At 43.6% G+C, this 72089-nt stretch overlaps 1 protein-coding gene across 1 annotated transcript; it reads left to right on the forward strand.

Annotated features, from left to right (window-relative positions):
* The first annotated feature begins 19888 nt into the window (after positions 1-19888).
* Positions 19889-32847, forward strand: LOC115143703 (fidgetin-like protein 2). The gene is made up of 3 exons (XM_029684174.2): positions 19889-20010; positions 21116-21330; positions 31445-32847. Exons 2-3 carry the CDS (start codon positions 21306-21308, stop codon positions 32605-32607), a joined length of 1188 nt encoding a protein of 395 aa, XP_029540034.2. The 5' UTR covers positions 19889-20010; positions 21116-21305; the 3' UTR covers positions 32608-32847.
* The last annotated feature ends 39242 nt before the right edge of the window (positions 32848-72089 follow it).

Below are 72089 nucleotides of genomic sequence, written 5' to 3' on the forward strand. Positions count from 1 at the left end.
CTGGTGAACTACAAACACACTGAGACAGGAACAATCACCCACGAAACACTCACAGAATATGGCTGCCTAAATATGGTTCCCAATCAGAGACAACGATAATCACCTGACTCTGATTGAGAACCGCCTCAGGCAGCCATAGACTACGTAGACACCCCACAAAACCCCTAAGACAAAAACACACCACAATAACCCATGTCACACCCTGGCCTGACCAAATAAATAAAGAAAACACAAAATACTAAGACCAAGGCGTGACATAGCCAAATAAACTTAAACTCAGTTTTTCACAATTCCTGACATTTAATCCAAGTAAACATTCCCTGTTTTAGGTCCGTTAGGATCACCACTTTATTTTAAGAATGTGAAATGTCAGAATAATAGTAGAGAGAATTATTTATTTCAGCTTTTATTTCATTCATCACATTCCCAGTGGGTCAGAAGTTTACATACACTCAATTAGTATTTGGTAGCATTGCCTTTAAATTGTTAAACATGGGTCAAATGATTTGGGTAGCCTTCCACAAGCTTCCCACAATAATTTTGGCCCATTCCTCCTGACAGAGCTGGTGTAACTGAGTCAGGTTGTTAGGCCTCCTTGCTCGCACATGTTTTTTCAGTTTTGCCCAAATAAATTCTATAGGATTGAGGTCAAGGCTTTGTGATGGCCACTCCAATACCTTGTCTTTGTTGTCCTTAAGCTATTTTGACACAACTTTGGAAATATGCTTGGGGTCATCGCCCATTTGGAAGACTCATTTTTGACCAAGCATTAACTTCCTGACTGATGTCTTGAGATGTTGCTTCTATATATCCACATAATTTTCCTGCCTCATGAAGCCATCTATTTTGTGAGGTGCACGAGTCCCTCCTGCAGAAAAGCACTCCCACAATATGATGCTGTCACCCCCGTGCTTCATGGTTGGAATGGTGTTCTTTGGCTTGGAAGCCTCCCCCTTTCTCCTCCAAACATAACGATGGTCATCAGACCAGAGGACATTTCTCCAAAAAGTATGATCATTGTCCCCATGTGCAGTTGCAAACTGTAGTCTGGCTTTTTTATGGCGGTTTTGGAGCAGTGGCTTCTTCATTGCTGAGCTGCCTTTCAGGTTATGTCGATATATACGACTCGTTTTACTGTGGATATAGATACTTTTATACCTGTTTCCTTCAGCATCTTCACAAGGTCCTTTGCTGTTGTTCTGTGATTGATTTGCACTTTTCGCACCAAAGTACGTTCATCTCTAGGAGTCAGAACACATCTCCTTCCTGAGCGGTATGACGGCTGTGTGGTCCCATGGTGTTTATACTTGCATACTATTGTTTGTACAGATGAACGTGGTACCTTCAGCCGTTTGGAATGAACCAGACTTGTGGAGGCCTCCAATTTGTTTTATGAGTTCTTGGCTGATTCTTTTTAATTTCCCCATGATTTCAAGCAAAGGCGCTGAGTTTGAAAGTAGTCCTTGAAATACATCCACAGGTACACCTCCAATTGAATCAAATGATGTGAATTATCCTATTAGAAGCTTCTAAAGTCATGACATAATTTTCTGGAATTTTCCAAGTTGTTTAAAGGCACAGTCGATGTAGTGTTTGGTAACTTCTGACCCACCTGAATTATGATACAGTGAATTATAAGTGAAATAATCTCTCTGTAAACAATTGTTGGAAAAATGACTTGTGTCATGCACAAAGTCTTAACCAACTTCCCAAAACTACAGTTTGTTAACAAGACATTTTTGGAGTGGTTGAAAAACAAGTTTTTATGACTCCAACCTAAGTTTATGTAAACTTCTAACTTCAACTGTATATTAATAATACAAATTGGCTGAAAGGAACTGGCATAAATAGAAAAACATACCAGTTTCATTTGAGGACAAAAATACAGTTTGCACCATACAGTTTGCAAAATAAATGGGAGGAGATTTTCGATGTACCAATTCCATGGCACATGGTTAATGAACTGGTACAGAAAAGTACACTTGACTCAACACTGAGTTTTTCAATTTAAATTATGTAAAATTCTTGGCACCAACAGAATGCTATATGTATGGGTTATACAATGATCTCAGCTCTGTAGATTTTGTTGTGAGGAGACAGAATCAATAGATCACTTATTTTGGTGTTGCCCCTATGTAGCTTGTTTCTGGTCACAGGTTCAGGAATGGTTAAAAAACCACAACATGCACTTAAAATTAACCTTACAAATAGCAGGGTTGGGTGATCTGGAAAGCCTTAGCCAGTCAATAATATATTAATACTTGTAGGAAATGTTTTCATCTTTAGCTCACAATCTGTGGATAATATACGATTAGAAAGATTCAAACATTTTGTAAAACATCACAATTGAAATATATGGCACATGGAAACCAAACAAGGGCCGTCTATGGTGATAGGTGGGATGGGCTGAGAGTGGCTGAGGGTTGAGATTAAAGAGGTTGTTTGGTAATGTATTGTTATATATAATAGTACCATGTATATAAAATGTATATGTACAATGTATTTATATGTAGCAAAAAAAGCTGTAAAAAATATATATATATGCCACTGACTGGGAAAATTGTCATTGATTTTGGGCAGAATTAAGTGAGGTTTTATGTGTTGTTGATGGAGGTGCATCGTCGCCAGTTTAATGCCGCCCTGGTTAACCTGCCGCCATAGGCGGCTACCTAATCCTTCCTAATGAGCTGGCCGGCCGTGTGTATTACCATCTTCTTGGGTACCGGAAATCACAAGCTTACCTACCGGCGTAACAGGCCATCAAATCTCCATCCTACCCCCTTTGTCCTTGTGCTGTGCCTTTTAGTTAATACCCTGAGCTGGAAACCTTGTCACAAACCATCATTCCTACAGATGCACCATAGTGGCAATATTACTTCTCAACCTAGCCGAAGATAAATAAAATAACTAGGGTGGACTAAGGATGGTAAAACATGGACAATTGTCCCTCGTGGAGACATTTCCCAGCTCCCCACGAGGACCAAGGCTATTTTAGGGTAAGGGGTTAGGGTTTGTAAAAATAGGATTTTGAATAGAAATACATTTTAGGTCACCACAAAGATCGTAACATATGCTGTGTGTGGACTGTGGATAGGGGTGGGTGTGTGTCTCTGCCTGCATGTGAAGAGGCAGAGATGGATGTGTGTGCAGAGGGTAGTGTAAGCAGCAGGATTGTGTATGGTCTACAGTGGACTGGAGTGTTTACGAGCCGAGTAACATGAGCAGTGCATGAGTTTGTCCCACCTACGCCATAACTCTAAATACAGACCTACAGTGGTGTCTGTGTTTGTCATTGCATGCCTGCGCATGTCAAAAACTGAAATTATTTCAAATACAATACAGACACAGGAAGGAGGCAGACATTCAGTATTTAAAGTTCTTTAATATCTTAATTTTAGCTTAGTATTATAAGGGATAAAAGCAACACAGAATGCAAAGCAAGGACAGGCCTGGGCACACTCCCACCACATACACGCTAGAGTCCATAGCTGTTTGGCATGGAGCATTCCGTCACCTTGGTGTTGGCATCATAGGGTTCCAATGTGGGAGTCTTGGCCTCTGCAGTTCTGTCGTAGCAGGCCATGTCTGGAGAAAGCTTCATCCGTAACATTCTCATATTGAAAACCTTTGGTACGCACTCACATGTCATTTGACTCTTCATCCCGAGCAGGGTCGTTCCGATCGGCTCCTCCCAACCAGGGTCACACTCATCCAGTCCCGTCACCACAGACGCGGCGGTAGTGGTGTGGCTGAGCACAGTTTACAGCACCTGTCCTCTCCAGTTGCTTGCTTGAATCTCATGAATGTTGTCTGAGAGCTGCCTTTGTGCAGGGGAAGCACATTAAATCCGATACTCCTCAGGTATGGGGGCGTGGCTCAGGTTCTTAATTAACACTCATTCACACAATGAGACGAGAGCTCGAAAGGGGTTAACTTCTTATGGACCCCTTTGCGCGCCAATTTGACAACATCCAGGGAAATTGCAGAGCGCCAAATTCAAAAACAGAAATACTCATAATAAGAATTCATAAAACATACAAGTGTCATACATTGGTTTAAAGAGTAACTTCTTGTTAATCCAGACGCAGTGTCAATTTCAAAAATGCTTTATGTCGAAAGCAGACCATGCGATTATCTGAGGACAGCGCCCAGCATACAAACACATTAAAATCAGATTTCAACCAGGCAGGTGCTACACAAAAATCAGAAATAACGATATAATTCATGCCTTACCTTTGAATATCTTCTTCTGTTGGCACTCAAACATCACAAAGGGTCCTTTTGTTCGATAAATTCCTTCATTATATCCCCAAAATGTCAATTTATTTGGCGCGTTTGATTCAGAAATACACCGGTTCCAACTCACCCAACATGCCTACAAAGTGTCTAATAAGTTACCTGTAAACCTGGTCCAAACAACGTTCCTAATCCAAATTTATGTATCCTAAAACGTAAATAATCGATAAATATTTAAGACGGGAAATGCTGTGCTCAATACCGGACGAAAACAAAGTGAAGCACGTTCCAGGTCGCGCGCACCAAAACAGAGTGACACATGGAAATAACAGGGCTACTTTCTTAATTTCTCAAAGGAAAAACATCAACCAATTTCTAAAGACTTGACATCTAGTGGAAGCCATAGGAACTGCAAGCATATCTGTTAAAAAGGGATTGCCATCGAAAACTAATGGAAAACAGATTGAGATAAAAATACAAAAAAAATCCCTGGATGTATTGTGCTGGGGGTTTCGCCTGCCAAATCAGTTCTGTTATACACAGATAATCAAACAGTTTAGAAACTTCAGAGTGTTTTCTACCCAAATCTACTAATAATATGCGTATCCTAGCTTCTGGGCCTGAGTAGCAGGCAGTTTACTTTGGGCACACTTTTCATCTGGACGTGAAAATACTGCACCCTAGCTCAAAGAGGTTTTAACCAATTCAATGGAAAGTCACTCAAGTAAGTAAACCAAAACACAGAACACTCTAGGAATGAATCATTATTAAAGCATGTTTAAGTAACTCAATTCAAAATGAAGCACACGAGGGAAAGGGAATAAGGACTAAATGGAACCATAGGCACATGTGACACACACTAGTGTACAAAACATTAAGAACTGCTCTTTCCATGACATAGACTGACCAGGTGAATCCAGGTGACAGCTATCATCCCTTATTGATGTCACTTGTTAAATCCACTTCAATCAGTGTAAATGAAGGGGAGGAGACAGGTTCAAGGAGGATTTTTTACAACTGAGACATGGATTGTGTATTTTTTCTGCCAAGGCAGTTTTACAATTTTAAAGCATTACAATACATTCCTTACAGAATTCACAACACACTCTGTGCCCCCAGGCCCATATTCCACTACCACATATCTACAACACAAAATCCATGTGTACGTGTGTGTTTTCTATTTTACTTTACCTTTATTTAACCAGGTAGGCCAGTTGAGAACAAGTTCTCATTTACAACTGACCTGGCCAAGATAAAACAAAGCAGTGTGACAAAAACAGAGTTAAACAACAATACAGTCAATAACACAATAGAAAAAGCTATGTACAGTGTGTGCATATGTAGAAGAGTAGGGATGTAGGCAATAAATAGGCCATAGAGGCAAAATAATTACAATTTAGCATTAATACTGGAGTGATAGATGTGCAGATGATGATGTGCATGTAGAGATACCGGGTTGCAAAAGAGCAAGAGGATAAGTAATAATATGTGGATGAGGTAGTTGGGTATGCCATTTACAGATCGGCTGTGTACAGGTACAGTGATCGGTAAGCTGCTCTGACAGCTGATGCTTAAAGTTAGAGAGGGAGATATGTCTCCAGCTTCAGATATTTTTGCTATCCGTTCCAGTCACTGGCAGCAGAGAACTGGAAGGAAAGGCGGCTGTTACACATGCCTCTTGGAGGGTGGAAAGCAAACCCCTGCTACACTCAACTCCCCGTGGAGTGAAAGAGGTATGTGATTGTAGGTGCGGGTAAGTATGACAGAGGCAGAGAATATTACCGTTTACTGGGAATTTATTTCCTTGACATGGTAATGTGCTAAAAGGGGCTCGATGGAGCCAAAGCATGGAAAGTAAGAGTTAGAGTCCTCTCTCCTACCTAGCTACTACTTACCTAACCTTAACGCCAGGTGCTAACCAAAATACAGGGGGTGGTCCGCCCAGGTCTTACCTAGTGTGCATGGACAGAGTACAAACGACGGGTATATGTACGCCCGCAGGCCTCTTGCCTAAGTACTCCCAAGGTGCCTTCCCCTTCCCCCCTGGGAACAAATGAAAAAGAATAATTCAAACTTAAAGTGAACAATTTCAATCGTCAAAAACACAGTCCTGTTGACATAAACATACCTCTGCAGAACCGGCTACAAAATACTTTACAACAAATTCTACAGACCAACAACGAAACACAGGTCATACAAATAAACTCTCTCCTAACAAAGGAACACTGGCTTTTCAAGCTGCAGAAGGAGTCGGTAATTGCAGACAGCTGTATCTCCTGACAAGGGGAGAGGGTCAGAGCTCTAATCTTCAACGGGGCCGACCAATCAGCTGCTTGGAATCTAGGAAGTGATTCTGAAACATATACACATACAAACCCAAAACACAGAACCTGGGGAACGTACCAGCGGCCAAAGGAAGTGTTGGCTTTGGGGATGACCAGTGCAATATACCTGCTAGAGTGTGTGCTATGGGTGGGTGCTGCTATGGTGACCAGTGAGCTGAGATAAGGCAGGGCTTTACCTAGCAAAGACTTACAGATTACCTGGAGCCAGTGGTTTTGGCGACGGATATGTAGTGAGGGCCAGCCAACGAGAGCATACAGGTCGCAGTGGTGGGTAGTATATGGGGCTTTGGTGACAAAACACATGGCACTGTGACAGACCACATCCAGTTTGCTGAGTAGAGTGTTGGGGGCTGTTTTGTAAATTACATCTCCAATGTAAAATCAAATCCAAGTTTATTTGTCACGTGCGCCGAATACAACAGGTGTAGTAGACCTTACAGTGAAATGCTTACTTACAGGCTTTAACCAATAGTGCAAAAAAGGTATTAGGTGAACAATGTGTAAGTAAAGAAATAAAAATAACAGTAAAAACAGAAGTGAGGCTATATACAGTGGCAAGGCTATAAAGGTAGCGAGGCTACATACATTCAACAGTTAGTCAGGCTGATTGAGGTAGTATGTACATATGTGTAACGGCTTTCTTCTGTGGACGAAGGAGAGGACCAAAGCGCAGCATGTTTATTGTTCATCATGTTTAATATAGACGATAAACACTACAAAATAACAAATGTGGAACAACCTAAACAGTTCTTTCTGGTGTAGACACACGACAACCACCCACAAAAACCCAACACAAAACAGGCTACCTAAATATGGTTCCCAATCAGAGACAATGACTAACACCTGCCTCTGATTGAGAACCATATCAGGCCAAACATAGAAATGGGAAAACTAGACACACAACATAGAATGCCCACTCAGCTCACGTCCTGACCAACACTAAAACAAAGAAAACACAAAAGAACTATGGTCAGAACGTAACAATATGGTTAAAGTGACTATGCATATATGATGAACAGAGAGTAGCAGTAGCTGTAGTAGAGAGAACAGCCTATGACTGGGGTGGCTGGGGTCTTTGACAATTTTTAGGGTCTTCCTCTGACACCGCCTGGTGTAGAGGTCCTGGATGGGAGCCAGCTTAGCCCCAGTGACGTACTGGGACGTACGCACTACCCTCTGTAGTGCCTTGCTGTCGGAGGCCTAGCAATTGCCGTACCAGGCAGTGATGCAACCAATCAGGATGCAGCTGTAGAACCTTTTGAGGATCTCAGGACCCATGCCAAATCTTTTTAGTTTCTTGAGGGGGAATAGGCTTTGTAGTGTCCTCTTCACGACTGTCTGGTGTGTTTGGACCATTCTAGTTTGTTGGTGATGTGGACACCAATGAACTTGAAGCTCTCAACCTGCTCCACTACAGCCCCATCGATGAGAATGGGGGCATGCTCGGTCCTCCTATTCCTGTCGTCCACAATCATCTCCTTAAATCTTGGTTATGTTGAGGGATAGGTTGTTATTCTGGTACCACCCAGCCAGGTCTCTGACCTCCTCCCTATAGGCTGTCTCGTCGTTGTTGGTGATCAGACCGCTGCTGTGTCATCTGCAAACTTAATGATGGTGGATTCGTGCCTGGTCGGGCAAACATGGGTGAACAGGGAGAACAGGAGGGGACTGAGCACGAACCCCTGGGGGGCTCCAGTGTTGAGGATCAGCGTGGCAGATGTGTTGCTACCTACCCTCACCACCTGGGGGCGGCCTGTCAGGAAGTCAAGAATCTAGTTGCAGAGGGAGGTGTTTAGTCCCAGGATCCTTAGCTTGGTGATGAGCTTTGAGGGCACTCTGGTGTTGAACACTGAGCTGTAGTTAATGAATAGCATTCTCTTACAGATGTTTTCCTTTTGTCCGGGTGGGAAAGGGCAGTGTGGGGTGCAATAGAGATTGCATCATATGTGGATCTGTTTGGGCGGTACGCAAATTGGAGTGGGTCTAGGGTTTCTGGGATAATGGTGTTGAGTGAGCCATTACCAGCCTTTCAAAGCACTTCTTGGCTACGGACATGAGTGCTACGGTTCTGCCAGGAGCACACATCCTTGTAATCTGTGTAATCCGTCTGGCCCCGCAGCCTAGTGTATAAAGGTCTTTCCCTGTTTAAAGGTCTTTCTCACATCGGCTATGGAGAGCGTGATCACACAGCCGTCCGGAACAGCTGATGCTCTCATGCATGCCTCAGTGTTGCTTGCCTCGAAGAGAGCATAGAAGTGATTTAGCTCGTCTAGTAGGCTCGTGTCACTGGGCAGCTCGCGGCTGTGCTTCCCTTTGTAGTCTGTCATGGTTTGCAAGCCCTGCCACATAAGACGAGCGTCGGAGCCGGTGTAGTATGATTCAATCTTAGCCCTGTATTGACGCTTTGCCTGTTTGATGGTTCGTCACAGGGCATAGCAGGATTTCTTGTAAGCTTCTGGGTTAGTAGAGTCCCACACCTTGAAAGAGGCAGCTCCAACCTTTAGTCAAGGATTGGTAGGATAGTCAGTTTTACGAGGGTATGTTTGGCGGCATGAGTGAAGGAGGCTTTGTTGCGAAATATGAAGCCGATTCTAGATTTAATTTCGGATTGGAGTTGCTTAATGTGAGTCTGGAAGGAGAGTTTGCAGTCTAACCAGACACCTACAGTTGAAGTCGGAAGTTTTTCACAATTCCTGACATTTAATCCCATTAACAATTCCCTGTTTTAGGTCAGTTAGGATCACCACTTTATTTTAAGAATGTGAAATGTCAGAATAATAGTAGAGAGAATGATTTGTTTCAGCTTTTATTTCTTTCATCACATTCCCAGTGGGTCAGAAGTTTACATTCACTCAATTAGTATTTGGTAGCATTGCCTTTAAATGGTTTAACTTGGGTCAAACGTTTTGGGTAGCCTTCCACAAGCTTCCCTCAATAAGTTGGGTGAATTTTGGCCCATTCATCATGAGCTGGTGTAACTTAGTCAGGTTTTAAGGCCTCCTTGCTCGCACACACTTTTTCTTTCAGCCCACAAATGTTCTATAGGATTGAGGTCAGGGCTTTGTGATGGCCACTCCAATACCTTGACTTTGTTGTCCTTAAGCCATTTTGCCACAACTTTGGAAGTATGCTTGGGGTCATTATCCATTTGGAAGACCCATTTGCGACCAAGCTCTAACTTCCTGACTGATGTCTTGAGATATTGCTTCAATTTATCCACGTAATTTTACTCCCTCATGATGCCATCTATTTTGTGAAGTGCACCAGTCCCTCCTGCAGCAAAGCACCCCCACAACATGATGCTGCCACCCCCGTGCTTCACGGTTGGGATGGTGTTCTTTGACTTGGAAGCCTCCCCCTTTTTCCTCCAAACATAACGATGGTCATTATGGCCAAACAGTTTTATTTTTGTTTCATTGGACCTAAGGATATTTCTTCAAAAAGTATGATCATTGTCCCCATGTGCAGTTGCAAACTGTAGTCTGGCTTTTTTATGGTGGTTTTGGAGCAGTGGCTTCTTCATTGCTGAGCGGCCTTTCAGGTTATGTCGATATATAGGACCCGTTTTACAGTGGATATAGATACTTTTATATCTGTTTCCTCTAGCATCTTCACAGGGTCCTTTGCTGTTGTTCTGGGATTGATTTGCACTTTTCGCACCAAAGTACGTTCATCTCTAGGAGACAGAACGCATATCCTTCCTGAGCGGTATGACGGGTGCGTGGTCCCATGTTGTTAATACTTGCACACTATTGTTTGTACAAGTGAATGTGGTACCTTCAGGCATTTGGAATGAACCAGACATGTGGAGGTCTTGGCTGATTCTTTTTCATTTTCCCATGATGTCAAACAAAGGCGCTGAGTTTGAAGGTAGGCCTTGAAATACATCCACAGGTACATCGCCAATTGACTCAAATTATGTGAATTAGCCTTTTAGAAGCTTCTAAAGCCATGACATCCATTTTCTGGAATTTTCCAAGCTGTTTAGAGGCACAGTCAACTTAGTGTATCGAAAGCTTCAATAAGCACTTCTCAACGGCTGGCCATGCCTTCCGCCTGGCTACTCCAACCTCGGCCAACAGCTCCGCCCCCCGCAGCTCCTCGCCCAAGCCTCTCCAGGTTCTCCTTTACCCAAATCCAGATAGCAGATGTTCTGAAAGAGCTGCAAAACCTAGACCCGTACAAATCAGCTGGGCTTGACAATCTGGACCCTCTATTTCTGAAACTATCTGCCGCCATTGTCGCAACCCCTATTACCAGCCTGTTCAACCTCTCTTTCATATCGTCTGAGATCCCCAAGGATTGAAAGCTGCCGCAGTCATCCCCTCTTCAAAGGGGGAGACACCCTGGACCCAAACTGCTATAGACCTATATCCATCCTGCCCTGCCTATCTAAGGTCTTGAAAGCCAAGTCAACAAACAGGTCACTGACCATCTCGAATCCCACCGTACCTTCTCCGCTGTGCAATCTGGTTTCGAGCCGGTCACGGGTGCACCTCAGCCACGCTCAAGGTACTAAACGATATCATAACCGCCATCGATAAAAGACAGTACTGTGCAGCCGTCTTCATCGACCTCGCCAAGGCTTTCGACTCTGTCAATCACCATATTCTTATCGGCAGACTCAATAGCCTCGGTTTCTCGGATGACTGCCTTGCCTGGTTCACCAATTACTTTGCAGACAGAGTTCAGTGTGTCAAATCGGAGGGCATGCTGTCCGGTCCTCTGGCAGTCTCTATGGGGGTGCCACAGGGTTCAATTCTCGGGCCGACTCTTTTCTCTGTATATATCAATGATGTTGCTCTTGCTGCGGGCGATTCCCTGATCCACCTCTACGCAGACGACACCATTCTATACTTTCGGCCCGTCATTGGACACTGTGCTATCTAACCTCCAAACGAGCTTCAATGCCATACAGCACTCCTTCCGTGGCCTCCAACTGCTCTTAAACGCGAGTAAAACCAAATGCATGCTTTTCAACCGATCGCTGCCTGCACCCGCATGCCCGACTAGCATCACCACCCTGGATGGTTCCGACCTTGAATATGTGGACATCTATAAGTACCTAGGTGTCTGGCTAGACTGCAAACTCTCCTTCCAGACTCACATCAAACATCTCCAATCGAAAATCAAATCAAGAGTCGGCTTTCTATTCCGCAACAAAGCCTCCTTCACTCACGCCGCCAAGCTTACCCTAGTAAAACTGACTATCCTACCGATCCTCGATTTCGGCGATGTCATCTACAAAATGGCTTCCAACACTCTACTCAGCAAACTGGATGCAGTCTATCATAGTGCCATCCGTTTTGTCACCAAAGCACCTTATACCACCCACCACTGCGACTTGTATGCTCTAGTCGGCTGGCCCTCGCTACATATTCGTCGCCAGACCCACTGGCTCCAGGTCATCTACAAGTCCATGCTAGGTAAAGCTCCGCCTTATCTCAGTTCACTGGTCACGATGGCAACACCCATCCGTAGCACACGCTCCAGCAGGTGTATCTCACTGATCATCCCTAAAGCCAACACCTCATTTGGCCGCCTTTCGTTCCAGTACTCTGCTGCCTGTGACTGGAACGAACTGCAAAAATCGCTGAAGTTGGAGACTTTTATCTCCCTCACCAACTTCAAACATCAGCTATCCGAGCATCTAACCGATCGCTGCAGCTGTACATAGTCTATTGGTAAATAGCCCACCCATTTTCACCTACCTCATCCCCATACTGTTTTTATACTGTTTTTTTTATTTATTAATTTACTTTTCTGCTCTTTTGCACACCAATATCTCTACCTGTACATGACCATCTGATCATTTATCACCCCAGTGTTAATCTGCAAAATTGTATTATTCGCCTACCTCCTCATGCCTTTTGCACACATTGTATATAGACTGCCCATTTTTTTTTCTACTGTGTTATTGACTTGTTAATTGCTTACTCCATGTGTAACTCTGTGTTGTCTGTTCACACTGCTATGCTTTATCTTGGCCAGGTCGCAGTTGCAAATGAGAACTTGTTCTCAACTAGCCTACCTGGTTAAATAAAGGTGAAATAAATAAAATAAAATAAAAGTGTATGTAAACTTCTGACCCACTGGAATTGTGATGAAGTGAATTATAAGTGAAATATTCTGTCTGTAAACAATTGTGGGAGAATTTACTTGTGGCATGCCCAAAGTAGATGTCCTAACAGACTTGGCAAAACTATAGTTTGTTAATAACAAGAAATTTGTGGAGTGGTTGAAAAACTAGTTTTAATGTCTCCAACCTAAGTGTATGTCAACTTCCGACTTCAACTGTAGGTATTTATAGTTGTCCACATATTCTAGGTCAGAACTGTCCAGAGTAGTGATTCTAGTCGGGCAGGAGGGTGCGGGCAGTCATCCATTGAAGAGCATGCACTTAGTTTTACTTGCTTTTAAAAGCAGTTGGAGGCCACGGAAAGGGTGTTGTATGGCATTGAAGCTCGTTTGGAGGTTTGTTAGCAAAGAAGGGCCAGATGTATACAGAATGATGTCGTCTGTATAGAGGTGGATCAGAGTATCACCAGCAGAAAGAGCGACATCATTGATATATACAGAGAAATGAGTCGGCCTGAGAAGTGAACCCTGTGGCACCCCCATTTAGACCACCAGAGTTCTGGACAATAGGCCCTCCGATTTGACACATTGAACTCTATCTGAGAAGTAGTTGGTGAACCAGGCGAGGCAGTCATTTGAGAAGCCAAGGCTGTTGAGTCTGCCGATAAGAATGTGGTGATTGACAGAGTCGAAAGCTTTGGCCAGGTCGATGAAGACGGCTGCACAGTACTGTCTTTTACCAATGGTGGTTATGGTATCATTTAGGACCTTGAGCATGGCTGAAGGGCACCCATGAGGAGCTCGGAAACCAGATTGCATAGCGGAGAAGGTATGGTGGGATTCGAAATGGTCGGTGATCTGTTTATTAACATAGCTTTCGAAGACTTTAGAATGGCAGGGCAGGATGGATATAGGTCTATAACAGTTTGGGTCTAGAGTGTCTACCCCTTTGAAGAGGGGCATGACAGCGGTAGCTTTCAATCTTTGGGGATCTCAGACGATACGAAAGAGAGGTTGAATAGGCTAGTAGTAGGGGTTGCAACAATTTCTGATAATAATTTTAGAAAGAGAGGGTCCAGATTGTTTAGCCCAGCTGATTTGGAGAGATCCAGATTTTGTAGTTCTTTCAGAACATCTGCTGTCTGAATTTGGGTGAAGGAGAAGCGGGGGGGGGTGGCAAGTTGCTGCAGGGGGTGCTGAGATGTTGGCCGGGTTAGGGGTAGCCAGTTGGAGAGTATGGCAAACCGTGGAAAAAATCGTATTGAAATAATCGCTTATCGAAGATTTATCAGTGGCGACAGTGTACTACCGTCAGTGCAGTGGGCAGCTGGGAGGAGGTGCTCTTATTCTCCATGGACTTAACAGTGTCCCAAAACTGTTTGGAATTAGTGCTACAGGAAGCTAATTTCTGTTTGTAACTGACTGAGTATATTGGTTCCTGACTTCCCTGAAAAGTTGCATATCGCGGCGGATATTCGATGCTAATGCAGAATGCCACAGGATGTTTTTGTGCTGGTCAAGGGCAGTCAAGTCTGTGGTGGTCAAGGGCTATATCTGTTCATAGTTCAATTTTTTTTTAATGGGGCATTCTTATTTAAGATGGAGAGGAATGTATTTTTGAAGCTCGCATTGTTTGGGCACAGACCTGGATATTATGACAGAACTCTGCAGGCTATCTCTGCGGTAGATTGCAACTCCACCACCTTTGGCAGTTCTATCTTGTCGGAAAATGTTATAGTTAGTGATGGAACTTTCAGGATTTTTGGTGGCCTTCCTAAGTCAGGATTTAGACACGGCTTGGACATCCAGGTTGGCAGAATGTGCTAAAGCTGTGAATAAAACAAACTTAGGGAGGAGGCTTCTAATGTTAACATACATGAAATCAATGCTTTTACGGTTACAGAAGTCAACAAATGAGAGCGCCTGGGGAATGGGAGTGCTGCTGGGGGCTGCAGGGCCTGTGTTAACCTCTACATCACCAGAGGAACAGAGGAGGAGTAGGATAAGAGTACAGCTAAAGGCTAAAAGAACACCCTCTGTGTTCTGTTAGACAGATAACTCTTTATCTACAATATAACAGGGGGTTAAAGCCATAACACATATGTTTTTTCAGCAGCAGACTATGATCGATAATGTCAAAAGCCACACTGAATTCTAACAAAACAGCCCCCACAATCTTTTTATCATCACTTTCTATCGGGCAATCAACAAGTCATTTGTGTAAGTGCTGTGCTTGTTGAATGTCCTTCCCTATAAGCATGCTGAAAGTCTGTTGTCAATTTGTTTACTGTAAAATAGCATTGTATCTGGTCAAACCCCATTTTTTCCAAAACTTTACTCAGGGTTGGTATCAGGCTGATTGGTCGACTATTTGAGCCTGTTAAGGGGGATTTACTATTCTTAGGTAGTGGAATTACTTCTGCTTCCCTCCAGGCCTGAGGGCACATACTTACTAGTAGGCTTAAATTGAAGATATTGCAAATGGGAGTGGCAATATTTTCCACTATTATCCACAGTAATTTTCCACCCAAGTTGTCAGACCCCAGTGGCTTGTCATTATTGATAAATTATTGTTTTCTATCACCTCTTCCACACTTACTTTACGGAATTGAAAATGACAATTCTTTTCTTTCATAATTTGGTCAGATATACTTGGATGTGTCGTGTCAGCGATTGTTGCTGGCATGTCATACCTAAATTTGGCAATCCTGCCAATGAAAAAATAATAGTAGTGTGCAATGTCAGTAGGTTTTGTAATGAATGAGCCAAATGATTTAGTGAATGAGTTTGCATTTTTTCCCATTATATAAATGAAGGTGTTCCAAAGCTTTTTACTATAATTTTTTTATGACATTTAACTTTGTTTCATAGTATAGTTTCTTCTTCTTTTTATTCCATTTAATCACATGATTTCACAATTTGCAGTATGTTTGCCAAATCGGTTGGGAAGCCAGACTTATTTGCCATTCCTTTTGTCTCATTCCTCTCAACCATACAATTGTTACAATTCCTCATCAATCCACAGGTATTTAACAGTTTTTAGAGTCATTTTCTTAATTAATGGGTGCATATTTATTAGTAACTGGGATAAGTAATTTCATACATGTGTGAAGTGCAACGTTTGCTTGTGCCTCCACTACACACCAAGGACTGTCGTCACTTTACCTTCATTAATCTGATTACTGTAATTTATTTAATCAACCAACTATGTTTAATATTCCTGATTAAATTAATCATGTAACAATGAACTCATTAGGATTTGGGGCACCACGGAAGAGGGTTGAAGAGTTACCAACTCCCATATTAATCATCATTAATCATATTTATTAATCATTACCTCTTATCATATCAACATCCTGACCAGTCGTAACTTTCTTGCATCTGCAAAAAACCCAGCCTTGCTCATTATTCAGTACTACACAAATTGGTTACATTTTTTATTTACTAGCTAACTAAATAATAATACAGAATACACACACACACACACATACACTTACTACATGAGACAAAGGTCCATAGCAGACTTACACAATATGGCAATTTACCCATCAACATAGAGAGAGAAAGGGACACTTATCGTGGACACATTCTATAACTATTCTCACAATCATATAGTTTGCACATGAACTGCCGCCCGTTTGGAATAAGAAATCATGAACATATTTATGTGGGGGTGCCCTTGTCCATCGTGTAGTCCTGAACAGAACTACAGAGTTCACCCTTCCATTCGCTCCTGAAGCTGCTTATTTGAAGATAAGTCAGCCGTGTCGATGGTTCCAGTGGGGTGATGAGAGTAGCCTACTACGGTGATTTGAGACTCTTAGTAGGATGGGATGGTTTGAAGAGTTTGAAATATTGGACTCAGGACAGCTAATCAGCTGTACCAGGGACTGAGAGGGGAGTTTGTTGCCTCTTCCTACTTGTGTTGATTATTCAGGGTTCAGGATTCAGACCACTATGGACTTGAGCTGCAGCTCTTCGTCTCTCTGGTCTTAAAGGAAGGTGAGTTTATTTCTTCACCTCGTGTTGAGGTTCAAAGTTTCAACCATTACAACATGTAGCTCTGCTTCATGTTTCCTGGTCTGATATATTCATTCTTAGCCAGTGCTTTTAAACACTCTGGTTGAAAAGGACGGTTACATTACACTGACACACTCTTCTGACCTCACTCGGGGCGTGGCTACTTAATGTGCAAAGGATATGATTAGAAGTTCTCTTATGCCTCCTAAAATCACATTCATATCGTAACAGAAATACTTTAATCATACTATATGCAAAATGTATTGGATGGAAACTTGACAGATAAAGGGGGTATCCTTTCCAAGTTACAGTATTTCATCCATTTAGTTTTTAATGACATCACAAAATGAAAAGCAATATTATATTTGTTTTCTATAACTCCCCACTGACCATTCCCCACATTGTTAGAAATATTGTTCCATTATCCAAGTTTGACCGTGTTAGAGTTTTCAGCAGAAACAGTCTGTGAAACAAATACATTCCTTTGGTTGATACTAAAGGGAAAAGAGAGCTTAATTTATGTGTCAAAACCACCGCACCCCTCTGTGGGTGGGAGAAGGTCTGGTTATTGTCAGCCATTGCCAAGCTGATCTGACCCATTGTGATCCTCACAGTACAGTCATGACAGGAAAAAACAAATATTCTTTACATGAACAACATAGGAATCACTACAAAACATATTTTATGACCTCTTATACACTATATTAGGCCCAGCCTTTGAAACTTTGGTTTTCCTTGATATGCCTACTACAGTATATTGTGATCACCTGTACCAGGTTGCGGACACTGGTGACACTCATTTTCTTGAGTGGGCAGCATCCAGAAAATATACCTCTCTGTTTATATGGGGTGGCAGGCAGCCTAATGGTTAGAGCGTTGGACTAGTAACCGAAATGTTGAAAGATCGAATCCCCGAGCTGACAAGGTAAAAAAAATATATATGTTGTTCTACCCCTGAACAATTGAGTTATCACACTGTTCCTAGGCCATCATTGGAAAAAAAATGGTTCTAGTAAAATAAATATCACAATATCACATAAATGATCAATCATTTCACACGTTATCCAGATACTGACTGTTAGCACTTGGTGGTCTATAGCAGCTTCCCACAAGAATGATGAAGGCAGATGAACCTGTAGCTACCCATGTTACTTCATCAGAATTTAACATGAGCATCTTTAACATGAACATTTAAGCTTTATAGGAATGTGGTTTACTGGGAAGCTTAGCAGAAGTAGATATTCTCATGTTATTTATGTTAGTGCAGGGTGAGCTGCACACAGTGGACTTCCTACTAGGGCACACCGCCTCAGTGCTAACAGCATAAATCTGGTTCATAGACACATGATTGCTGCATACAATAGCTGTAGGATCAACAGAGGCAGTTAAGAGGGACATAAATTAGGTTACTTACATTGTGTCTACCAATGCCCCTGGTATAATGTACATTTGCATTATGATGACTCAGAGACACAACGGTAAGGAGTAAGTGAGCTGGGCTTGGGTCATTGATAAGTCATTGTCTTACATGGCTGTGAAAGGATCCAGGAACCCAAATGATTTGGGTGGATCCCATCCTCCTTATGAAACGTGTTTTGTTACACCCATTGAGCTGCAATAATGACGTAGCCAGTTGTGAAGAGAAAGAATCCTGCTAAAGCATTCAATGTCACTATTCAGAGAGGGCACCAGGGCCTGATATGATGGGTCTTTTATTAGTGTTTAACAGAGAGTCAGTCAGCTCTTTGAAATCCAGTTTTGACTGTTTAGAGCTGTCATTCATTATGTCATTAAAACCCACATGGACTACAGTAGAATTAACGTCCATGTCCTGGTGTAGTACATTCGGGAGCAGCTTAGTAATGTCATTTACTCGAGCCCCGAGATGGGACGTTGTTTTTGCACCAGGAACAGTCACATTTCTTACCATGGAGCTGCCCAAAATCACGGCTTGCGAGAAGGACGAGGAAATCTGCCCACTCCCACACTTCACAGGATGGTGTAGGCCTCTGACAGATGGTAGGCACAGCGGCCGCAGACACAGGTATCCTCGGCAACGAAGGTGCAGGAAGATCACCGGATGTGCTACCTGTCCCAGACCTATTATTTGACCATGCTGGTCATTTATCAACATTTGAACATCTTGACCATGTTCTGTTATCTCCAACCGGCACAGCCAGAAGAGGACTGGCCACCCCTCATAGCCTGGTTCCTCTCTAGGTTACTTCCTAGGTTTTGGCCTTTCTAGGGAGTTTTTCCTAGCCACCGTGCTTCTACACCTGCATGGCTTGCTGTTTGGGGTTTTAGGCTGGGTTTCTGTACATCACTTTGAGATATCAGCTGATGTACGAAGGGCTATATAAATACATTTGATTTGATCTGATCAGGCTCCAGGGTGGAGAAACTATTTGTTGTTTGTATCCGCTCCAGGCCTCTCGTTGGGAATGTAGACTGTTTTACCGGAAGCCACTGTCTTCGGCTTCCACGGCTCATGACATGCGACCATTGTTGATTGCCATGCTTCTCTTGCTGTGCTCCTTCGACTTCGCTATCAGATGGGGGAGGAGAGACAGGCGATTTCTTCTATGCCCGACAAATTGAGGGTGTTCTGAGGGCAAAAGGGGTGGGAGGTACAACTCAATATTAGGAAGGTGTTCCTAATGTGTTGTACACTTACTGTATGTGCAGGGGGAGTGTTAGGTATTAGTCATTGACATGGTGAGTTGTTTCACCCCCACCATTCCATCAATGCTTAGATCAATGTTATAATCAATAAAAGTCATATTCTCAACTTCCTATGTGAGCGTTGAAGGCGAAAATTCAGTATCTTTCAGCCGCCTGTATGCATGTGCCTGTGTGCGTGCATGCATCTACAGTATGTATAATGAATGTGTGTTCAACAGTGCACCAGTCACAATCAGAAAAACACCAATCCTCTCTTTTTTACACACACGCACACACGCACGCACGCACGCACGCACGCACACACACACACACACACACACACACACACACACACACACACACACACACCTCTCTGACATGGCATGATTGGTCACTTTTTCCCCTCTCCCTTCCTGCTTAAATAGTTTTAACAAAAGAGAGGGAGGGAGAGGGGGAGGGAAGGAGTGGATGGGGGAGGGGATGCATGTGCTGCTCTGTTGTCACTAAGGGAGTGAGAGAGGGGAGAGCAGAGAGAGAATGGTAGGGTCCCAGAAGTGAAAACGAGGGATGGCCATACACACCACTGCTCTACACTGCCTTACCGTGTGGGTTATTCTATTGGCTTCCACATAGGACGCATCATATCAAGGAAATAAAGCATGAGCAGGTAGGACTGGATTTTGTTTTAGAGTTTTATCTTCCTCTCTGTTCATTTTACTGCTTTTTTCTATCTTTCTTCTGTATTTCTTCTCTCACTCTGCTCCCCACATTCCTATTCTTTTCTGCTTTTCTCTTCTCTTTTTCTCCCATATCTGGTTTTGTGATATCCCTTTATTTATTTCTCTCTAAACCTGCTGTTGAATTTAGATATTTTTGTCCTCTGTTAGAAATATATAAAAAATATTCCTCCATTCCACACTCTCAATCCTTATTTACGTTTTTTCTTCTCTACCACGTGTCTACTATTTAAATGTTGATCCTCTCTGATACTCAAATTCCTCAGTTATCTTCATATTTTCATCCTGTTTCCTGCATTTTTGCTTTAGATGGTAATAACACACCTGCATTCTTCAACACTTGACAAAGTGCAAAGATCTGATGGTTCTTTTTGGTGTATAACTGTGTGAGTGTGTGGACCAGTGGATGGGTCCAGAGGATTGGATACTCTTTAGTCATTTTTCTTCTGATGGTGATATTGTGGTTTTATGGTCAGAGGGCAGAAGCTGTTCCCTTTCTGTCAGAGCGATTAGCACCACTGTTACACGAACACTCAGACTGTGAGCAACACTATATATTGTTTGGTTTTGATTGTGCACATGCCTTTCCTGAAGAGTTCTCCCATTCCCGTTAGCTTATCAAAAACAAATATTTTTCCAATAACAGACCTAATGTGTACGGAAATATTAAGGTTTTACACGTTTTAGATGATCTTACTCTCAATTACATTCTTCCTTTCAGTCATGGTAATTATGTATTAGCATTAGTAATAAGTGCTTCTGACAATAGTTTTTCTGGTCTGTAAATACTTTTGCATGTGAGTGAACAAGTGGCTAACCAAGTGAGCTAGTGACCTAGGGGGCTAGAGTGAGCAAGTGCTAGCGAGTGAGCATGAACGTGCTTGAGGAGGAAAATAAGTCTTTGCATTTGGGTCACTTCAATGGGAACATACAACCAGAGAGTGAATACAGCTTTTTGATGTTCGAGTTTTAATGTGATTATGTACATATATTTTTTCCAGCGCTGTCTAACTCACTGCTCTCTCTCCATTCCAGTCGTTAGTGTGTAGTGGAGGGTACTGAGGCTAGCAATGGAGTGGTGTATGACAACAAACACTAACAGACCCACTCAGATGGCCAGCAGCGTGGGACCAGCCAGCAGCAGAAAGTGTAACGTGTGTCCCCGCTTCCACCAACGCTGAGTGGACTCAGTCCTCTCCTCTTTACCAGGGAGCAGGGCGGCAGAATGCTCAGTCCTGTCACCCTCCACAGTAAGTGTGTGTATGGAGCGGATGGGGGTTACACTGTGTGTGCACGCGCTAATTTGGTTGTCTTTCTCAGTCTTGACACTCAGTCTTGGACATTTCTCCTGTGGCCAGTGGAAAAGGGGGAGGTGAGGGCGTGAGGGAGAGAACTGGGAAACGAGATATTGGAGAGGGGATAATAACTTTAACAGCTGAGTCTCTCTTCTCTGTGCTTCACATTGAGGAATTTTAAAGAAAGAGCTGAGTTGCTGTCTCTTTCTCTCTGGCTCTCTTGCTCTTTCTCTTTCTCTCTCTATTTCTGAATGGCGACCACCAGCGTGTTTAAGGCTAGTTTTAAACAAATCCAATAAATTAGTATTTTTCACATGCTTTGTAAACAACAGGTGTAGATTTACAGTGAAAGTCCCTTTCCAACAATGCACAGTAAAAAAGAAGAATGGGAATAGTGGCATGAGGCATAAATACAGTGAATAACGAATAACAATAATGAGTCAAATTCACTTGGCTATGTACAAGGAGTACCAGTATAGAGTCAATGGGCAGGGGTACGAGGTAATTGAGGTAGCTATGTACATATACAGTGCCTTTGGAAAGTATTCAGACCCATGACTTTTTACACATTTTGTTACTTTACAACCTTATTCTAAAATGGATTTCAAGTGTTTCCCCCACATCAATCTACACACAATACTCCATAATGACAAAGCAAAAACACGTTTTTAGAAATGTTTGCTAATGTATAAAAATAAAAATAATATATATATATATATATATATATATATATATATATATATTACATTTACATAAGAATTCAGACTCAGTACTTTGTTGAAGCACCTTTGGCAGGGATTACAGCCTCAAGTATTTTTGGGTATGACGCTACAAGCTTGGCACAACTGTATTTGGGCAGTTTCTCCCAATATTCTCTGCAGATCCTCTCACGCTCTGTCAGGTTGGATGGGGAGCGTTGCTACACAACTATTTTCAGGTCTCTACAGAGATGTTCGATTGGGTTCAAGTCCAGGCTCTGGCTGGGCAACTCAAGGACATTCAGAGACTTGTCCCGAAGCCACTCCTGTGCTGTGTGTTTAGTGCTGTGCTGTGTGTTTAGTGTCATTGTCCTGTTGGAAGGTGAATCTTCACCCCAGTCTGGGAGTTCCATCTTGGGTTGATCAGACTAGAGAATCTTGTTTCTCATGGTCTGAGAGACTTTAGGTGCCTTTTGGTAAACTCAAAGTGGACTGCCATGTGCCTTTTACTGAGGAGTGGCTTCCTTCTGGCCACTCTAGTACAACGGAATGACTGGTGGAGTGCTGCAAAGATGGTTGTCCTTCTGGAAGGTTCTCCTATCTCCACAGAGGAACTCTAGAGCTCTGTCAGAGTAACCATCGGGTTCTTGGTCACCTCCCTGACCAAGGCCCTTCACCCCCGATTTCTCAATTTGGCAAGGTGGCCAGCTCTAGGAAGAGTCTTGGTGGTTCTTCTTACATTTAAGAATGATGGAAGCCACTGTGCTCTTGGGGACCTTCAATTCTGCAGAAATGTACCTCTAGCTCTGTGCCTCGACACAATCCTGTCTCCGAGCTCTACAGAAAATTCCTTCGACCTCATGGCTTGATTTTTGCTCTGACATGCACTGTCAACTGTGGGATCTTATATAGACAGGTGTGTGTCTTTACAAATCATGTTCAATCAATTGTGTTTACCACAGGTGGACTCCAATAAAGTTGTAGAAACATCTGAAGGATGATCAATGGAAACAGGATGCACCTGATCTCAATTTCGAGTCTCATATCAAAGGGTCTGAATACTTATGTAAATAAGGTGTCTGTTTTTTGCAAACATTTCTAAAACCCTGTTTTCACTTTTTCATTAGGGGGTATTGTGTGTAGATTTCTGAATCCATTTCAGAATAAGGCTGTAACATAACAAAATGTGGAAAAAGTCAAGGGGTCTGAACACTTTCCCAAATGCTCTGTATGTAGTGTGTGTGTTAGGATGTGTCAATGTAAGTTTGTGGGAGTATGTGGGTCCAGTGTGTGTGCGTATAGTCAGTGCAACAATGATCTTGCTGTCCAATCTATTGGGGGTAGAGAATATTCTATCTATCCTCTATCCTCCATGTAATTGAAATGTGCTGGTACAGTGGGGGACTGATTATGTCACAGTGAGCAGTCCCTCCTCGTTATGTAATGTAGCGCTTTATCCACACGGAGAGAGTCAAATTAGCAGCCTTGGACTCTGCCATCATATCCTTTCCTATTTCTTGGTGTTAAACTAAACCCAAGAATCAATTGGCTCTGCGTACATTATTATGTTCTGTGTTTTGGATGTTCATTATTTTCTTGGGACACATTTCTAGCTTGTTATTGTTTTTAGTAATGCATTCCCATAAATAAGTGTGTATTTGTGGTGATAGCTGGGTAGATAGATTGTTATGCTTCCACATGCATGTGTGCTTTGCATGAGGGGTCTCTAAGACAAGCTAATGAATATGCTTATATTGACTGATGTTATTGATTAGGAGAAGGTTTAACAGGATTACCACACTAACATGATTTGAATAATACATTAGGGACACACCTTACCTACCTCTGTGTGCTAGCAGGACCGCTACTACAGGCAGAGATATTGGAGCCTACAATTTTGTTTTGGGGGGTTTTGAAAAGAAGAAGTGAATTGTGGGTACACACATGCTTTGTGTCTTGACTGCGATAAGATTGTTTAGCGTACGTCTGTAACATACCTGCTTTTGGAAAGACTCACACTTCTGTGTTAGATTTCTCCCCATAGAGAAACTTCTCTCTCTCACACACACACACACACACACACACACACACACACACACACACACACACACACACACACACACACACACACACACACACACACACACACACACACACACACACACACACACACACACGTCATAATTAGGAGTGTGTGATAAAAACGTGGTAGTGAATACATTTTGTGGATCGTAGCTAAACAGTTGCTCAGGGTGAAGTAGTTCTGTGAGGGAGAGTCAGGTCGTTAGTGACGGGGTGTAAATGAGCTCTAATTAGAGTGGTGTGGAGTGATTCACATGCACACACAGACACTCTTTCTCTCTCTCTGTATCTCTCTCTCGGTCACACACACACACACACACACAAACGTGTGCATCAGGCCACCATAGTGTTCATGACAGCTCATTAAGCAAATTTTGAGTCCAGTTGATTTAAGGTCCTCATTAGGTGGTAAAGAGCCCTGGCCTGCAATGATGTAGAGTTTGTTCAGTCTGTAGCCAACAGCAAGATCAGAGTGACCATTTAGCCATTCCACACAGAGGAATGCATGGAGAAACAGCCGAGGGCAGGCAGAGAGTAACCCAAAGAAAGGAGGAAGGGAAAAAGAGAACTATGTTTATGGAGAAATAGTATGAGGATGGGGATTTAGAGACAGAGGTGGGAGAGAGAGAAGGGCAGATGGACTGGTCAGCTGCAGAGTGATATATGTGTGGACACAATGAGCAAAGAGGCAAGGCAGCTCCGGCCACATGAGTGTGTGAGCTGAAAGAGACAGAGTGTGGGGGAGGGGTGTCCTAAACCACGCGAGCATGGACACATGTTAGTACAGGTCTGAGGGAGGGAAAGAGAGAGGGGGAACAGGAGGGGAGGAGAGGGGGAACAGGAGGGGAGGAGAGGGAAGGGAGAGAATGGAATGGAATGGAATGGAAGAGTTTAATGTCCCATTGGTTATCTGACGCGTGCCGTACTGATCCAGATATGGCTTCAATTAATACTTACGAATACTGTGTGAGCAGCTGATAGAGAGCTCTCTCTCTCTCTCTCTGAATTCCATACATTCCAATAGCCTAAGTCATCTGCAGGATTCTCTCTCTTGCCACTTGGCAGGTCTGCACAGCATGCTCAAACATCCTGGTCTTCGCACAGACCTATCTGTGTATCTCAATCAAACACAACACATAAACACCATTAAACTTTCTCAGCAACATTATGTGTGTGCATTGAAGTCTTTGTGTATTGTTACTGAGTAATAGTGATTATTCTGGAGTGGTCAGGCTACCTACCCTTAGGGGAAATGATCCAGTCCAATCTATCACACTGCCTCTGATTCCTTGCAAACACTCCTAATCCCATGCCCATGTCCCTCCCCGCCTCCCTGCCTGCCTCTCTCCGTTATTCATCTAATTAACCCTTAACTGCTCACACTGACCGTGCAGTGGACCGCTACCAAGAAGGAGATTTAATTCACACCAGCAGCTCTTCTGGTCACACAGATCAAATACATGCACAAACTCTGGCCCATATGTTGACTGATCACACGATTCATTGTTGAACAGAACTAAATAAGAGTGTGTATATAAGAAATAAGAAAATTAGTAAGATCAGACATGCCAGTGGGTTTGGTCTCTCCAGTGTTAATGGTACTACTGATTTGCGTTATTGTGAGATCTAGGGAACACAACACTTGAACAACATATATGGTCTATGCTGGCTGTGGAATGGTAATTTGGACACTGGCCCTTGTTGGTGATTGACGGTAGGTAAAGAGAGAGAGAGAGAGATCAGCGCAGAAGCTAAATCGTCTCTCCACCTGGCTATGTAATTAGGACCAGTCCAGCTAGACAAAGCTGCTTTCTCTCACAGAACTGGACAGAGTGGATGGTGTTGAAGGAGGAGGTGGGGGGGGTCCACATACTGGCCATCCTCTGACTGGATTGATCAAGCTCTTGTTTACAAGCCCCCTTTTCCCTATTCGATGTGCAGGCACACACACGAATGCAGGCGCACACACACATAGGCACACAATCATTCTGGTTTACTGGCTTCCTGGTCCTATGAGGCATGTTGGATCCATGTGAGGGCCTTCATCCTGAAGACAGGAAAACAAAAGCTGGGGTGTAGAGTTAGGGTAGCACTTGACCCCTGGAGAGAAGAAGGAGGAGCGTGGTGCATGTGTGTGTGTGCGCATATATGTGTGTGGCATTTGTGTGGTGGATGGATAGGGGTGGTTACAACTCTAGCTCACTTCTTCCAGGTCTCAGATTTCAGGAGCCACTATCCTGTTGGGAATACCCATTACACATGTGCAGTCATGCACCACACACACACACACACACACACACACACACACACACACACACACACACACACACACACACACACACACACACACACACACACACACACACACACACACACACACACACACACACACACACCTTGTAAGCTGTCAGTACTGCTGGTGGATATATGGAGCTGGTGGTCTGAGTTAGTGAGATGTTTGGACTCTTATAGGATCTGCTGTCAGACAATGGGGTCCCGTGGCTTTGTTAGGGGACGTGGGGGGACAATAGGAGCTGAGGGACAGGCTGGACACAGCGAAAGAAGGCCCCTCTGCTCAAAACAGCTGTCTCTTTTTGGGACCCACACGACAGTGTTGACACGTAATGCCACACGCATACATATTCACAAACATGCTCCCTCCAATCTCAGTCGCCCAACATGTTAGACTCATCCGCACAGTCAAAGCCTCTAGTTAGAGTTAGGTCCAAAGTCGGAACTCTTAGTACAGAACAAGGAGGTGATTATAGAACCAGAGTTTAGTAAACTGTTAGATGCATGCGATGCACGCGGGTAGCAGTATTTGGAACCAGTGGCTTGAAACAATTTTGAGCTATAAACAATTGCAAACAATTGAGTTATGCATCATGTATCTACCATGTTTTGGTTTTCTATTATTACCCATAGTGAAGTTTTCAACTCCCCTCACAATCATTTTGAGGACTTACAACATCACAAACAGGAATATACCTCCAACAAGAGGACAACAACAGAGATGACAATACACAAAAACACACATACATGATAATTAAAAAGCCATTATAAGATGCATGGATGTAAGGCCGTCTTATACCTCATCATCCTCATCATCTCAGTCTCCTGGTAAGCTTGCAGATATGATTTAGCCATGAGAGGTGCCCCTCTAAGCCCTGAGGAAGGGGGACCAGATTAGGGTTAGGGGACTGAACACACCCCTCTTCTCCATGCCCTACTCCCCATACATCATCTGATACAGATGGCTGTGTTATATACTCTGTGTTATGTTTTTCCCTAGTCTTGCCTGAAATCTCCTCACCCTCCTTTATGAATCAATACTACTGTAAACATAGAGATGCACGTGCACACACATATAAATTCAACCAATTGTAACATTCTGTCATGAACACATATTTAACTTAGTAAAAAACACATTTTCTAATTGTAAGAGGTACATTTTTTTTTAAACGACGATAGTAAGTGCCTATTAAGTTCCAACTAAAGGGACAGGGTTGACCGTAACCCACAGTTGGCTGCAACAGGGTTGACCGTACCCCACAGTTGGCTGCAACAGGGTTGACCGTAACCCACAGTTGGCTGCAACAGGGTTGACCGTACCCCACAGTTGGCTGCAACAGGGTTGACCGTACCCCACAGTTGGCTGCAACAGGGTTGACCGTACCCCACAGTTGGCTGCAACAGGGTTGACCGTACCCCACAGTTGGCTGCAACAGGGTTGACCGTAACCCACAGTTGGCTGCAACAGGGTTGACCGTACCCTACAGTTGGCTGCAACAGGGTTGACCGTGCCCACAGTTGGCTGCAACAGGGTTGACCGTACCCCACAGTTGGCTGCAACAGGGTTGACCGTACCCACAGTTGGCTGCAACAGGGTTGACCGTACCCCACAGTTGGCTGCAACAGGGTTGACCGTAACCCACAGTTGGCTGCAACAGGGTGGACCGTACCCCACAGTTGGCTGCAACAGGGTTGACCGTAACCCACAGTTGGCTGCAACAGGGTTGACCGTACCCCACAGTTGGCTGCAACAGGGTTGACCGTACCCCACAGTTGGCTGCAACAGGGTTGACCGTAACCCACAGTTGGCTGCAACAGGGTTGACCGTAACCCACAGTTGGCTGCAACAGGGTTGACCGTAACCCACAGTTGGCTGCAACAGGGTTGACCGTAACCCACAGTTGGCTGCAACAGGGTTGACCGTACCCCACAGTTGGCTGCAACAGGGTTGGCGATTCAATCTTAAATCAGCAATACATCCCCTTGTTAGAGTGGGAATGGAAGCTTGTATACAACAGGGAGGGTCAATTGAATTCAAGTTTCACAAAAAAATTGAAATTGTTAAAACATTTCTAGATTGTCTATCTATTGGTAACAGTGTTGGCGCGTTGTGCTCGGCCAGCTCAGATTTTCAACACAAAAGACCAGAAAAATTGCCAAAAAGTGTAGAAACAGCTCACATTCTTTGACACTATGATATGACTATTAGATATTCACTGTTTCTTTTGAAAATATTATTTAAAAGGAATAGTTTCCCCACATTAAAATGAGAGTTCAGTTCACCACCAGGGTTGGTGAGGGACATGCATTGCATCACTTATCACATCAAATAAATAATCTTACGAAATGACTTCGTCAAAGCAACAAAATATTTACAAATGATGGTGAAAAGTTGGAGAAATGTTGGGGTGAAGTTGGTTCAAATCTTAAATTCACAGAGGGACATGTCAAAGTACGGAATTGTGGCACATTAGAAAGTCTTTATTCATAGAGAAAAATCTAATGAACAACATTTTGGGGGGATTCTATATCAAAGAGCACTTCATTCAGTGGGGGGAAAATAACCTAATTGTCGAACTAGAGTATAGTATAGATACCTAGAGTAAGTATAGATACCTAGAGTATAGTATAGATACCTAGAGTAAGTATAGATACCTAGAGTAAGTATAGATACCTAGAGTATAGTATAGATACCTAGAGTAAGTATAGATTCCTAGAGTAAGTATAGATACCTAGAGTAAGTATAGATACCTAGAGTAAGTATAGATACCTAGAGTATAGTATAGATACCTAGAGTAAGTATAGATACCTAGAGTAAGTATAGATACCCCCCCCCCCATTTTTTAAATAATTTTTGCCGATACCTAAAGGAGTCCTAAAATTCTAAATCAAATAGCTAAATGATACATAGTGTGACCATCTTAAAACAATTCCATATGTCAGCCTCCCCAACATCTTAGACTCTAAATAATTGTTATAGAAAATTACTAATGTAAAAGTGAAAGTCACCCAGCAAAATAATACTTGAGTAAAAGTCTAAAAGTATTTTATGTTACTTAAAAGTATCAAAAGTAAATGTAATTTGTCAAATATACTTAAAAAGTAAAATAATAAATAATTTCAGAATTCCTTTAAGTAAGCGTTTCCCATACACTGTCCTCAGGACCCCAAGGGCTACATGTTTTACTTTTTGCCCTAGCACTACACAGCTGATTCAAATTATCAAAGCTTGATGATTAGTTGTTTATTTGAATCAGCTGTGTAGTGCTAGGGCAAAAATCTCAACATGCACACCTTTGGGTCCCAAGGACTGAATTTGGGAAACCCTGCTTTACGAAAACCAGACTGCACAATTTTCTTGTTTTGTAAATTTACGGATAGCCAGGGGCACAATCCAACACTTGAGCATCTTTACAAATGTTTTGTGAGTCCGCCAGATCAGAGGCAGTAGGGAGGACCCTAAAATGTATGGAGTAAAACGTATATTATTGTCTTTAGGAATCGAGTGGAGTTAAAAAGTTGTCAAAATATAAATAAAGTACATATACCCCCCAAAACTACTTAAGTAAAGGTACTTTAAAGTACTATTTAAGTACTTTTTATAAAATGCAATATTGGTACACAATATCTCCTTAAAATATCAAAGGGATGCAAAAGGAGCTCTTTTCATGGAACGACCCCTTCATGTGTGGGGCAGTGTGTGTCTCAGACTGTTTCTGCTAATGTTTATGTGTTTCTCTTATGTTTATGTGTTTCTCTTGAAGTCCCTTTTTGTAAGCTTTTGTATGTACACTAGTATAGATGTGTCTGTGTAGATTGTGTTTATTATTTCCCTTTTTACCAAGGGTTTATCGACTCTGTGCCAGAAGTGGTGTGTTTTTTTTGAGCTGGGGACAGGGACAGTCCCATGACTGGCTGGAATTCCCTGGAGCATCAGGGGGATTTCACAGAGACATTTCCAGGGGGGATTGGGACTTGGCTGGGGAGGGGCTGGGAGACTCAGCCAGGGCGACCTTGGATCTCTGGATTGGATGAGTGAGATTATGGGACTGAGTGATCATTTCATTTAGGGATCAACATGTGGATCGTTTAGCGGCCCATCTGGTGGTCCTGGTCAATGTGTGACTAAACCACACACACACACACACACAGAGGGAGTGTGTTAGTGTGTGTGTGCGTATGCGCGTGTGTGCGTGTGTGTATGGAGAAATCAGACAGTCTGATGTAGGCACCAGGCACTCTAGAGTTGTATTGTAAACAAACGCAACACTGAGACAACGAACCCACACCACCATGCTACTGACTAGGATTGGGGAAAGCATGTGAACAACCCCAGGTTTCTCTTTGCTTTCGCTCTCTCCCCCTCACTCTGTCTCCACCTTTCTCTCCCTCTCTCTCTCAGTTCTGTCGTAGCCTCTCAGTTCTAGGCTCAAAGGGTCGGGACAGTTTAATAATACTCTACAATGCCTGGAATGTCAGCCTAATGCCTGCTCAAAGACAGAGCCTGTAAAGTCAATCAAAAAGAATGGTGGACCACTACCCCAGTGAAACACACTGCACCAGTGTGTGTGTGTGTGTGTGTGTGTGTGTGTGTGTGTGTGTGTGTGTGTGTGTGTGTGTGTGTGTGTGTGTGTGTGTGTGTGTGTGTGTGTGTAGTTAGAGTGAGTGGAGTGGGGGTCTCACACACACAGAGCCCCGTACAGGGGGACAACAATGGTCCCAGTGAGAGCGAGGCAGAAGGGAGCGGGCGGCTTATCGCTGTGGGGACAAGGCCAGGGGCTGTGTTGTTCGTAACAACACGGCATGGAGGAGCTCAGAGCACTATGTTGTATTTTATCAACTAAATCTATTTGAATGTAGTTAGTGTATTACCAATGTGGTATGGTTCTTTGAACAACCTGAAAATCTGCAGTTATGTCTGCTCTGGACTGAAAGGTTAAACAGTAATACGTGGTGAATAACCATGCTCTCTCTCGGTCCTCTCTCTGTGTCTGTAGGTCTGTTGAAAATGCATTGGTCTCCAGAGCACGTGGCCCCCCTGTCCCAGTGGCCTGAGCAGCACCTAGATGTGTCCTCCTCCACCTCCCCTTCCTCCGTCCACAAACACGATCCCTACGCCACCGCAGGTCGCTGCGGTTACACCCCTGCAGCCGGCTACCCCTGGGCCAGTGACGACATCTCGGCCCTCACTGCCTCCTCCTTGTTAAAACACTATGCCGAGAAGTACTCAGGTCTGGAGTTGCCCTATGAGAGACCTGCCCCAGGGGCATATTCAGAGCCTGGGTCTTTCCTGAAGAGTGAGGCTGAGCCCTGGTCCCTGGGGCAGGGAATGGAGTGTTACTCTGGGCTGGAGGCCCTGGCTGCAGGGGCCAAAGTGGGCTCAGTGTCAGTGGGCCTCACTGGCACGGGCAGTGTGACGGTAGTGAGCAGTAACTTGACCTCTGATCCCGGATATAGCAGCAGTGGCTCCTGTAATGGGCCGCCCTCTCAGGACTACCCACCCTCCTACAACAGCAGCTACCTCTCCTCTGGATACTACCCCCAGACTGGCTCAGCACTTCCCCCAGCCTCTCTACACTCTCTGCATACCACCCCCACCTTGGTGCCCAGCTACAACCTTAACAATCCAGTCTACAACTACCTGCCAGGCTGCTACCCCCACCCCCAGACCAGCCTGGCATCTGGCTACAGCCACCCCAGTGCCTCCTACCTCCCCTCAGGGCTGAGCACCTCTGCCTCCCTGACCCCCCGGCCCACCGTGGTGGGGAGCAGCTATGGATACCCCAGCCACAGCCTAGGGGCCAGCTCTGAAACAGGAGGGCCACTGAAACGCAAGGCCATTGAGATGGTGGAAGAGGGGGAGGAGGGAGGAGGAGAGGGGGAGGGCTCCCAGTACAGGAAGTACGGCAATGTCCATGGAAATGGCCACAGCAAGAGCCCCTTCAACGGCTACGCCATGGCGGGCTCAGAAGGCCAGGCCTACAAGCCTGGCAAGCCATTGGTGTTGCCTCCTTATGGTGGGCAGAGGGAGTACAGCCCCTCCTCAGGCCTAGGTGGGGAGAGCAGGGGAGGAGGGGAACACGGCTTCCCCCATCAGAGGCTGGCCATGAAGATGCCTGCGTCACGTGCGCGATCTGATGACCCCACTGGAGGACGCTAGGTCAGGCACTTGAGAAGACAGCTTTCTGGGGGTCCCTCCTTTATATTGGCATTTGAAAACCAAGTAGAGTACTTACTCAGCCAATAACTGGGGGAAAACAATCGTTGGATTTTGCAAAGAAAAGTCATGTGATCTAACCAGTCAGGAGAGAACATGGCAAATGCCTTGTATCCTCCTCTTATATCTTTATAATTTTAATTATTAGATTTTCTCCAAAGAGTCAATGGGCACTTTGTCCTGTAGGGGTGTGAGTGGGGGTGGGGTGGTATGGGGAGGGGAGGGGAGGGGAGGGAGGGTTCTAGATTGCCTGATTTAGCACTGTCAGTCTGAATGGATTACCTACTGCTTCTCTCAGGATCCTATTTATTTTTCAATCTGCTACTATGGCAGAAAGTGTCGTTTTGATGAGTTGCTCTCTTAATTAGAGTGGCCGCTTGATATGAAAAGGGCCTTTGACTGCAATACCTCCTTAAGCAATATAAGAATCATATCCTCTCAAACCAAAACGTAGAGAAGAACATCCTTGTGGTGTATTTTAATAACTTGACAACTCCAGCACAATCACGTCTCTTCTGAGGCTTGTTGCCTCCGTATACCTTGTTTGGAAACAAATGTCCCCCCTCTCACCCATTCCCTTTTCCCGGTTTTTCAGTTCTCTCTCTTCTTTCTTTTCTACCCATCCTCTACCTTTCATCACTACCTTAGCTCACTCGTTTTCCCTCCCATGCTTTTTTTGTTTTGTTTCAGTCACTCTTTCTCTTTTTGTTAATTTCACATACAATCGCTCTCATATATCTAATTTCATTATGGAGTGCCACATGCAGTTCTATCAATACATTCAGATACGTAAACCTGCTGAAAGAGAGAACTGGTTAAGTAGAAACATACTTGAGAGAGTGAGCTGGAGAGTGAATGCACATTTTAACACAGCATCTTATAAACAGTGCACTATCAAACTAATGCATTTCCCAAATGTGCCATTTTCATACAGATGCTGTACTACTCTTATAATCCTAAATCTGACAGTATTCCTTTTTTATGTAAGCATTTTTTTTCTTCACCTTTTTAAAAGAAATATATGTAGTCTTGTTATTGAATACTCAGGAATGTTGCCTCAGAATTAAAACATAAGAATGTATGTATTATTACCTTAAGGTGTTTGTAGGGGGCTTTATGGACGCTATAATGGAGTCATGGCTTTGTAGTAATACACATATACTGTAAACTTCAGCGGACTCAGAGCTTTTAGGGTCACCAATGTTAACATTTGTGTGCCCACACTCACATCCGTGCACACAAACATCTGCACACACACACACACACACACACACACACGCACGCACGCACGCACACACACACACACACACACACACACACACACACACACACACACACACACACACACACACACACACACACACACACACACACACACACACACACACAGCTGTGTACATTCAAAAGTTAACACCCAAAGTACACTGCCACAGTCTTTGAACTTGGTGAAACTTGAGGTTGCTATCAAGGCCTGAAATGTTGAATGTAATTCAGATATTTTTTTCTAAGGACAATAGATACCATAACGTACATCAATAATGTTTTTAGATATATAAAACATTTTCTTCGTGTTTAGATTTATTTCCCATGTAGATTTTGGTGGAGTGATTATCTTCATGAAGTAGTATGTATTTAGCAAAGCAGGAAAAACACTTTTGGTGGACAAACTTTGACAACCTATGACAAAATGGAAATGACAACTTTTAGCCGGTAGTGCTCAAACCAAAAATAGTTTTAGAGATATAGGAAGTGAATGTCTACATCCATCAAACACCTTTCTATCAATGTAATCTATAACTTACATTATGTATGTTTTTGAAATGTCTTAAATTCTGCGTGACCTTCTTTACTTTGTGTTTTCTATAGTAGACATCTTATCAATGTCCAGTAACCCTCACATTGAGTATTATACAGACCATCATATAGTATACAGCTGCTGGCCCTCCATAGACACAAAGAATCCATCCTTGTTACCTTTGACCTCACTGTGCCTATTTTTTTATATATATTTGTCACTTTTATTTAACCAGGTAGGCTAGTTGAGTTCTCATTTACAACTGCGACTTGGCCAAGCTAAAGCAAAGCAGTGCGTCACAAACAACAACACAGAGTTGCACATGGAATTAACAAACATACAGTCAATAATACAATAGAAAAGTCTATAAACAGTATTTGCAAATTATTAACTTCATCTTAAAGTTAGTGAGGGAGATATGAATCTCCAGCTTCAGTGATTTTTGCAGTTCGTTCCAGTCATTGGCAGCAAAGAACTGTAAGGAAAGCGTGCTACGGGTGGGTGCTGCTATGGTGACCAGTGAGCTGAGCTGAGATAAGACGGGGCTTTACCTAGCAAAGACTTATAGATGACCTGTAGCCAGTGGGTATTGATCTATTTTCTCAGAACAGAATGGTGAACACATCAGAGCCTCAAGAACCACCAAAAATAGCACAACTGTAGAAATAATCAATGCTTCCTCAACCCCCTCTATTCCAAATATGCAATTTTCATTATAGAAAACAAAACAAAAATGGTCATATCTTTGCTTTGATACCTCTCTTTCAAATTATTTATGTTGTAGCTATAGGATAACTATGGCGTTGGATAATGAAACATAAATACTGAATATATTAGCAAAATATGTTTATTTAGTAGCTAACGACCATTACTGTACCTGCTTTGTTCCAACCAGACAGATATACTGTACTTGTCCAAGGCCACCATATCATCCTAAGTGTGCCATATATAATATTCCTCCTTAAACATTTGCAAGCTGTTGGGGCTCAGGAATCTCTCTAACCTGCCTTCAATATTAATTGGGCTGAGATCCCGCTAACGGGATCGATATGACAACAGCCAGTGAAAGTGCAGGGAGCCAAGTTCAAAACAACCGAAATCCCATAATTAAAATTCCTCAAACATAGAAGTATTATATAGTAGTATTATATAGATAAAATGAATCACTAACCTAACCATCAGATGACACTCATAGGACTTCATGTTACACAATACATGTATGTTTTGTTCAATAAAGTTCATATTTATATTTAAAAACTCTGTTTACATTGACGCGTTACATTCAGTAGTTCCAAAGCATCCAGTGATTTTGCAGAGAGCCACATCAAATCAATTTACATAAATACTCATAATAAACATTGATAAAAGATACAACTATCATGCACAGAATTATAGATACACTTCTCCTTAATGCAACCGCTGTGTCAAATTTCAAAAACACTTTACGGAATAAGCACACCATGCAATAATCTGAGTACGGCGCTCAGAGACCAAAACAACCCAAACAGATATCCGCCATGTTGGAGTCAACAGAAGTCAGAAATAGCATTATAAATTTTCACTTACATTTGATGATCTTCATCAGAATGCACTCCCAGGAATCCCAGTTCCACAATAAATGTTTGTTTAGTTCGATAATTTATGTCCAAATACCTCCTTTTGTTAGCGCGTTCAGTTCACAAATTCAAATTCATGACGCGCGTTCATTAGGAGCAGACGAAAAGTCTAAAAGATCCGTTACAGTCCGTAGAAACATGTCAAACGATGTATAGAATCAATCTTTAGGATGTTTTTAACATAAATCTTCAATAATGTTCCAACCGGAGAATTCATTTGTCTGTAGAAATGCAATGGAACAGAGCTCGCTCTCACGTGAACGAGCGTGGTCAGCTCATGGCACTCTGCCAGAGCCCTGACTCATTCCCCTCTCATTCGCCCCCACTTCACAGTAGAAGCATCAAACAAGGTTCTAAAGACTGTTGACATCTAGTGGAAGCCTTAGAAAGTGCAATATGACCAATATCCCACTGTGTATTTGATAGGCCAAGAGTGTTGAAAACCTACAAACCTCAGATTTCCCACTTCCTGGTTGGATTTTTTCTCAGATTCTTGCCAGCCATATGAGTTCTGTTGTACTCACAGACATCATTCAAACAGTTTTAGAAATTTCAGAGTGTTTTCATCCAAATATACTGATGATGTGCATATCTTAGCTTCTGGGACTGAGTAGCAGGTGGTTTACTCTGGGCACCTCTGGGCCCTTTATTAATCCAAACTACTCAATACTGCCCCCAGCCATAAGAAGTTAACCTGTTGCCTCTACTTGGGACGCTTGCGTCCCAACTAGAGCTCTGGAAATGCAAATGCGCTACGCTAAATGCTAATAGTATTAGTTAAAACTCAAAAGTTCATTAAAATACACATGCAGGGTATCAAATTAAAGCTACACTCGTTGTGAATCCAGGCAACAAGTCCGATTTTTAAAATGCTTTTCGGCGACAGCATGAGAAGCTATTATCTGATAGCATGCACCAATACACTACAACAGAAAAGCACAGCAGGGGACGTAAACAAAATAATTAGCATTTCGGCGTTACACAAACCGCACAATAAAATAGAAAACAGTCATTACCTTTCACCATCTTCTTTGTTGGCACTCCTAGATGTCCCATAAACACTATTGGGTCTTTATTTCGATTAAATCGGGCCATATAAAGCCAAGATATCGTTATATGTAGACTGTGTGATAAACGAAAAAAAACAGCGATTTCACAACGTAACGTCATTTTTTAAAATTCAAAAAGTAGACGATAAACTTTCACAAAACACGTTTGTAATGCTACTTTAGGTATTAGTAAACGTTAATAAGCGATAAAAATCATCCGTAGGCGATGTAAATATCATTAGCTGTCGTCTTGGAAAAAATTTCAGGAGAGAGCTCTTCCGGAATGATCTGGGCGGAGACCGGAGGTAAGCGGTGCCCCTCTTTCGGTTCAACCAAGAATCAAAGATGATTAAATTCACAAGACTCTCGACAACATGGGGATGCTGTGGGAGTTGAATGCTCGGTCTTATCTAATTCGGCTCACTGTTAACAATTGCTGGAAGTGGCGCAAGGATATTTATTTCCATTTTCTGTGATCAGGTTTTCCTGCGCTTTCCGATGTAACGCACGTTATGTAATAGCCACAGTCGTGATTTAACCAGTTTTAAAAACGTCCGAGGGTTTCCTATCCACACATTCTAACCATATGAACGTACTATATTCCTGGCATGAGTAGCAGGGCGCTGAAATGTTGCGCGATTTTTAACAAAATGTTCAAAAAAGTAGAGGGTCGACTGAAGAGGTTAAGTTAAAATTTAATACAAAAATCCAACAAATCAAATCTTTTTCGTTACATGCTTCATAAACAACAGATGTGGACTAACAGTGAAACGCTTACTTACGGGCCCTTCCCAACAATGAAGAGAGAAAGAAAATATAGAAACAATAGAAAAGTAAAACAGGTAATTAAAGTTTTTTTTAAAGATACACAATGAGTAACGATAACCTGGTTATATACAAGGGGTGTCAATACCGAATTGATGTGTAGGGGTACGAGGTCATTGAGGTAGATATGTACATAACTAGGAATATAGTGTCAGATAGTAAACAGTAGCAGCAGCGTATGTGAAAAGTCACATATATTTTTTAAAAAGGTTGAATGTAAATAACTAAATAATTAACCAAATAGCTACTCGGACTAATTATTTAGCAGTCTTATGGCTTGGGGGTAGAAGCTGTTCATGGTCCTGTTGGTTCCATGGTTCCAGTACAACGGTAGCGCTTGCCGTGCGGTAGCAGAGAAAACAGTTTATGACTTTAGGGCTGTCCTCTGACACCGCCTGGTATAGAGGTCCGGGATGACAGAGAGGCCGACCCCAGTGATGTACTGGGCCATACACACTACACTCTGTAGCGCTTTGCGGTCAAATGCCAAGCAGTTACCATACCAAGCAGTGATGCAGCCAATCAAGATGCTCTCAATGGTGCAGCTGTCGAACTTTGAGTGTCTGGGGGCCCATGCAGCTGTGGGTGAATAGGGAATACAGAAGGGGACTAAGCACTCACCCCTGAGGGGCCCCGTGTTGAGGGTCAGCATGACAGATGTGTTGTTGCCTACCCTCACCACCTGGGGGCATCCCGTCAGAAAGTCGAGGATCCAGTTGCAGAGGGAGGTGTTCAGCCCTAGGTTCCTTAGCTTAGTGATGAGCTTGGAGGGAACTATGGTGTTGAACGCTGAGCTGTATTCAATAAATAGCATTCTCACATAGGTGTTCCTTTTGTCCAAGTGAGAAATGGCAGTGTGGAGTGCAATAGAGATTGCGTTATCTGTGGATCTGTTGGGGAGGTATGCAAATTGGTGTGGGTCCACTGGCACAGTAGGATGTGGTCAGTGGCTGAAAGTATGACATATGACAGTTTCACATCTAGATGTGTGCACAAGGTTTTCACACCTAGACATTGTCACACACACCTCCATACACATTTCAGTTCTATTTCAGCAGCTCTTCAATCATCTGCACCAGGAAAAACATCCACAATAGCAACATGGATTGCATCTGTGCCAATGAATAATACTCTAACAAACGTTTTGTTAGCATTATAAATTTAACTTTGTGTTAGAATTATAGAATTGTATCAGTACTGAGTGCTGACTGTGTGAAAGGCTGAGCAAATAGTTTCACAGTCCAGAAAATCGAAGGACATTGGAAAAGCGCTTAGCAACAGTAAATTGACACTCATAATGCTATGTGCATTAAGCTTTAAGACACAATTACTAATAAGATTAGACCTATTTTCTTTGTTGTCCCAAGTTGATGTTATTCAGCGTCACCAATGTGAAGGTGTATGTGGAGATAAGTTTGTCCAGCTAAAGTGGGATTTTATATTTTTAAATACAGTAGTAACTTTATTTTATCTTGTACATTCTCTGTAACCATTTCTACCTCATTTTGAAGACGTTGTACATGGAAATATTTATTTCCTGTTGTTTCACATGTCTGTTTTGGAATAATGATGATGATGCTTGAACTGTTATAGTCTCCCTCACAAAAGGCTGTATTTAAAAATAAAGTGTTTCATGGGAATTAAGAGACTATACCAAACTCTGTCTCCAGTTTGTTTTCTTATCCTAAAAATCTTGTAATTTGCAGGTCATGGTGAATGTGCATATAACATGGGTACCTGTTTAACTGCAGTACTGATCTTGCCATGGGAAGCCTGTATAGTTTGTGGGTTCTTTAGATGGTGGATGTAGACAACACTGGATGGAGACCGATTACTCTATTGCAGATTTACATGAACTGACCACAGTTAAGCTTAATGTATGCATCCAAGTCTAAACAGTTTGCAAATATAATATTGAATAATATTATGACAACATTTTGTCAGTTTTTGTTAGTTGTCTTTGGCTGTTCCAGTGCACAAAGTTTTTCTTGAGGCAAACCGAAGTTCGGTAGCTGAACTCTATGCCCCTTTATCGGGCAATGGTCAACAGTAAAGATTCTTCAATGAAGTGTTTGTTGTCATTCAATGACAGATGAATAGTTTGTGAGAAATACTTGAGAAAACATCTTAGTTCAATTTAAAATTGGGCAACAAAGACCTCCTCTGCAAAACCGTCAACATTACTGACATATTTGTTGAGCTATCTTAGATTAATTCTGACTATTAGGAGGAAGTGTACTGGCTACGGCATCTCAAGATGGACAAACAGTACCATTGCTGCTTTTTTTCAAAGGTATGCAAGCACCCTCGTTCGCTTAGCATGTGGAAACCATTAAGCCTATATATCATGGTGGTATATGTGACCGACCAGCTCAAATCAGTCTTATGTAGCAAAATTTACATTGGATAAAAGTAGAGACTCAGAGCTACAAAATGGTATATCATACACTGCATTTGAGGAACAATGTGATCGTAATTCTGCTTTGAAAGTTGATAAACTTGTAAACTGACTTTTGAGAAAATGGCCTTTGAATGTTTTGGTACCTACTGGAGAGCTCTCCTTTGTCTACACCCATTCAGCATTGTTCACGCCCTCTTGAGGCAGCCCCACCCATCTCTTTAAGGATTCACATGTGAGGTCATGTGCTAAACAGTGAGTAGTGTAGCCTACAATAAAGGAAAAATTCAAAGTAAAGAGAAAGTGTCCAGATAAAAATATTTAATAAATATTAGATGACACTTACCCAGACACATCACTATAAATTGATGGGTCATGTGAAAGAAATGCTATAACCCCCAGCCACATATTGCCAAGTGGATGGGTCTCTACAGAAGATGTAAACGGTACAGCCAAATTGTTACTTGCATAGTAGCAATATCAGAAATAGATAATGTAAATATAAATAAAATAATATACAGTATGTACAAGAATAAAATCAATATCAGTGATAGATGAGGTAGTTATATGCATATAATCAGAGGTAAAGTGGCTGAGGAGCAGGATTTTAAAAAAATTGTAGCAGCAACTTATGGAGTGTGGTTTGGGAGAGAGTCATTTGAATAGAGGCACTGCAGATAGTGCTGATGACTGGTCCGTCCGAACCACGCATGAACAAGGGAATCTATATTCGGAGAGCTTGTTTCTGTCCTGCCCTTGACTTTGCTGAAGGGCATCTGATGTCCATAGCCTCTTTGTCACAAAACTCCCTGATCTTCTCAAAAACATAAGTTTGTTTAGCTGTGTCCAGTCCAGGTGATGCTTGTACAGAAAGACTATTGGGAGGAAGGATGTCAGTGTTGTGTAGCAGCTGAAAGTCCGAATGCTCCTTGACGACAACACCAGGCTCCAAAGCATCAAAGCTGTAAAACAGGAAATAACAAAAAATATCTAGACATTACAACCCTGCACAACATCAATTCACCTCCCAAGTTTAGATAAGAAGAATAACTTCATACAATGCAATGAAAATTATATTCACCTGAAGTATGGAGTCAGGTGTTGTTGCCAGCCATAGCTTTCCACCAGCACCTTACCATCCTCGAGTCCAATAGGTCCACAGACGATGCAATCTCAACCACACTGCACACTGCCCTAACCCACCTGGACAAGAGGAATACCTATGTGAGAATGCTGTTCATCGACTACAGCTCGGCATTCAACACCATAGTACCCTCCAAGCTCGTCATCAAGCTCGAGACCCTGGGTCTCGACCCCGCCCTGTGCAACTGGGTACTGGACTTCCTGACGGGCCGCCCCCAGGTGGTGAGGGTAGGCAACAACATCTCCTCCCCGCTGATCCTCAACACGGGGGCCCCACAAGGGTGCGTTCTGAGCCCTCTCCTGTACTCCCTGTTCACCCACGACTGCGTGGCCATGCACGCCTCCAACTCAATCATCAAGTTTGCGGACGACACAACAGTGGTAGGCTTGATTACCAACAACGACGAGACGGCCTACAGGGAGGAGGTGAGGGCCCTCGGAGTGTGGTGTCAGGAAAATAACCTCACACTCAACGTCAACAAAACCAAGGAGATGATTGTGGACTTCAGGAAACAGCAGAGGGAACACCCCCTATCCACATCGATGGATCAGTAGTGGAGAGGGTAGCAAGTTTGGGTCACTGTCATTGACACTGACCCAACTCCAGCCACTTTAATAATGGGAATTGATGGGAAATGATGTAAATATATCACTAGCCACTTTAAACAATGCTACCTTATATAATGTTACTTACCCTACATTATTCATCTCATATGCATATGTATATACTGTACTCTAGATCATCGACTGCATTCTTATGTCACTAGCCACTTTAACTATGCCACTTTGTTTACTTTGTCTACATACTCATCTCATATGTATATACTGTACTCGATACCATCTACTGTATGCTGCTCTGTACCATCACTCATTCATATATCCTTATGTACATATTCCTTATCCCCTTACACTGTGTATAAGACAGTAGTTTTGGAATTGTTAGTTAGATTACTTGTTGGGTATCACTGCATTGTCGGAACTAGAAGCACAAGCATTTCGCTACACTCGCATTAACATCTGCTAACCATGTGTATGTGACAAATAAAATTTGATTTGATTTGATTTGATTTGATTTGAACCAGCTGTGGGATGTTGACCCCTGTCACAGTGTTGTCCTTCACAACACCAGCAATCTCAGACAAAGTGTTCACTCTGGTCTTTCTAAAGTGCTGCTTGATGAGGCCGAAGCACCAGTCAGGGGAAAACTTAGTGTGGCCTGTGATCAGGAAGTGAAGGTCCAGACTGTGGAGGAACTTGTGCACGGTCTGCCAGGCACAATACCAGAGCACAAACTTGTTCTTGTTTTGGCCACCGCAGTTATCACAATTCAGGTCCAAACGTGTTTCCCAAACTCCGCAGTTGAGTTATGACACATTCTAAACAACTGGGAACTAGGAAATCTGACTTTAGTGATCTAAAAGTGGAACTTGAATATACAGTGGGGCAAAAAAGTATTTAGTCAGCCACCAATTGTGCAAGTTCTCCCACTTAAAAAGATGAGACCTGTAATTTTCATCATAGGTACACTTCAACTAAGACAGACAAAATGAGGGGAAAAAATCCAGAAAATCACATTATAGGATTTTTAATGAATTTATTTGGAAATGTATTTGGTCACCTACAAACAAGCAAGATTTCTGGCTCTCACAGACCTGTAATTTCTTCTTTAAGAGGCTCCTCTGTCCTCCTCTCGTTACCTGTATTAATGACACCTGTTTGAACTTGTTATCAGTAGACAAACATTCAAAGAAACCATAGACTGTGTATTGACATCATTTCCGGTCACAACTTGCAGGCTTGTTTTCGAGTTGCTGTGCGTTTTGTTGCCAACCTATTTTGCTACCTGACAACTGTACGGTTTTCACTTTTTAATTACCGTTCATATATTTATTTATTTTTTCCTCAGCTTTTTCACTCCGGACGCTTTATCTGGACACGATTCGTCAGGACCTCCAACAGCCGAAGCTAAGTAGTAACATTAACATGATGCCTTCTAATTGCAGTCGCTGTACTCGCCTTACGGCGAGGATAGCTGTGCTACAAGCCCAGCTTCAGACGCAATCGTTAGGCAAGGGTAATTTCAGTGTAGGAAAGGATGAAACAGCGTCTGTGCCACCAGTAAGTACAGATAGTAGTATAAATCCCCTGGCACAGTCCCCGCAGTCGGACAACTTTCTCACGGTTTCTGGAAGGAAATGCTGTAGGAACGCTCAACCGGTGTCGCTCATTCAGCCGACAGAAACTTTCAACCGGTTTTCCCCATTAAGCAGCGGGTCGGAGTCAGAGGCCGAGTCTTCTCTGGTCTCTACTCCTCCCGTTACGGGGTCTGAGACGCCGAAGCTTCCCACCATTAGCTCTGACAAATTGAAAACTCTAGTCATTGGCGACTCCATTACCCGCAGTATTAGACTTAAAACGAGTCATCCAGCGATCATACACTGTTTACCAGGGGGCAGGGCTACCGACATTAAGGCTAATCTGAAGATGGTGCTGGCTAAAGCTAAAACTGGCGAGTGTAGAGAGTATAGAGATATTGTTATCCACGTCGGCACCAACGATGTTAGGATGAAACAGTCAGAGATCACCAAGCGCAACATAGCTTCTGCGTGCATATCAGCTAGAAAGATGTGTCGGCATCGAGTAATTGTCTCTGGCCCCCTCCCAGTTAGGGGGAGTGATGAGCTCTACAGCAGAGTCTCACAACTCAATCGCTGGTTGAAAACTGTTTTCTGCCCCTCCCAAAAGATAGAATTTGTAGATAATTGGCCCTCTTTCTGGGACTCACCCACAAACAGGACCAAGCCTGACCTGCTGAGGAGTGACGGACTCCATCCTAGCTGGAGGGGTGCTCTCATCTTATCTACCAACATAGACAGGGCTCTAACTCCTCTAGCTCCACAATGAAATAGGGTGCAGGCCAGGCAGCAGGCTGTTAGCCAGCCTGCCAGCATAGTGGAGTCTGCCACTAGCACAGTCAGTGTAGTCAGCTCAGCTATCACCATTGAGACCGTGTCTGTGCCTCGACCTAGGTTGGGCAAAACTAAACATGGCGGTGTTCGCCTTAGCAATCTCACTAGGATAAAGACCACCTCCATTCCTGTCATTACTGAAAGAGATCATGATACCTCACTTCTCAAAATAGGGCTACTTAATGTTAGATCCCTTACTTCAAAGGCAATTATAGTCAATGAACTAATCACTGATCATAATCTTGATGTGATTGGCCTGACTGAAACATGGCTTAAGCCTGATGAATTTACTGTTTTAAATGAGGCCTCACCTCCTGGCTACACTAGTGACCATATCCCCCGTGCATCCCGCAAAGGCGGAGGTGTTGCTAACATTTACGATAGCAAATTTCAATTTACAAAAAAAAAAAAGACGTTTTCGTCTTTTGAGCTTCTAGTCATGAAATCTATGCAGCCTACTCAATCACTTTTTATAGCTACTGTTTACAGGCCTCCTGGGCCATATACAGCGTTTCTCACTGAGTTCCTTGAATTCCTATCGGACCTTGTAGTCAAAGCAGATAATATTCTAATCTTTGGTGACTTTAATATTCACATGGAAAAGTCCACAGACCCACTCCAAAAGGCTTTCGGAGCCATCATCGACTCAGTGGGTTTTGTCCAACATGTCTCTGGACCCACTCACTGTCACAGTCATACGCTGGACCTAGTTTTGTCCCATTGAATAAATGTTGTGGATCTTAATGTTTTTCCTCATAATCCTGGACTATCGGACCACCATTTTATTACGTTTGCAATTCCAACAAATAATCTGCTCAGACCCCAACCAAGGAACATCAAAAGTCGTGCTATAAATTCACAGGCAACACAAAGATTCCTTGATGTCCTTCCAGATTCCCTCTGTCTACCCAAGGACGCCATAGGACAAAAATCAGTTAACCACCTAACTGAGGATCTCAATTTTAACCTTGCGCAATACCCTAGATGCAGTTGCACCCCTAAAAAACATTTCTCATAAGAAACTAGCTCCCTGGTACACAGAAAATACCCGAGCTCTGAAGCAAGCTTTCAGAAAATTGGAACGGAAATGGCGCCACACCAAACTGGAAGTCTTCCGACTAGCTTGGAAAGACGGTACCATACAGTACCGAAGAGCCCTTACTGCTGCTCGATCATCCTATTTTTCTAACTTAATTGAGGAAAATAAGAACAATCCGAAATTCCTTTTTGATACTGTCGCAAAGCTAACTAAAAAGCAGCATTCCCCAAGAGAGGATGACTTTCACTTTAGCAGTGATAAATTCATGAACTTCTTTGAGGAAAAGATTATGATCATTAGAAAGCAAATTACGGACTCCTCTTTAAACCGGCGTATTCCTCCAAACCTCAGTTGTCCTGAGTCTGCACAACTCTGCCAGGACCTAGGATCAAGAGAGACGCTCAAGTGTTTTAGTACTATATCTCTTGACACAATGATGAAAATAATCATGGCCTTTAAACCTTCAAGCTGCATACTGGACCCTATTCCAACTAAACTACTGAAAGAGCTGCTTCCTGTGCTTGGCCCTCCTATGTTGAACATAATAAACAGCTCTCTATCCACCGGATGTGTACCAAACTCACTAAAAGTGGCAGTAATAAAGCCTCTCTTGAAAAAGCCAAACCTTGACCCAGAAAATATAAAAAACTATCGGCCTATATTGAATCTTCCATTCCTCTCAAAGATTTTAGAGAAGGCTGTTGCGCAGCAACTCACTGCCTTCCTGAAGACAAACAATGTATACGAAATGCTTCAGTCTGGTTTTAGACCCCATCATAGCACTGAGACGGCACTTGTGAAGGTGGTAAATGACATTTTAATGGCATCGGACCGAGGCTCTGCATCTGTCCTCGTGCTCTTAGACCTTAGTGCTGCTTTTGATACCATCGATCACCACATTCTTTTGGAGAGATTGGAAACCCAAATTGGTCTACACGGACATGTTCTGGCCTGGTTTAGATCTTATCTGTCGGAAAGATATCAGTTTGTCTCTGTGAATGGTTTGTCCTCTGACAAATCAACTGTAAATTTCGGTGTTCCTCAAGGTTCCGTTTTAGGACCACTATTGTTTTCACTATATATTTTACCTCTTGGGGATGTTATTCGAAAACATAATGTTAACTTTCACTGCTATGCGGATGACACACAGCTGTACATTTCAATGAAACATGGTGAAGCCCCAAAATTGCCCTCGCTAGAAGCATGTGTTTCAGACATAAGGAAGTGGATGGCTGCAAACGTTCTACTATTAAACTCGGTCAAAACAGAGATGCTTGTTCTAGGTCCCAAGAAACAAAGAGATCTTCTGTTGAATCTGACAATTAATCTTAACCTCTTCAGTCGACCCTCTACTTTTTTGAACATTCTGTTAAAAATCGCGCAACATTTCAGCGCCCTGCTACTCATGCCAGGAATATAGTATATGCATTTGCTTAGTCTGTGTGGATAGAAAACACTCAGACGTTTAAAAAACTGGTTAAATCACTGCTGTGGCTTTACCAGAACGGCATTTACATCGAAAAGCACAGGAAAAACTGATCACTGAAAATGGGGAAAATATATCCATGCGCTACTTGAACCCATTGATAAACGTGAACCACAATTAATTGACTGAGGTTGCAGTACCTACAGCTTCCACAGGGTGTCTAGAGTCTTGTCATTTCCCTTCGAGTTTTTTCTTGGTCAAACACATACAGGACACCGTATCTAATCCGGTCTAGGACCGGATATTTTCGTTGAGTTTCTAGCCGGACATTTTTCCAGACGGACAGCTAATGATCTTTACATCGCCTCCTGATGAATTTTATCGCTTATTAACGTTTACTAATACCTAAAGTTGCATTACAAACGTATTTGAAGTGTTTTGTGAAAGTTTATCGTCGACTTTTTGAATTTTAAAAATACGTTACGTTTTGAAACTATGTTTTTTTCGTTTATCACACAGTCTACATATAACGATATCTAGGCTTTATATGGACCGATTTAATCGAAATAAAGACCCAAATAGTGTTTATGGGACATCTAGGAGTGCCAACAAAGAAGATGGTGAAAGGTAATGAATGTTTTCTATTTTATTGTGCGGTTTGTGTAACGCCGAAATGCTAATTATTTTGTTTACGTCCCCTGTGGGTCTTTTGGGGTGTTGCATGCTATCAGATAATAGCTTCTCATGCTTTCGCCGAAAAGCATTTTAAAAATCTGACTTGTTGCCTGGATTCACAACGAGTGTAGCTTTAATTCGATACCCTGCATGTGTATTTTAATGAACTTTTGAGTTTTAACTAATACTATTAGCATTTAGCGTAGCGCATTTGCATTTCCAGAGCTCTAGTTGGGACGCAAGCGTCCCGGGTAGAAGCAACAGGTTAATGGTTGTACAGTCGTCTCAAATAAAACTGTGAAGGACCTCGGCGTTACTCTGGACCCTGATCTCTCTTTTGAAGAACATATCAAGACCATTTCAAGGACAGCTTTTTTCCATCTACGTAACATTGCAAAAATCAGAAACTTTCTGTCCAAAAATGATGCAGAAAAATTAATCCATGCTTTTGTCACTTCTAGGTTAGACTACTGCAATGCTCTACTTTCCGGCTACCCGGATAAAGCACTAAATAAACTTCAGTTAGTGCTAAATACGGCTGCTAGAATCCTGACTAGAACCAAAAAATTTGATCATATTACTCCAGTGCAAGCCTCTCTACACTGGCTTCCTGTCAAAGCAAGGGCTGATTTCAAGGTTTTACTGCTAACCTACAAAGCATTACATGGGCTTGCTCCTACCTATCTCTCTGATTTGGTCCTGCCGTACATACCTACACGTACGCTACGGTCACAAGACGCAGGCCTCCTAATTGTCCCTAGAATTTCTAAGCAAACAGCTGGAGGCAGGGCTTTCTCCTATAGAGCTCCATTTTTATGGAACGGTCTGCCTACCCATGTCAGAGACGCAAACTCGGTCTCAACCTTTAAGTCTTTACTGAAGACTCATCTCTTCAGTGGGTCATATGATTGAGTGTAGTCTGGCCCAGGAGTGGGAGGGTGAACGGAAAGGCTCTGGATCAACGAACCGCCCTTGCTGTCTCTGCCTGGCCGGTTCCCCTCATTCCACTGGGATTCTCTGCCTCTAACCCTATTACAGGGGCTGGGTCACTGGCTTACTGGGGCTCTCTCATGCCGTCCCTGGAGGGGGTGCGTCACCTGAGTGGGTTGATTCACTGTTGTGGTCATCCTGTCTGGGTTGGCGCCCCCCCCCCCTTGGGTTGTGCCGTGGCGGAGATCTTTATACTCAGCCTTGTCTCAGGATGGTAAGTTGGTGGTTGAAGATATCCCTCTAGTGGTGTGGGGGCTGTGCTTTGGCAAAGTGGGTGGGGTTATATCCTTCCTGTTTGGCCCTGTCCGGGGGTGTCCTCGGATGGGGCCACAGTGTCTCCTGACCCCTCCTGTCTCAGCCTCCAGTATTTATGCTGCAGTAGTTTATGTGTCGGGGGGCTAGGGTCAGTTTGTTATATCTGGAGTACTTCTCCTGTCCTATTCAGTGTCCTGTGTGAATCTAAGTGTGCGTTCTCTAATTCTCTCCTTCTCTCTTTCTTTCTCTCTCTCGGAGGACCTGAGCCCTAGGGCCATGCCCCAGGACTACCTGACATGATGACTCCTTGCTGTCCCCAGTCCACCTGGCCACGCTGCTGCTCCAGTTTCAACTGGCCTGAGCCCTAGGACCATGTCCCAGGACTACCTGACATGATGACTCCTTGCTGTCCCCAGTCCACCTGACTGTGCTGCTGCTCCAGTTTCAACTGTTCTGCCTTATTATTATTCGACCATGCTGGTCATTTATGAACATTTGAACATCTTGGCCATGTTCTGTTATAATCTCTACCCGGCACAGCCAGAAGAGGACTGGCCAACCCACATAGCCTGGTTCGTCTCTAGGTTTCTTCCAAAGTTTTGGCCTTTCTAGGGAGTTTTTCTTAGCCACCGTGCTTTTACACCTGCATTGCTTGCTTTTTGGGGTTTTAGGCTGGGTTTCTGTACAGCACTTTGAGATATCAGCTGATGTACGAAGGGCTATATAAATCCATTTGATTTGATTTGATTTGATAAAAGAAACCTGTCCACAACCTCAAACAGTCACACTCCAAACTCCACTATGGCCAAGACCAAAGAGCTGTCAAAGGACACCAGAAACAAAATTGTAGACCTGCACCAGGCTGGGAAGACTGAATCTGCAATAGGTAAGCAGCTTGGTTTGAAGAAATCAACTGTGGGAGCAATTATTAGGAAATGGAAGACATACAAGACCACTGATAATCTCCCTCGATCTGGGGCTCCACGCAAGATCTCACCCCGTGGGGTCAAAATGATCACAAGAACGGTGAGCAAAAATCCCAGAACCATACGGGGGGACCTAGTGAATGACCTGCAGAAAACTAGGACCAAAGTAACAAAGCCTACCATCAGTAACACACTACGCCACCAGGGACTCAAATCCTGCAGTGCCAGATGTGTCCCTCTGCTTAAGCCAGTACATGTCCAGGCCCGTCTGAAGTTTGCTAGAGAGCATTTGGATGATCCAGAAGAAGATTGGGAGAATGTCATATGGTCAGATGAAACCAAAATAGAACTTTTTGGTAAAAACTCAACTCGTCGTGTTTGGAGAACAAAGAATGCTGAGTTGCATCCAAATAACAACATACCTACTGTGAAGCATGGGGGTGGAAACATCATGCTTTGGGGCTGTCTTTCTGCAAAGGGACCAGGATGACTGATCAGTGTAAAGGAAAGAATGAATGGGGCCATGTATCGTGAGATTTTGAGTGAAAACCTCCTTCTATCAGCAAGGGAATTGAAGATGAAACGTGGCTGGGTCTTTCAGCATGACAATGATCCCAAACACACCGCCCGGGCAACGGAGTGGCTTCGTAAGAAGCATTTCAAGGTCCTGGAGTGGCCCAGCCAGTCTCCAGATCTCAACCCCATAGAAAATCTTTGGAGGGAGTTGAAAGTCCGTGTTGCCCAGCAACAGCCCCAAAACATCACTGCTCTAGAGGAGATCTGCATGGAGGAATGGGCCAAAATAACAGCAACAGTGTGTGAAAACCTTGTGAAGACTTACAGAAAACGTTTGACCTCTGTCATTGCCAACAAAGGGTATGTAACAAAGTATTGAGATAAACTTTTGTTATTGACCAAATACTTATTTTCCACCATCATTTGCAAATAAATTCATAAAAAATCCTATAATGTGATTTTCTGGATTTTTTTTCTCGTTTTGTCTGTCATAGTTGAAGTGTACCTATGATGAAAATGACAGGCCTCTCTCGTCTTTTTAAGTGGGAGAACATGCACAATTGCTGGCTGACTAAATACTTTTTTGCCCCACTGTATATATTTTTAAACTAGCTCTGACTGATAAAAAATGGTTTTGAACTGTCATCCAACTCGAAATTCCAAGTTGGGAACTCAGGCCTCTTTCTAGAGTTCCAACTTTTCAACTTGAAGATCACAGATGTCAGATGTCTCACCCAATGTGATACGGAATCGCTATTACTTTTACTTTTATTTTTATGACACACTCAAGAACCTCCAGACGCTAACCAGCTAACTAGCTACAAGCTAGTTAGTCATTGTTAGTTTAAAAAAAAAATAATAATAATTAAATAAAAAAAAACCTGGATAACACTCGCCAGCCCAGCCCCCCTGCCCATCCACCGCTGCCCCCTGGACACTGATCTCTTGGCTACATAGCTGACGCACGCTGGACTGTCCATTAATCACGGTACTCCTTTCTGCTTGTTTGTCTTACCTGTCGGCCCCGTTGCCTAGTCAACGCCATTTTACCTGCTGTTTGTTGTGCTAGCGGATTAGCCCCGCCTACTGTTTTTAGCTAGCTTTCCAAATTCAACACCTGTGATTACTGTATGCCTCGCTGTATGTCTCTCTCAGATGTCAATATGCCTTGTATACTGTTGTTCAGGTTAGTTATAATTGTTTTAGTTCACAATGGAGCCCCTAGACCCACTCTGCATACCCCTGTTACCTCCTTTGTCCCACCTCCCACACATGCGGTGACCTCACCCATTACAACCAGCATGTCCAGAGATACAACCTGTCTCATCATCACCCAGTGCCTGGGCTTGCCTCCGCTGTACCCGCACCCCACCATACCCCTGTCTGCGCATTATGCCCTGAATATATTCTACCATGCCCAGAAACCTGCTCCTCTTATCCTCTGCCCCCAACGCTCTAGGCGACCAGTTTTGATAGCCTTTAGCCGCACCCTCATACTACTCCTTCTCTGTTCCGCGGGTGATGTGGAGGTAAACCCAGGCCCTGCATGTCCCCAGGTACCCTCATTTGTTGACTTCTGTGATCGAAAAAGCCTTGGTTTTATGCATGTCAACATCAGAAGCCTCCTCCCTAAGTGTGTTTTACTCACTGCTTTAGCACACTCTGCTAACCCTGATGTCCTTGCCGTGTCTGAATCCTGGCTCAGGAAGGCCACCAAAAATTCAGAGATTTCCATACCCAACTATAACATCTTCCGTCAAGATAGAACTACCAAAGGGGCGGAGTTGCAGTCTACTGCAGAGATAGCCTGCAAAGTAATGTCATACTTTCCAGGTCCATACCCAAACAGTTCGAACTACTAATTTTGAAAATTACCCTCTCCAGAAATAAGTCTCTCACTGTTGCCGCCTGCTACCGGCCACCCTCAGCTCCCAGCTGTGCCCTGGACACCATTTGTGAATTGATCGCCCCCATCTAGCTTCAGAGTTTGTTCTGTTAGGTGACCTAAACTGGGATATGCTTAACACCCCGGCAGTCCTACAATGTAAGCTAGATGCCCTAAATCTCACTCAAATCATCAAGGAACCCACCAGGTACAACCCTAACTCTGTAAACAAGGGCACCCTCATAGACGTCATCCTGACCAACTGGCCCTCCAAATACACCTCCGCTGTCTTCAACCAGGATCTCAGCGATCACTGCCTCATTGCCTGTATCCGCCACGGAGCCGCAGTCAAACGACCACCCCTCATCACTGTCAAACGCTCCCTAAAACACTTCTGTGAGCAGGCCTTTCTAATCGACCTGGCCCGGGTATCCTGGAAGGACATTGACCTCATCCCGTCAGTTGAGGATGCCTGGTCATTCTTTAAAAGTAACTTCCTCACCATTTTAGATAAGCATGCTCCGTTCAAAAAATGCAGAACCAAGAACAGATACAGCCCTTGGTTCACTCCAGACCTGACTGCCCTCGACCAGCACAAAAACATCCTGTGGCGGACTGCAATAGCATCGAATAGCCCCGTGATATGCAACTGTTCAGGGAAGTCAGGAACCAATACACGCAGTCAGTCAGGAAAGCTAAGGCCAGCTTCTTCAGGCAGAAGTTTGCATCCTGTAGCTCCAACTCCAAAAAGTTCTGGGACACTGTGAAGTCCATGGAGAACAAGAGCACCTCCTCCCAGCTGCCCACTGCACTGAGGCTAGGTAACACGGTCTCCACCGATAAATCCACGATTATCGAAAGCTTCAATAAGCACTTCTCAACGGCTGGCCATGCCTTCCGCCTGGCTACTCCAACCTCGGCCAACAGCTCCGCCCCCCCGCAGCTCCTCGCCCAAGCCTCTCCAGGTTCTCCTTTACCCAAATCCAGATAGCAGATGTTCGGAAAGAGCTGCAAAACCTAGACCCGTACAAATCAGCTGGGCTTGACAATCTGGACCCTCTATTTCTGAAACTATCTGCCGCCATTGTCGCAACCCCTATTACCAGCCTGTTCAACCTCTCTTTCATATCGTCTGAGATCCCCAAGGATTGGAAAGCTGCCGCAGTCATCCCCCTCTTCAAAGGGGAGACACCCTGGACCCAAACTGCTATAGACCTATATCCATCCTGCCCTGCCTATCTAAGGTCTTGAAAGCCAAGTCAACAAACAGGTCACTGACCATCTCGAATCCCACCGTACCTTCTCCGCTGTGCAATCTGGTTTCCGAGCCGGTCACGGGTGCACCTCAGCCACGCTCAAGGTACTAAACGACATCATTACCGCCATCGATAAAAGACAGTACTGTGCAGCCGTCTTCATCGACCTCGCCAAGGCTTTCGACTCTGTCAATCACCATATTCTTATCGGCAGACTCAATAGCCTCGGTTTCTCGGATGACTGCCTTGCCTGGTTCACCAATTACTTTGCAGACAGAGTTCAGTGTGTCAAATCGGAGGGCATGCTGTCCGGTCCTCTGGCAGTCTCTATGGGGGTGCCACAGGGTTCAATTCTCGGGCCGACTCTTTTCTCTGTATATATCAATGATGTTGCTCTTGCTGCGGGCGATTCCCTGATCCACCTCTACGCAGACGACACCATTCTATATACTTTCGGCCCGTCATTGGACACTGTGCTATCTAACCTCCAAACGAGCTTCAATGCCATACAGCACTCCTTCCGTGGCCTCCAACTGCTCTTAAACGCGAGTAAAACCAAATGCATGCTTTTCAACCGATCGCTGCCTGCACCCGCATGCCCGACTAGCATCACCACCCTGGATGGTTCCGACCTTGAATATGTGGACATCTATAAGTACCTAGGTGTCTGGCTAGACTGCAAACTCTCCTTCCAGACTCACATCAAACATCTCCAATCGAAAATCAAATCAAGAGTCGGCTTTCTATTCCGCAACAAAGCCTCCTTCACTCACGCCGCCAAGCTTACCCTAGTAAAACTGACTATCCTACCGATCCTCGATTTCGGCGATGTCATCTACAAAATGGCTTCCAACACTCTACTCAGCAAACTGGATGCAGTCTATCATAGTGCCATCCGTTTTGTCACCAAAGCACCTTATACCACCCACCACTGCGACTTGTATGCTCTAGTCGGCTGGCCCTCGCTACATATTCGTCGCCAGACCCACTGGCTCCAGGTCATCTACAAGTCCATGCTAGGTAAAGCTCCGCCTTATCTCAGTTCACTGGTCACGATGGCAACACCCATCCGTAGCACACGCTCCAGCAGGTGTATCTCACTGATCATCCCTAAAGCCAACACCTCATTTGGCCGCCTTTCGTTCCAGTACTCTGCTGCCTGTGACTGGAACGAACTGCAAAAATCGCTGAAGTTGAGACTTTTATCTCCCTCACCAACTTCAAACATCAGCTATCCGAGCATCTAACCGATCGCTGCAGCTGTACATAGTCTATTGGTAAATAGCCCACCCATTTTCACCTACCTCATCCCCATACTGTTTTTATACTGTTTTTTTTATTTATTAATTTACTTTTCTGCTCTTTTGCACACCAATATCTCTACCTGTACATGACCATCTGATCATTTATCACCCCAGTGTTAATCTGCAAAATTGTATTATTCGCCTACCTCCTCATGCCTTTTGCACACATTGTATATAGACTGCCCATTTTTTTCTACTGTGTTATTGACTTGTTAATTGTTTATTCCATGTGTAACTCTGTGTTGTCTGTTCACACTGCTATGCTTTATCTTGGCCAGGTCGCAGTTGCAAATGAGAACTTGTTCTCAACTAGCCTACCTGGTTAAATAAAGGTGAAATAAAAAAATAAAATAAAAAAATAAATAAATAAAAATGATTTGACCTCAGTTACCCCTCCCGCAAGAGTTCCCAGCTGTGTTGAAAGCACCATTATATCTGAGTGTACCGCCAGTGGGATTGAAATTGACGCCACCTGCAGTGAATAAAATGAAGTGTTAACCAGGTGGTGTTTTTGTAAAGATGCATTCATACCAAGCGGGAAGTGGGAATTTACCACATTCAGTAAATTTACCATTGGTAATTACTAGTGGGAACTCGCCGAACATCCTGAGCTCCCACTTCTCCCCTCTGATATTACCTACGAAGGAAATCACCTCTATAACAGCATTTTATTCATATGAAGCACCTATTTATTAAAAAGGTTTTCGAACACTAATTTGTTTTTTATTTATTTAATTTTAATTTTACTTCACCTTTATTTAACCAGGTAGGCAAGTTGAGAACAAGTTCTCATTTACAACTGCGACCTGTCCAAGATAAAGAAAAGCAGTTTGACACATATAACACAGTGTTACACATGGAGTAAAACAAACATACAGTAGAAGAATAAGTCTATATACAATGTGAGCAAATGAGGTGAGATACGGGAGGTAAAGGGAATAAATAGGCCATGGTGGCGAAGTAAATACAATATAGCAATTAAAACACTGGAATGGTAGATTTGACAGTAGATGAGTGTGCAAAGTAGAAATAAAAAATAAATAAATACAGTAGGGGAAGAGGTAGTTGTTTGGGCTAAATTATAGATGGGCTATATACAGGTGCAGTGATCTGTGAGCTGCTCTGACAGCTGGTGCTTAAAGCTAGTGTTTCCAGTTTCAGAGATTTTGTAGTTCGTTCCAGTCATTGGCAGCAGAGAACTGGAAGAAGAGGCGGCCAAAGGAGGTATTGTCTTTGGGGGTGACAAGTGAGATATACCTGCTGGAACGCGTGCTGCGGGTGGGTGCAGCTATGGTGACCAGCGAGCAGAGATAAGACGGGACATTACCTAGCAGGGTCTTGTAGATGACCTTGAGCCAGTGGGTTTGGCGACGAGTATGAAGCGAGGGCCAGCCAACGAGAGCGTACAGGTTGCAGTGGTGGGTAGCATATGGGGCTTTGGTGACAAAACTGATGGCACTGTGATAGACTGCATCCTATTTTTTGAGTAGAGTGTTGGAGTCTATTTTGTAAATGACATTGCCAAAGTCAAGGATCGGTAAGATGGTCAGTTTTACTAGGGTGTTTGGTAGCATGAGTGAAGGAGGCTTTGTTGCGAAATAGGAAGCAAATTTTAGATTTAACTTTTGATTGGAGATGTTTTATGTGAGTCTGGAAGGAGAGTTTACAGCCTAACCAGACACCTAGGTATTTGTAGTTGTCCACATATTCGAAGTCAGAACCATCCAGAAAGTAGTGAAAGTAGTAGTGATGCTGGACGGGCGGGCATGTGCAGGCAGCAATCGAGTGAAGAGATGCATTTAGTTTTACTTGTATTTAAGAGCAGTTGGATGCCATGGAAGGAGAGTTGTATGGCATTGAAGCTCATCTGGAGTGTTTTTAACACAGTGTCCAAAGAAGGGCCAGAAGTATACAGAATGGTGTCATCTGCGTAGAGGTGGATCAGAAACTCACCAGCAGCAAGAGCAACATCATTGATGTATACAGAGAAGAGAGTTGGCCCAATAATTGAACCCTGTGGCACCCCCATAGAGACTGCCAGAGGCCTGGACAACAGGCCCTCAGATTTGACACACTGAACTCTGTCGGAGAAGTAGTTGGTGAACCAGGCGAGGCAATCATTTGAGAAACCAAGGCTGTTGAGTCTGGCGATGAGGATATGGTGATTGACAGAGTCGAAAGCCTTGGCCAGGTTAATGAATACGGCTGCACAGTATTGTTTCTTATCGATGGCGGTTAAGATATCGTTTAGAACCTTGAGCGTGGCTGAGGTGCACCCATGACCAGCTCTGAAACCAGATTGCATAGCGGAGATTCGAAATGGTCAGTGATCTGTTTGATAACTTGGCTTTCGAAGACCTTAAAAAGGCAGGGTAGGATACATATAGGTCTGTAGCAGTTTGGGTCAAGAGTGTCTCCCCCTTTGAAGAGGGGGATGACCGCAGCTGCTTTCCAATCTTTGGGAATTTCAGACGATACAAAAGAGAGGTTGAACAGGCTAGTAATAGGGGTTGCAACAATTTCGGCAGATAATTTTAGAAAGAAAGGGTTCAGATTGTCTAGCTCGGCTGATTTGTGGGGGTCCAGATTTTGCAGCTCTTTCAGAACATCAGCTGACTGGATTTGGGAGAAGGAGAAATGGGGAAGGCTTGGGCGAGTTGCTGTGTGGGTTGCAGTGCTTTTGACTGGGTTAGGGGTGGCCAGGTGGAAAACATGGCCAGCCGTAGAAAAATGTTTTTTGAAATTCTCAATTATAGTGGATTTAACGGTGGTGACAGAGTTTCCTATCCTCAGTGCAGTGGGCAGCTGGGAGGAGGTGCTCTTATTCTCCATGGACTTTACAATGTCCCAGAACTTTTTTGAGTTTGTGTTGCAGGAAGCAAATTTCTGCTTGAAAAAGCTACCCTTGGCTTTTCTAACTGCCTGTGTATATTGGTTTCTAACTTCCCTGTAAAGTTGCATTTCACAGGGGCTGTTCGATGCTAATGCAGAACGCCACAGGATGTTTTTGTGTTGGTTATAAGGGCAGTCAGGTCTGGAGAAAACCAAGGGCTATATCTGTTCCTGGTTCTACATTTCTTGAATGGGGCATGCTTATTTAAGATGGTGAGGAAGGCATTTCTTTTAAATAACCAGGCATCATCTACTGACGGGATGAGGTCGATATCCTTCCAGGATACCCGGGCCAGGTCGATTATAAAGGCCTGCTCACTGAAGTATTTCAGGGAGCGTTTGGTAGTGATGAGAGGAGGTCGTTTGACCGCTGACCCACTACGGATGCAGGCAATGAGGCAGTGATCACTGAAAAGAGCAGAGGTGTATTTAGAGGCCAAGTTGGTTATCTATGAGGGTGCCCGTGTTTACGGCTGTGGGGTTGTACCTGGTAGGTTCATTGATAATTTGTGTGAGATTCAGGGCATCAAGCTTAGATTGTAGGATGGTTTACAAGCATGATTGTTTTTTTTGTTTTTTTGTTGATTGTTGACGCAGCTTGTTGGCCATTAGCTAATCAGCGTTTCTCAACGAGTTCAAAGAATGTGAATGCATCTAACTTGTATTTACAACTTCACAACTGGTAATTACCACCTTCCCATGACTGTGTGAGTTCATTTCCATTAACTTTGAGTGAAAACGACATGGGAGGGGCCTCATTATGATATTTCTCTGCATAAACATACATTTTTACAATCCAATCTGTAAGTGGTTGTACTTATTTCACCCATTATAGGAGATGGTTATTCCAGTTTGTTATTTTATTAGGATACCCATTAGCTGTTGCGAAAGCAGCAGCTACTCTTCCTGAGGTTCACACAGAACACAACATAATAAAGAACATTAATAGACAGGAACAGCTCAAGGACAGAACTACATCAATAAAAAAATACATAGACAAACTATCTTGGTCCGATAAGGAAGAGGCTTTGTGTAGTGAGGTTTTGCTTTATCTGTTTTTTTAAACCAGGTTTGCTCTTCATTTGAGCAATATGAGATGGAAGGGAGTTCCATGCAATATTGGCTCCATATAATAATGTACGCTTTCTTGAATTTGTTCTGGATTTGGGGACTGTGAAAAGCCCCTGGTGGAATGTCTGGTGGAGTAAGTGTGTGTGTCAGAGCTGTGTGTGAGTTGACTATGTTAACAATTTGGAATTTTCAACATTAAATGTTTCTTATAAAAATAATAAGTGATGCAGTCAGTCTCTCTACTCTTAGCCAAGAGAGACTGGCATGCATTGTATTTATATTAGCCCTCTGAGTACAATGAAGAGCAAGACGTGCTGCTCTGTTCTGGGCCAGCTGCAGCTCTTGCAGCACTCGACCGGACAATAATCAAGATACGACAAAACTAGAGCCTGGAGGACTTGCTTTTTGGAGTGCGGTGTCATGGTTTAGTCTCATTTATCAAACTTCCCTACCTTGGAAGTCATTCGAACTACAGACTGCAGGTTATTAGAAGTGCCAATTGTTGGATATATAACACTTTGCAAGCCAGCAAAATATGACTTGCCGATCGATACGGCCTGCAAACCAAGAGTTTCAGACCACTGTGTTATAGCAAACATAGACTGCAAAAGTATGGTATTGTTCAGAAAAGTAATGTGTTTCCATAAATCATTTACATTTTATGATATAATATTCACTTCGGTACTCACTGGTGAAGGCTATAGGAATGAAAGTCATTGAATGCAACAATAATGTCTCTGTCAGCAGCGAACACAGTCATGGGTGGTACAGGTACCTGTAAAATGTACTCAAGACACCCTGGGAAATTACATTGGTAGTAAAAATTCTCACACCGACAGCACCACCTCACCCAGACTGGTCTGTCTCTGCGCTGTCTGTTTCTAAAGACTGTACTGTGTCAGGCTCTGAAGTGACACAGATCACTGCCTACTCTGGCCAGCCTGTCTTCCTGCCCTGCTCCTCTTCTGAACCCAATGCCAAGTGTGTATATGTTCGATGGACCTAAAGCTGAGCCAATCACAGGGATCATAGGAATCAGGAAGTCTAGTCTGAGTATTGAGTACAGAGGCAGAGTGCAGGTGTTTAACAAAGAGGAGCAGCCCGGGAACCCGTCTCTCCAGCTCGCCACCCTCACTAAGAAGGATGATGCTCTGTACAGGTGTAAAATCAACAGCTCCAGGTTGAGAAACATCAGTCTGTGAAAGGTTAGAGAAAGCACTTATTTTCATTAACTTCCTAAGTTATCACGCCCTGACCATAGTAAGCTGTTTTTTCTCTGTGTTGGTTGGGGTGTGATAGTGACTTGGGTGGGTCATCTAGGTGATATTGTATTTCTATGGTGGCCTGATGTGGTCCCAAGCAGAGGCAGCTGTTTATCGTTGTCTCTGATTGGGGTTCATATTTAGGGAGGATCATATTTAGCCATTTCCTCATGTGTGTTTGTGGCATCTTGTCTACATTTAGTTGCCTGAGTGCACACCAGTAGCTTCACCTTTCGTTTGTGCTTTCTTGTTTTGTTTTGGTGAGTTTCAGTTGATTACAATATGTGGAACTCTACTCGCGCTGCGCCTTGGTCTACTCATTTCAACAAGCGTGACAGAAGATCCCACCAAAAACGGAACAAGCAGCGTGGACATGGGAAGAAATCCTGGATGTAGAAGCACCCTGGACAAGGCCCGGAGAGTATCGCCATCCAAGGGAGCAGATAGAGGCAGCGAGAGCGGAACGGAGAAGGTGGTACAGGTGGCGGTCCGGAGCCTCCTGAGACTGTCCGCGGTTCCGGGAACCTCCTGAGACGGTCCGCGGTCCGGAACCTCCTGAGACAGTCTGCGGTCCGGAACCTCCAGCAACGGTCTGCGGCCCAGAGCCTCCAGCGAAGGTCTGCGGTCTGGAGCCTCTAGCGACGGTCAGTGGTCCGGAGCTTCCAGCGACTGTCAGCTGTCCGGAGCCTCCAGTTTCCAATCAGAGGCAGCTGTTTATCGTTGTCTCTGATTGTGGATCATATTTAGGTAGCCATTTCCTCATTTGTGTTTTCGGGATCTTGTCTACATTTAGTTGCCTGAGTGCACACCAGTAGCTTCATGTTTCGTTTGTGCTTTATTGTTTTGTTTTGGTGAATTTCAGTTGATTAAAATATGTGAAACTCTACTCACGCTGCGCCTTGGTCTACTCCATTCAATGAGCGTGACATAAGCACAATCTACAAATGCAAGATGATATATAAACCATGCATTTTTGTGTCGTCTTTGCTATGTGCTTAGGGTTGTCCTGTTGGAAGGTGAATCGTTGCCTCAGTCCAAGGTCCTGAGCTCCCTGGAGCAGGTTTTCATCAAGGATCTCTCTGTACTTTGCTCCATTCATCTCGATCCTGACTAGTCTCCCAGTCCCTGCCAGTGAAAAACATTCCCACAGCATGCTGCTGCCACCACCATGCTTCACCGTAGGGATGGTGCCAGGTTTCCTCCAGACGTGACGCTTGGCATTCAGGGCAACGAGTTCAATCTTGGTTTCATCAGACCAGAGAATCTTGTTTCTCATGGTCTGAGAGTCCCTAAGGTGCCTTCTGGCAAACTCCAACTGGGCTGTCATGTGCCTTTTACTGAGGAGTGGCTTTCGTCTGTCACTATCATAAAGGCCTGATTGGTGGAGTGCTGCAGAGATGGGAGAACCTTCCAGGTGGACAACCATTGCCACAAAGGATCTCTAGAGCTCTGTCAAAATGACCATCTGGGTTTTTGGTCACCTCCCTGGCAAAGACCGTTCTCCCCCGATTGCTCAGTTTGGCCAGGCGGCCAGCTCTAGGAGAGTCTTGTGGTTCCAAACTTCTCCCATTTAAGATTGATAGAGGCCGCTGTATTCTTGGGGACCTTCAATGCTGCAGAATGTTTTTGGTAGCCTTCCCCAGATCTGTGCCCCGACACAGTCATATCCCAGAGCTCTACGGACAATTCCTTGGACCTCATGGCTTGGATTTTGCTTTGACATGCCATTTCAACCGTGGGACCTTATATAGACAGGTGTGTACCTTTCCAAATCATGTCCAGTCAATTGAATATTACCACAGGTTGAGTCCAATCTGGTTGTAGAAACATCTGAAGGATAGTCATTGGAAACAGGATGTCCCTAAGCGCAATTTCAAGTCTCATAGCAAAGGGTCTGGATTCTTAGGTAAAAAAAGTTCTGTTTTCTTATTTATAATACATTTGCAAAAATTCTAAAAATATGTTTTGTCATTATGCTTTGTCATTATGGGGTATTTTGTGTAGATTAATGGGGGGGGGGGGTATTTAATCCATTTGAGAATAAGGCTGTAATGTAACAAAATGTGGATAAAGGGAAGGGATCTGAATACTTCCCGAATCCACTGTATATACACACTACATGGGGAAAAGTATTTCTTGTTGAACACCTCATTCCAAAATCATGGGCATTAATATGGCTTTCACTAGATGTTGGAACATTTCTGTGGGGACTTGCCACAAGAGCATTAGTGAGGTCGGACATGGATGTTGGGCGATTTTGCCTGGCTCGCAGTCGGCGTTCCAATTCATCCCAAAGGTGCTCGATGGGGTTGAGGTCATGGCTCTGTGCAGGTCAATTTCTTTCACACTCAACAAACCATTTCTGTATGGACCTCGATTTGTGCACGGGGGCATTGTCACGCTGAAACAGGAATGGGCCTTCCCTAAACTGTTGCCACAAAGTTGGAAACACTGAACCACCTAGAATGAATTTGTATGCTGTAGCATTAAGATTTCCCTTCACTGGAACTAAGGGGCTTAGCCAGAATCATGAAAAACAGCCCCAGACCATTATTCCTTCTCCACCAAACTTTTCCACCAAACTTACAGTTGGCACTATGTATTGGGGAGGTAGCGTTTTCCTTGCAGATGGTGAAGCGTGATTCATCACTCCAGTGAACGCGTTTTCACTGCTCCAGAGTCCAATAGTGGCAAGCTTTACACCACTCCAGCCGACGCTTGGCATTGATCTTAGGCTTGTGTGTGGCTAACAGTTAATGTGCTGATGTTGCTTCCAGAGGCAGTTTGGAACTTGGGAGTGAATGTTGCAACCAAGGACAGACCATTTTTACGCGCTACGGGCTTCAGCACTCTCGGTCCCGTTCTGTGAGCTTGTGTGGCCTACCACTTTGCGGCTGAGCCATTGTGGCTCCTAGACTTTTCCACTTCACAATATCAGCACTTACAGTTGACCAGGGCAGCTTTAGCAGGGAAGAAATTTGATGAACTGACTTGGGGTACTATGACGGTGCCACGTTGAAAGTCACTGAGCTCTTCAGCAAGGCCATTCTCCTGCCACTGTTTGTCTATGGAGATTGCATGGCTGTGTGCTCTATTTTATACACCTGCCAGCAACAGGTGTGGCTGAAATTGTCAATAAACAAATACAAAATATTAAATATTTACAAAATGTACAGGAGCTCTCTGCCGAGCCGACCTCACGGTGACATGGCAAAATAGCATAAGATTAGCTCGAAAACAGAACCCTTTTCTCTGCCCCATGGCACAAAAAAAAACATCCCCTCGCTCAGACCTTTCGGGGGGCGCTGCAATACTGCGTTTACGCCACTGCTCACACAAAATATTATTCTTGCAAATGTAATTTGTGAGGCTATTTGACGGCTACGCTTTGTCCTCTTCTGAAGGTAATGCATCAAACCGTAGATCTACAGAGTTCAGAAAGGAATGCCAAACAACAATGGAAGCGGGTGCAGATCCAGAGCAACTTGATTCATCCTGATTTACAGCCTCTCAATCTGCGTCATTTGTCATCTCTCAAGCTGGTGGTAAAGCTACTATAACATATCCCATTAAAACCCCAACCGTTATATCATATTGACATAGAAGCCTTACCATGAAGGACACACTCAATCATCAAACACTCAATGGACCTTCGACAACCATGACCACATGGTCTTCATATCGTAGTCTCTCAAAATGCTTGATTGCAGTATCTTTTTTTAAAAGAGATAACAGGTGATTTATTTATCCCTTTCGTTACCACCCCATAGCATCCCACCTGTCACTACCCAACCCTCTTTTCAAATATCCCCTGCCTTGCTTTTTGGGTCTAATGATTTCTTTCTCTATTTAAATGAATATGTGCTGTAGTGCACTGACTTGAGATGATGCATTTTTCGAAGGTGGAGGTACACTAAAATGGTGTGCCTATGGAAATTCTGCTGCGATCTTAATATTCCACGGCATACTTGGTTGTTGTCCAACCTCTGAGGTGACATTCTTCATAGCTCCCCTGTGATTGTGTCACCTTAAGTAATACCTCTATCATGGTGAGAACATTAATTCATTATTCTGAATTCCCTGTCACCTACTTCAGGCCCATCATCATAGCCAGTGAAAGGCCTAAATCAGTCTAGTTCCACACCCACACAAGGACACACACAGTATGGGGGACATATGCAACTTGTATTTTTCAATAAGGAAGATATACATGTTTTTCAGAGAGTAAAATGGGTGGAGGGGTAAATATTGGCAAGAGAAACAAAGGGCCAATTGTGTCATGTCGAGAACCCCCCAAAAGGCTCAAGAGGGGCTGATGAGTGGAGCTGAAGCAGAAAGAAAGTAGAGTCAAAGCGACAACTAGCCTGTTCTCCCTTGGCCCCCCTGTCCCTGGTTCTATTGTGTTGGTGGTGAGGGGCGTGCGGTAGCGTGTGACAGATGTCCAGCTCTTTGTCCCTCCATCAAGGTCTGCTTTCCCTCCTGCCACTCTTTATGCATTCCACAGCAGACACCCCAACCAAATATCTTACCCTAACACTGGTCTGTGCAGCATCATCCACCCTCTCACCATAACCCTGGTCCCAGCCCCAACCATCCTCTCAACCTAACCCTGGTCCCAGCCCCGACCATCCTCTCACTCTAACCCTGGTCCCAGCCCCAACCATTCTCTCACCCTAACCCTGGTCCCAGCCCCAACCATTCTCTCACCCTAACCCTGGTCCCAGCCCCAACCATCCTCTCACCCTAACCCTGGTCCCAGCCCCAACCATCCTCTCAACCTAACCCTGGTCCCAGCCCCAACCATCCTCTCAACCTAACCCTGGTCCCAGCCCCAACCATCCTCTCACCCTAACCCTGGTCCCAGCCCCAACCATCCTCTCACCCTAACCCTGTTCCCAGCCCCAACCATCCTCTCAACCTAACCCTGGTCCCGGCCCCAACCATCCTCTCACCCTAACCCTGGTCCCAGCCCCAACCATTCTCTCACCCTAACCCTGGTCCCAGCCCCAACCATCCTCTCACCCTAACCCTGGTCCCAGCCCCAACCATCCTCTCAACCTAACCCTGGTCCCAGCCCCAACCATCCTCTCAACCTAACCCTGTTCCCGGCCCCAACCATCTTCTCACCCTAACCCTGGTCCCAGCCCCAACCATCCTCTCACCCTAACCCTGGTCCCAGCCCCAAACATCTTCTCACCCTAACCCTGGTCCCAGCCCCAACCATACTCTCACCCTAACCCTAGCTCTTTTACTATTCAGGTATTGATTGGAGTGACAACAATGTGCGGTCAAAAAGCTACGTGTTGTAGAAGTAAAGGGCAGGGTTGATCTATAAAAGGCTGATCAAACATGTCATCAGAGTGAGTCAGAGCAATATAAGCGTTTGGCCCCTGCACTAACATGCTCTGTGTGCCGCCACCCTAACAGGGATTAGGTAACTCTCCCTCCTTCCCACCCCCAACATCAATCCCATGGCTAATGGGTTTGGTGGTGGGGATGTGAGGTGGTCTGGGGAGGTTAAAGTGTGTGTGTGTGTGTGTGTGTGTGTGTGTGTGTGTGTGTGTGTGTGTGTGTGTGTGTGTGTGTGTGTGTGTGTGTGTGTGTGTGTGTGTGTGTGTGTGTGTGTGTGTGCGCGCATGGGGTGGGTGGGGAGAGTAGCAAAACTGAAAATATAGTGGCAATTTTTGACAAATACTGAGACGGATCCCAATTTAACTCCAGATAACAGTGGTGCGTATTAATTTATGCCAAAGCAAGCCAGGCTTCCCCAAAAATGTACCAAGAAAAAAATCTAAAAACATACTAAATAATTTAACGTTTGTCTTTCTGTGTTTCATAAATGTCCTTCAATTCGCAATACGCTGAATGTATCGTACTGGAGAAAGCATCCGAGTAAACAAAACAGCGCTCCCCTGTCTCAGTATGTGTAGCGTATATCTATCTGATGCTGTCTGGTCAAAAAGAGTATGACATTGTTGCTGCACATAACATTGAATGCAAGCATTTGGCCTTTCTTGATAAAAAATAAAAATAGCTAATCAGCGTTGAGCTAAACTGAATGTGCTCAGCTGTGAATTGTCCTGGTGAACCAAAAAAAAACGTGTCAAGGGAAGCCCGTTTGGATTTGACTTCAGAACAATCACATCAGAAGCCAAACGTCATTGACAGAAAAAAAAACGTAATTGTTGCATCTCGTTGGGTCATTGTCCTCCAGTGGCTAACTAGCTAGCTAGCTGAAAACATCCCTTTACTAAATTGGATATAGGGATTTGGACTTGCGGTTTACTTAATTTTCCGTACTGACCAATGATTATAACGGCAATTCTAATGTAACCATGCATTCATACATTGTGTCCCTGGCCTGAGAGGATGATAGTTCAACATGTAGCTAATGTTAGTAGGCTAATGTTAACTAGCTGGCCTGGCTCATCATGGCCCAAGAAAGGACGTTAGGCTAGCAAGCAAGCATTTTAGCCAGGTAGCCTAGGACAACCAGAACTTAAAGTGTGTACTGTATGACAGTTATAGACCATTTAGGCAACATGAATGAGGAGGATGGCATTGGCGTTTCTCTACAAGCAGGTGAGTCAACATGTTTTTTCTCCTTGCACGTATGCACACACACACACACACACACACACACACACACACACACACACACACACCAGTACCATGAGCAGCCACGTCATACTGTATTTAGCTTATGTTGATTGACTAAATTGTTTTTGGTATCTTTTAGTTGTCACTGTATTAGAGTAAACATACTGTAGGTGATTAGATTATGTTTAAAATGTTGAACTTGAAATTATGCTGGAATAATGGAGGTAGCTCCTGTTTTCTTTGTGACTTGCGGTAACTCAGTGGTTCTAAATCAATAGCTGCTTAGTAGTCCGACAATGTCGGCAACATTACCTTGCCTGACCTTGCTGTAGGTAATGTAAGTCTTTGTTACATGCAATATGTTTTGTGGACTTCACTGAACAGATGACGTTTTTGTGTGGTTGAATTTATTCTGCCACTGTGTCTTCGTATTGTCTCGACCTTAGGCCTACAGTATATCAAATCAAATCAAATTGTATTTTTCACAAGCGCCGAATACAACCGTACCATGAAATGCTTACTTACAAGCCTTTAATCTTGGAACTACCCATCCCGGATCCGGGAGAATTGTCAGCAACTACACTAATTAGCATAGCGCAACGGTCAAATAATATTACTAGTAAATATTCATATTCATGAAATCACAAGTGAAACATAGTGAAACACAGCTTAGCCTTTTGTTAATCACCCTGTCGTCTCAGATTTTGAAATGATGCTTTACAGCGATAGCAAGACAAGCGTTTGTGTAAGTTTATCGATAGCCTAGCATAGCATTATGTCCAGCTAGCAACAGGAAGCTTGGTCACGAAAATCAGAAAAGCAATCAAATTAGCCGTTTACCTTTGATGATCTTCGGATGTTTTCACTGACGAGACTCCCAGTTAGACAGCAAATGTTCCTTTTGTTCCATAAAGATAATTTTTATACCCAAAATACCTCCGTTTGTTTGTCACGTTATGTTCAGAAATCCACCGGAAATAGCGGTCACGACAACGCCAAAAAAAATCCAAATTATATCCATAATATCGACAGAAACATGGCAAACGTTTTTTTATGATCAATCCTCAAGGTGTTTTTCAAATATCTATTCGATAATATATCAACCGGGACAGTTGGCTTTTCAGTAGGACTGGGAGGAAAAATGGCTACCTCTCTCTTTTACGCAAGAATCACTCTAAGAGCCATCAGCTGGCCACTTACGCAATGTGCTCATTTACGCTCATTCTTCAACATAAAGGCATGCAACTACGTCTAAAGGCTGTAGACACCCTTAGGGAAGACGTAGAAAAAACCCACAACAATCAGTCGTATATTGCACAAATCTGGCCTTTATGGAAGAGTGGCAAGAAGAAAGCCATTTCTTAAAGATATCCATAAAAAGTGTTGTTTAAAGTTTGCCACAAGCCACCTGGGAGACACACCAAACATGTGGAAGAAGGTGCTCTGGTCAGATGAAACCAAAATTGAACTTTTTGGTAACAATGCAAAATGTTATGTTTGGCGTAAAAGCAACACAGCTCATCACCCTGAACACACTATCCCCACTGTCAAACATGGTGGTGGCAGCATCATGGTTTGGGCCTGCTTTTCTTCAGCAGGGACAGGGAAGATGGTTAAAATTGATGGGAAGATGGATGGAGCCAAATACAGGACCATTCTGGAAGAAAACCTGATGGAGTCTGCAAAAGACCTGAGACTGGGACGGAGATTTGTCTTCCAACAAGACAATGATCCAAAACATAAAGCAAAATCTACAATGGAATGGTTCAAAAATAAACATATCCAGGTGTTAGAATGGCCAAGTCAAAGTCCAGACCTGAATCCAATCGAGAATCTGTGGAAAGAACTGAAAACTGCTGTTCACAAATGCTCTCCATCCAACCTCACTGAGCTCGAGCTGTTTTGCAAGGAGGAATGGGAAAAAATGTCAGTCTCTCGATGTGCAAAACTGATAGAGACATACCCCAAGCGACTTACAGCTGTAATCGCAGCAAAAGGTGGCGCTACAAAGTATTAACTTAAGGGGGCTGAATAATTTTGCACACCCAATTTTTCAGTTTTTGATTTGTTAAAAAAGTTGGAAATATCCAATAAATGTCGTTCCACTTCATGATTGTGTCCCACTTGTTGTTGATTCTTCACAAAAAAATACAGTTTTATATCTTTATGTTTGAAGCCTGAAATGTGGCAAAAGGTCGCAAAGTTCAAGGGGGGCGAATACTTTCGCAAGGCACTGTAAGACTCCTGATGATGGTAATCTGCACCCACATCCATATTGTAGGTATGTGTGTGTGGCTAGTTTCCAATATTTGTTAAATATGTGTGGGACGGTGGACCCTTCATACATAGGCGCTGAGGATGAGTAGGTCACGGGTAGAGAAGTCTCATTGAATTGAATAATATGACAATTTCCACTTCTTTCTAAACACAAAGGCTTAGGAGGACCTGCATACCCTTGAAAGGGTTCCCAAATCCATTCTTCTTATCAGGTATTACAGTTTCACAGCATACTGAATATACAAATCAATGTACAGCTGTTGTTTAGTGGGCTCGTAAGATCTTAGAGTACTCTGGACAATTTGTCATTCTGGGGAAACCTAATGGCCCCAGATGGGGACACATTTGGGCATGGCTAGTCTGACATATTGTCATCATCCTTCTCCACAGACTTTTCCACTTTTAACTTTTAACTTCACGTCCACATCAGATGAAAACTTCAGTTTTTGTCTATTCAGATCTTTGGGGCGGCAGGTTGCCCAGTGGTTAGAGCGGTGGGCCAGTAACCAAAAGGTTGCTGGAATGAATTCCCGAGCTGACAAGGTAAAAATCTGTCATTCTGCCCCTGAACAAGGCAGTTAACCCACTGTTCCCCGGTAGGCCGTCATTGTAAATGAGAATTTGTTCTTAACTTGCCTAGTTAAATATGATTGTTTTTTACAACATTTCTATGTCATGGACGGATGAAGGGTCAGAAGACGTAGGGGGTCACCATCAGCCCCACACCAGTCAAAGATGACCTACTAGTGCATGTTTAATTTTCCTAGTGAAGAACAAGATCACAGGATAACCTCTCACTCTCTCTCAAGCTCGCACGCTCGCACACACGTGCGCATGAATGAATGCTCACACAGCAGTATGCGGATGCTAAAGAGGAAAAAATACAACAGTGACTTCGAGTGGTTGGACTACTATTCCACGCTGGGATTTGTTTATATTATTTTTCAACTTTTTTATGATATTTTATTAAAACATTGACATATTGCTAAACTGATGGCAAAATATGACAAATACGAGGGGACCAAACTAGATCATCTGTGACAAATTGTAAATTACTTCAATAAAATACCATCTAAAGTTGTCCTATATTCAAATTTAGAATCTCAAAATCAGAGTTCACCTGTATTTCAGTGGAAATAATTAATAATAATAATCAAACATCATTAAAAACTCAGTGGCAGTTTAAAACCAGCCAGTGTCACTCAAACAGATCAGGTCTTTTCCCTTTCTGCTCCCCTTTCTCCACTGATATCCCTTCTTCACTCGACAGGTCCTCTTCAAATCTACTCCTCACAGGCTGAGCTGTTGGATAAACCCTCCTCTCTTTGACTACATGGATAGTTCTCCCTGTTTCGGAGGGACAAAAACCATCAGGTTCTGTAAATTGAGCTGTCCTTGCTGATCATATGACCAAGATGATAAAGTAAGAAACATGTATAGACACAACGCAAACGTATGTGTGTGGAAAGAAGGACCACATGTCTACCAGTGCACCAGGAGGTGGCTACTGATCCAGAGGGGTATACCCGGGGGTTCAAGAGATCCCAGGGTTCCTTACCTAGGGGGGGTGGTTGTGTGTAGGATTCACCATCCATGGATCCTCCTCCACATTATGGGGAATCCCCCAGCTCTGCACTAGGGTAGATGAAACTGCAAAACTGTAACGTTAAGTCTGTCCACAGTCACCAAGAGCCTCACAACTCACCATTGCCACAGCCTAGAGTCCACACTCTAAAGCAGAGGTACTCAACTATTACCCTATTAGGTCTGGAGCCTTTTTTGTTCTACGTGATAATTAATTGCACACACCTGGTGTCCCAGGTCTAATTCCGTCCCTGATTAGAGGGGAACAATGAAAAAATGCAATGGAACTGACTTCGAGGTCCAGAATTGAGTTTGAGGGCTCTAAAGAGTTTGCCATGAATTCTGTATTTCATATTACAGTACACCTACTGTAATATAAATATGGTATCAATGTAGGTACTGTGTAATGACATGGCACAACACCGTAAAATTTACTCCATTATACTGTAAAAAAAAAGTAAACTCTACTGTATTCGGAATTAATTAATTAATTAAATGAATTGAGGAGAGGAGGGGTTTGTATTTAACTGTATTTTACTGTCATTACAAGGGATTGGTGCAAGCAGGTTGGCTGTGTTACACATAGACAGCATATTCATGAATATTAGATGTTTTATATCACATGCACTGCTAGAGGCCTTAACAAAGGCTTCCAAACTGGCATAAACTGCAGGGCAAAACATATTTTAAAAAAGGACATGGTGAAAATGCTCAAACATTTAAGGATTAAGGTAATTTTATTTGGTTATGCATGTCATATATATAATTCAAATTGTATTCAAGTTAACCAAGCTTAAAGCAGGTTATTCAATCAATTCAATATATGTCAAGTCAATAAATCGTAAGCAATCAATCAATCACTCGTCATTGAATAAAAAATATGCAAGAAAAATGGCAACAAATGCAAGCATTAGGTAAAGAAAAACATAGATAATCAGTAAGCATCAGATTATATATACAAAAAAACAACGTTTTAGTGTCATTTAACAGTTCATTTAAATTTTCGTTAACTTTTTTTGACAGTAGTGTTTGTTTGATAGTATCTCTGATCCGTTTGAGTTCTGGACGGAAACTGGAAAACATGGGTTGGTGCTGGGTCTAGTGTTGGGACTAGGGTCTCGGAACCAGGAACAGGGCTGCTGCAGGTGCTGGGTCGGGATCTGTAGTGGGGAGGAAGGACAACCTGAGGAGCAAGCAGACACACAAGGGAGCCCTACTGTAGACCCAGAGGTCAAAGGTGGCACTCGCCTGTGGTCCGCCTTCTCTGGGTGAGGGTTAGATGTTTAGTCCATCCTCCGCACCTCGTCTGGTGTTCTGGTGCTGCGTCTGGTGCTGGAACTGAGACTGGTGTTGGATCTGCAGAGGGGAGGAAGGACAACCTGAGGAACAAAAAGAGCCCCAGAACAGGTGGTACTTTCCTGTGGCCTGCTCACTCTGGGTGAAGGTCTAATCTTTGGTCCCTCCTCCACGCCTCCTCTGGTTCTCTGGTGCTGGTATTGTAATCAGGGAGCTGTGTCGGTGCTGATGCTGGGAATGGGACTGGTGTGAATCTATAGGGGGGACAACCTGAGTAGCAAGAAGACACACAAGGAAGCACTAGACCTGGAGGTCAGTGGTGGCACTCCCCTGTGGTCTGCTCACTCCGGGTGAAGGTCTGAATGCTGAAAGCCAG

This window comes from Oncorhynchus nerka, linkage group LG15 (genome assembly GCF_034236695.1).
Source record: "Oncorhynchus nerka isolate Pitt River linkage group LG15, Oner_Uvic_2.0, whole genome shotgun sequence".
Taxonomy (NCBI): domain Eukaryota; kingdom Metazoa; phylum Chordata; class Actinopteri; order Salmoniformes; family Salmonidae; genus Oncorhynchus; species Oncorhynchus nerka.

What these genes read in the sequence shown, in the direction of transcription:
- LOC115143703 (XM_029684174.2), top strand. Translation starts at nt 21,306, where the DNA reads ATGCTCAGTCCTGTCACCCTCCACA. An exon ending in CAGTCCTGTCACCCTCCACA is followed by an intron (nt 21,331 to 31,444) that starts GTAAGTGTGTGT and finishes CTGTGTCTGTAG; the next exon opens with GTCTGTTGAAAATGCATTGG.